The following is a 66430-nucleotide window of genomic DNA, read 5'->3' on the forward strand; positions in this document are numbered from 1 at the left end:
TTAATTATGAAACCAATCCCATTTTTTCCTTACCTTTTCATCCCAAGCATAGTAAATCATATAATCATCTGATTCAAAATGTCCCAGCATAGTAAATAATATAATCATCTGATTCAAAATGTCCCATGCCAAGCCATCTCGTTTTGCCAATATCCAGTATGTCAATATTTATGTGTTCCATTTCTTTCTTAACAATGTTCCACTTGAATTTCAAAACCATCTCAAGAACAGGTTTGAGGCCTTGAGCACCAATGAGCGTAGACCAAATGAGCTCTGGGAGGATGTCAAGAAAATCGTCCATGAAGAATGCAAAAGATCATTACAAAGGCTGAAGAAGAAAAGAACAAGATGGATGTCAGATTAGACTGTGAGTATTGCATTACAGCGCCGAGAAGCGAAAGCTAAAAGGAGAAATCAAGAAATCAAAGAGCTGAACGAAAATTTAAAAAAGCAGCTCGGGACGACAAAGCAAAATACTAGAATGTAATGTGCAGAGAGCTGGAGTCAGAAAATCAAAAGGGCCGGACTCGCTCAGCGTTTCTTAAACTGAAGGAGAAACAAATTCAAGCCACGGGTGGCAATACTTAAGGATAGGACGGGTAGAATGTTGAATGATCCAGGATGCATAAAAAGAAGATGGAAGGAGTACACGGAGTCACTGTATCAGAAGGAATTGGCTGACAAAGAGGAATTTCGTGAAACATATGAGCAAGAACCTATGGTGATGAAGGAGGAAGTTCAAGTTGCTATGAAGGAATTGGCAAAAAACAAGGCTCCAGGAGTTGACAGCATACCAGCTGATTTATTTCAACAAACACACACTGCCCTGGATGTGCTCATTAGGTTGTGCCAGGAAATCTGGAGGACAGCCAGCTGGCCAACTGACTGGAAGAGATTGATATCTGTTCCCATTCCAAAGAAAGATGGCCCAACAGAGTGTGGAAATCGAACAATATCATTGATATCACATGCAAGCAAGATTCTGCTGAAAATTATCCAAAACAGTTTGGAACAATATCAACAGAGAACTGCCAGATGTGCAGGCTGGATTTAGAAGAGGTCACGGTACTAGGGATAATGTAAGATGGATCTTGGCAGAAAGCAAAGAATACCAGAAGAATGTCATCTGTGCTTTATTGACTATGCAAAGGCTTTTTACCGTGTGGATCACAAGCTGTGGCTGAACTCTAAGAATGGTATTCCCAGAACATTTGATCGTGCTAATGTGAAACCTATACTTGGACCAACAGGCAGTTGTTCAGAACAGAGCAGGGAGACACTGGATGGTTCAAAAATCAAGAAAGGGGTCCATCAGGGATGTATTTTGTCTCCATATGTTTTCAACCTGTATGCAGAACAGATCATCCAAGACACTGGGCTGTACGAGCAGGAATGTGGCATCAGGATTGGTGGAAGAATTGTCAACAACCTGCGTTATGCAGATGACACAACCATGCTCGCCGAAACTGAGGACCTGAAGCACTTGCTACAGAAGGTCAAGGACTGTAGTCTTCAATATGGATTGAAACTCATTATCAAGGAAACAGATTCTCACCACTGGGCCAATTGGCAGCATCAGCATGGATGAAGAGATTGAGATAGTTAACAGTTTTAGTTTGCTTGACTCCACAGTCAAACAGCAGCCAGGAAAATCAGGGGACGAATTGCATTGGGCAAGTTGGCTGTGAGGGGCCTCTTAAGAGTACTGAAGTGCAACGACGTTAGGCTGGAGACTAAGGTGCGCCTGATCCAGGCTATAGTCTTCGTGATTATGTGCTATGCATCGGAGAGTTGGACAGTGAATAGGGTTGATAGAAAGAGAATTGATGCATTTGAATTGTGGTGCTGGAGGAGGATTGAATATACCATGGACTGCTAGGAGAACAAACAGGAGGAGAAGCCGGAATGCTCCTTGGAGTCAAGGATTCTGAAGCTTCGTCTGACATACTTTGGGCATGTTGCAAGGAGGGACTGGTCCTTGGAGAGGGACATCATGTTTGGGAGAGTGGAGGGACAGTGCAGGAGAGGAAGACCTTTGGTGAGATGGATCGATTCAGTGAGTGGAGTGGTGGGAATGAATGTGAAACAGTGAGGTTGGCACAGGACAGAACGGCGTTTAGGGCTCTTGTACTTAGGGTTGCTATGAGTTGCAAATGACTTGATGGCACATAACAAAGAACAACATAATCCTATTAAACCGTTGTCTCCCTCATCTGCCTCAATGCAGTATCATTTATCCCCTTTTCTTAGGTTTCCCCCAAGCCTCATGTCAGTCCTGTTTTGTAACAGTGGCACTATGCAGCATTTGTCCTTTTGTGAACGATATTTCACTCAGCATAATGTCCTCCAGGGTCACCCATTTTGTATATTTCATGAGTTCCTTGTTTTTCAATACAGCATTGCATTCCACAACTTCTCTATCCATTTATTTGTTGATGGGCACTTGGGTTGTTTCCAACTCCTTACTATTGTGAACAAAGCAGCAGTAAGCATGCGTGTGCATGGCTTCTGTATTCTTAAAGTTTTTATTTGGTTAAGCCTGGTTCCAACTAACGCCACTCCTTGCGCCATGGATACCCTCCTCTTCCATGTGGGGTTTGAGACCATGCCTCAAGCCACGACCCCAGCTTCCTCATGGACCAGTCTTATATTAGGCCTCACATCCTGTGGATTCCAAAATGTGCTTTGTGCCTTCTAGATTGTAGGTAAGGGAAGAGCACCATGCAAGTAAGAAGCCCTGACGTATAAACAGCAAATCTGCTTCTTGAATGAAGTTTGGAGTGCAAGTGCCGACATGGAGCGCTCAACAGCGGCATCAGACGTGAGACCAGAGCTGTGGCTCCAGGCCGCTCCTCTATTAAGCACTGACCCACGGCTCATCCCACCCGAGAAACAGGTCTTTATGAAGTTTTGCTGAACAATGAAGAATGACACAAACTGCCAATAAAATCGTTATCTTTTTAATGGACTTTAATGATTATTGCTTATCTGCAAGGATTAATATTGCATTCATTAAAAATCATTCAATACAAAATAAACTTGTTCCTCCCAAATTGCTCTCCATATGCTCCCTCTGACGCCAGACATTTCCCCAGTGTCCTTTGTTGCATGGCTTGACAGAGATGGAGCCCTTATCGAGTATTCCTATGGACACAGTATTAGACAGGGGACCTGGGGCAGGCTGGAGGGCAGCAGGACCTGGGTCCTTCCCTCCAGCAGAGCTGATGCGATAGATCCTGTTGACCAGGATACTGTCCCTAATGGATGTGGTGTCTGATTGGCTAGTTAAGTGCCCTGGGGACAAGGGCTCAAACTGTTAGCATCTACAGAGAAGAAAGCACAGTCACACTGGCAAGGAGTGGGAAGGGGCTGGGTAGGGTTCACGGGGAAAAGGGAAAAAAAGTTTTGGCAAGACAATTGTCCCCGATAGGAAGATGCAGGTCGAAGCTTTCCTTTATTGTTTTTAATACCTAGCTCTCTCATCTGTGGCAACGGCAAAATACAATTTTGTAGTACCTAGCACTAATGCCTGGCCCAACTTTGAAGGATCACAAGCTAGAACAAGTTGAGGATTCAGAGTCCTGGGTAATTATATAGTTAAAGCTCATGAGCAGACAGGCTCATCTGACCATGCAGAGATGCTGGGAAGCAGGGCGCCTGGCATGGGATCGCACCTCTGAGCTCGCAGAGCCTCCCTGGGGTTCTTCTTCTAGAGTGTGAGCCAGCACTGCCTCGTTACTTTTTCTATACACAAACTGCCCTTCAAGATCTTGGTTCATGTTTTTGCAGTTTGTGTCAATCAAAAATGGCACCATTTCTGTGAAACTAAGGTTATAAAGGGTCTAACGCCCAAATGATACAGAGCTAGCTAGACCTGTCTTACCCTGGCTCCATTAATGCTTCCTCTTCCCATCTACATCTACCTCTCTAAATATTTTAGGTTGCAGAAGCAAAGCGACCAGAAATTTGCTCTTAGTAGATAATCCTAAATATAGAGCTTTATACTGAGTAGTGGCTTAAGAAATTCACCTTCAGCACAAGCTAGGTGGGGCAGAGCGGATAGAATTTGCTGTTACGGCCCCAGTTCATGGATGCTATTAACTATGAACTAGAAACAGAGGGATTTTATGAGAATCTGAGACCAGCACTGCACTAAACTCAACTCTGCACTCTTAGCTCCAAGGGTCTGAAATTAACCAACCACCGAAAACAGTTCCTCAGTGTTAACACAAATGCTAGGGAGGAAAAGTCAACTTAATAAAGTGCAGTCTGGTTAAAAACTTAAAAAATGAGAGGGCTGGGTGGGAGTGGAGGAAGGGCTACATACTAAATCTGAGTGGACCTACTGATCTTAACAAACAACATTCACTAGTACACATCTCTGCACCAGACAAACCACCTTTACACAGGAACAGGGCTTGGAACGTCAAAGGGAAATGAACATGCACCACCTACATCTAACCTGCCTGGCTGGTGAGACACCACCCCTGCTCCTCTGGAGAAGCGAAAGAGCACTGATTTCAGCAGCTAAGAAATGGGCTCTTTTAAGGCAATTTAGACATTGCAGATTGTTCCATACAGCAAGTACCTCAGCATTTCCTGTTCATAAGGTACCAATTAAGACTAAAATTCCCAGAAATGGTAAAAAGAGAATCACCTTTCTGGGCTGGGGGAGTAAAATCCTTTAGAGTCTAGGGTGAGGAATTTTGAACCTCAGTTTCATCTAGAGAGCCATGAAGCAAGTTCCTGTGTGGTCTGCAGAACTTGGACAATGAGATGATAAAAACAAGGATGAACTTACAGGAAAAAAATAAAATAAGGAAGACGGGAATAAGAAGGAAATAAAAATTCTCTTAAAAAATATTTCTTTTAGACTCGTGTGGTTCCTGTAGACTGGTCCTTGATAATATGGCCCATTAGTATCTGTAAAGAAAAGGAGAGACTGGTTAGAACTGCATCTATTTGAGTTCTGAGTAAGAATTAGGCATAGCACATTCTCCACAGTGCTTCCAGGGCCAATCTGGGTCCCCTGCGGTCATTCTTGGTCTTCAGGTAGGCTCAACGTTCTTCCTCAGGTTCTGATCTACTGCTTCCTGATAACCCTAACTTACACTGGAGTAGCCTAGATAGTAATCACAAAATAACTCTGCCAGGGTCCCATCCTACTCTAACTGTATTTGAATCAATGGGTGAAGACCAAGCTTCAAAATTTCAGAAAACTTGTAGTTCTTTATGACTACCATTGTACATGCATACATACAGTCTGTCTGCCTATTCTGGCTAGCCCGTCTTAATACTGGAGAAAAGAGTCTTTCAGAAAACCCTTGGGGAAGGACAGGACAGAAATTACCTGTAATAATTGGGTTTGAACGGCCCATTTTTGTTGAGTCCCAGATATTTTGCTTGGTCATCTGTCAGCTCTGTCAGGTGGGCATCAAAGGATGGCAGGTGCAAACTGGCAACGTACTCATCTAGGAAACACAGTGGCAGGGGAGAGGAACTCGTTTTAAATATACATTACAGTTTTTGGAAAGTGTGGACAGTGGATTGAGAAACTCTGAAAGAGTAAATTTTAAAGACCGTTCAAAGCTGTCTTTGCGGCAGGAAGCTCCTGAGTATCCCAGAGTGCACTGCACTAGCAGAGCCCCCAGGGCACAGGGACAGGCTGGGCGCCCAGCTCCCTCCTGCACTGGCTTTTGGCATCCTATCAGTGGCCAACATACCATGTATCCCTTCGTCACTCCACAGGAAACCCCTTCACTGGATTAAATAATAGCTAAATTCAGAATCAAACAGACAAGAAGCTCAAACGACCTCATGTCCTTTAATTTGTTTGTCATTCTCTCATTTTTTGTTTCCAACTGTTTTTGGTAGGGGTGGGGTTTTAATTTTTTTTAACTCTTAACGACCTCATGTCCTTTAATTTGTCATTCTCTCACTTTTTGTTTCAAACTGTTGTTGAGCTCAAAGTTTGAAAATTTCATTTTATGAACGGCTCTAAGAAATTTCAGAGGTAAGAGGTGATGGGGCTGGGCTGATCAATGAGTTATGAGGAAGTGGGCATCACTGCTCTGAAACGAAAAAACTACAGATGTGCATCATATAACATGAAGAAAGCAGAGCTTGTGTCTGGAATTACAGGAGGTTGAGTAAGAGGTAGTTTGCATTACAAATATACACGCAGGATGGACAGTAAAATCTGTAATGATTTCTCCCTTTTTGGAAAAAATTGAGACTGTTCACTGAACTTCCAAAGTCATTTAGTGTAAAAGCTAATCCATAGTAAAAAAGCTAAATTAAAAGCTAAGCATTTTTTATTCATTGTCTGTAATTCTGACTACAATTCTACGATTCATGTATTGAGTATTCTCACATTATTGGTGAAAAACCCCAAGACTCATAGAGCTGGGTACTCTGATGCCAAAGCCGGTGCTCGCTTTAGGAAGCCAGGTGGCCATCTGAACATCAGTCCAGGGGTTCACTGCTTTTCACTCACCCATTTTCTTAGGAAGCAAGTACACATCTTGTTTGTATCGTCCCTCAGGGGCGTTGTAGAGCTCTATCAGTGCCAATGCCTATAGTGGGAAGGAAGATGGGTCAGAAAGGCAAACCCTTCTAAGATCAAGGCACAAGGGTAAAGCAGGGCTACCAGGGGAGGGTCTCAGTGCTGAGTACACAGGAATCCTCCACAGTAACCACACGCAGGACAAGGCCTGCAGTGAACACCCACACACATCCTATTCATAAAGTAATAGGCTGGAAAAACCAGACTCTTAATAAAATCAGCCACCTCAAAGGGAAGCAAACACTGATTCTGCTTATCTATTTCTTAACTAAGACTCCTATCTATATCTGAAAAAGCGGAAATCTAAGGACCTGAGGGGTAAAAAAGAATAAGCTGCTAATATAGCACAGTGCTTACATGTGAGGTCCTGCCAGCCCTCGCCCCTCTCTGGGAACCCTGACCTGCCCAGTCCCCCTCCTCTCAGTGCAGCCTAAGCAGGCATCATGCCACACACCTGTGTTGTTGCTGTGATGGACAGAACAAAGGTAGGGACTGTGGAGCAACTCAGATTGAGAAGACGCCCCTGAAAAAGAGAAAGTCAAAGTGCTGTCAGATTAGCTGTGTTATCCTTCTACCTCCAACGTCACAATGTCAGAAGAGGAAAAAACTACATTCCAGATTAGAATTTAGTGTATTTTCTCTAAGGCCACTTGAGTTTGAAAGGCCAAAAATTCAGATGTGGTAAGGAAACAGTATTAGTGAAAAGTCAAATTTTTAACATCATTCTATGTTGGGAACCAGTCATTTTAAACTTATGCCTATATCAAAAAACAGTTTTTGGCCCAAGTATTTATCCCCTGCCTTCGCCCCATTCCCAATGCTGTAGTGCATTGCCAGTGTCCTTCCGTGTGTACCTCTGCCAGGAGGACGACGCGTTTGCCATCTGGCCAGATGACATGGTCCACCTGAGACCGGACTCGCTCCCACGTCAGCTCTGGTGTGCGGAGGCTGGTCTGAAAGAAGAGAGAAGAGCAGGTTGTGGCTGTGACTGAAGAGAAGAAAGCCTCACGGCCTCACAACAAATGAGGGACACAAAGCCTCACCACATCGATTTCTGTGTTGGAGTGGCCCATATTGCACACGATACAGCTGTTTTTCATGCGGTCCAAGTGTTCTCGTGTCACAACATTCTTATTTCCTAAACAAAGAAGATTGGCTGAGGAAAGAGATTCAGGGGAAAAGGTACTGACTTTTTTATACCCTAGGTGACAGGAGGTATGCCTGCATGGAAGAGCATGTGAGGAGGTGTGCACAACAGCTCTTGAGGCTCTCTGCTCTGGCAAATATGCTATGTAAGGTTCTGACAACTTCTAGAACTCTCTAGTTCTGAGAGCTTTATTTGTATCAAAAGTAATACTTTTGATACTAATTTGTATCAAAAGTAGCCAGGCTGCTTTCAAGATTCAGCTTGAGTTAGTACCCCTCCATGCAAATCAAAGCACTGATGCTTACCTGTGCAAGTTATCACGACATCAACTTGCCGGATGACTTCATTTAGCTTTACTACTCTGAACCCATCCATGCTGGAATAAAGGAAACAACTTTGTGAGCCAAGGATGAAGGCAATGGAATAGAACCTGGCCACTAACGAGGCAACTAAGTCCTCTTTGAAAGACCCTGTACTACCTCAAAAGAATGATGAGAGAGAAACTATGCTAAACTGGACACAAAGGCCTCTTCAGAATCCCAAGAGTCCACCCTGCAGGAGAAATGTCAAAAGGCTCGAGAAGAGTCTAGGGAACAATCCAAGCTGCCTCCTAACCAGACACATTCACAACAAAAAGGTGAATGTGATCCACTGTGAGCCTTCAGAAACAAAAAGTACCTGAAGTGATTCTAACACCATTACCTATTTGTTCTTACCAGGCCTGCAGAGCACAGATGGGGTCAATTTCTGTGATGTAGACTATGGCTCCGAGGGCCTTGAGAGCAGCACAGCAGCCCTTTCCCACCTACAGAGCAGAGGAAAGGTGTTAAGATGTCAGCCTCATTAAGGCATGGGGGTTGGCTGAGGCAGCTCTTTGGGAGATGGGCAGTAACCTGCCTGAAATCAATCACCACCTAGTGTACACATGCAGGATGCTCCCACCCCAGGTAGAGGGACTCAGATTAGACTGCAGACCTCAGTCAGAAAGGTCCTTTAGCAGACATTTCAGTGAGGCCTGGGGCTTTAGGAGACAAAGATCAAGGAAATAAAAATGTGTTTTCATTAGGGAAATAAAGCAAGGAAGAGCACCTTTAACCTCTTAGATCTTATTCTAAAAATCCTGTTAACTCTCACTTGAGATGCATCTATTTAAGAAAAGTCTAACAGGCACGAAACTTCCATGGGCCATTGCTGATGATCATAAAATCTTCCCTAAGTTATTCTAGTTTAGAGATAAGCAACCACATCCTTTCATGCCAACCCAAGTCACTTTTTGGGACTAAAATGCTAACTGAAGGAAAATGATATGATTCCATTCCACATGACACAAGTGTTGAAACTTGAAAATTCATTTTGTAGATCTTATTTATAACTTGGAAGATACATTCCTTAACAGCATATTTTAAATTCTGCACGAGTGACTCGAGACACCCACTGGACTCTAGACAGACAGCAGAAGTCTTCACTCAACACTTTTAAGTCAATGAAAAGAGAGACACTGCGAGCTATTTACCTCACCATAGCCACACACGACTACTTGTTTCCCACCAAACATCACATCTGTGGTCCTCTTGAGGCTGTGGAAACAGACAAGGGCTCAAATGGAACACAGTCCCTCTGCACAAAGTTAATGTGGACCAATGTCCCATGAGAACTCCAACTGGAAGCTAGCTGAGTTCAGTATGGGAAGGGCTCTTAAACAAACTTTAAAGTCAAAAGACAATCAAGAGCAAAGCTGGAGTGGTAGCACACTAATATGGCAACTGACCTGAAATCCAGCCCCCTCAAGTTTGAACCTCTATAATTTCAACCTACCCATCTAAGATGGATTCTCGGCAGCAATACAAGTTATCAAACTTCTGTTTGGTAACAGAATCATTGACGTTCATGGCTGGAACACAGAGTTTTCCAGCTTTGGAGAGCTGATATAACCTAAAAGGAAAAGAGGCCACAAAAACAAACAAACCAAATTAGTTGGTCAAGCATGAAAGATGGCAAAATCTGCCCAATTTTCTTCAAATTCCATGTTGCCCTCCCCAACATTAACTGCTCAAGGATATTGGTAAACAAGACGATTTCCTTGTCATCTCGCCTTGCTTTTCCCCTGCCTACCTCTCTTCCTTAGTTTTTCTTAAAGGGGAAAAAAAAAATTCTTTCCGTTGAAGAAACTTATTTTTTACATATTTTCTTAAAACAATATTTCTTGACTTTTAAGAATCCATGGCTACTTTCTGATACACCAAGATTATCCTTGATTCTGCATATGTGATGGTGCACGTGCAATGTGCTCCCACTGAGAAACACTCGAGATATCTTTTAGATTTCCCCACAGGCCAAGAAAGATGTTCCCAGTTTTACTTTCTGTTGTGTGTATAACAGTTTTATGGTAAGATCTTTTTCAAATACAAAATGATAATACAATACTGAATATAGTTTTCAAGGTACACTCACTACACACCTCCCAACACTGGTTGAGAATCACAGTGGAGTAAATGGGAGAGAGAAAAAAAAAGTGACCTAGAACCTGATGTAACTTTGTAACTTTCTTATAAGGTCACTTTAAAGAAAACAAAAACCAAACCAAAAATACCTTCAAATGTCTTGTCTAGGGAAGACATTCCCATTTAGTTACTGAGGTGTGAACATATCCCTAGAGCCATACAGAGACCAGAAGAATTTGCTGAGGCAAGGACACAAGGGACAGCTACTCCCGAATCTGTTACCTGTGCACACCAGTCACGCTCTCTTCCACAATGCCTCGGATCTTCTTAAACACGTTTGGATACTTCTTATAAACCCAGTGGGTTAAGTCTCCCCCATCATCCAGGATCTACAGAACAGCCAGAAGACTTCTATGGGCATTCAGGCTGCTAGAGCTGGGGGGGAACTTTGAATCCACTTTCTGCACTAGTAAGAGTGGATATTTTGGAAGAGCACTACTTAGAGCTCTTTAGAGCAGACTTAAGACAGTGGAAATACAGGAAAATTTATTGCTATCAAATGGATAAAAGGATTGCTAGGTTTGTTCTAGACTACAAACGAAGAGTATTAGATTTATGAGAGACTCATTTTTAATTCAGAGTCTTTAAATGAGCAGCCCCTTTGTATGCAAAAGGAGAGCTGGGGCAGAAAGAAGGGGGGGGGGGAAATCAACCAAAACTACCAGAATTGTATTCAAAAAAAGGTACCACCGCATTGTCCTATTTTGAGTTGCACGTGTTCAGTTAGTCTTACCTTTCTCCCACCTTTCATTTACACACAGTAACCATTCTGAATAGGCACCAAGGTAAACACTTTAGCAACAAAATCAGTATGTCAGTACATAAGACCAAACATCCAAAACATATTTAGGGAACCATGCTCTGAAGGAAGAAAGGAAAATCTATTGTCAAAATTGAAAGACAGATATGCATTATTACCATGTTGGCCTGCCACCCATCCATGTTCACACAGCGGTCGATACACCACCAGAAGTCATCTTCTGACTCGCCCTTCCAAGCAAACACAGCAACTCCTGTAGAGACAAAAGCAATTTAGCGGATTTCCCCTTTGAGGAGTGTATTACTACAAAATTACTTTCTGTGAGGATCCTAAGAAGGTAAGATTTATGATTTTTCTTTTCAACATGTTAATAACAATTGCTTCAGTTTAACTGAACTAACAAGTTGGAGAGGGACAGCATGACTGGAAAGGTAGAGGGTCGGCGAAAGAGAACAGGCCCTCAACCAGGTTTGGCGAAAGAGAGGCAGCCCCGCTATCAGGTGGACTGACACAGTGACTGCCGCAATAGGTACTAGTATGTCAGAAATTGTGAGGATGGTGCAGGATAGGACGGGGTTCAGATTTGTTGTTCAAAAGTTCACTAAGTGTTGTACTTGACCCGATGGCACATGACAACAACAACAAACAAGTAGTCCATGTATTTTTTTCAATAGATTTGGATGCCAAATTAGCTAACAAACTATCTTTACAGGAGATAGTTCTTGTGTTCTGTCCCAGAACTGAGTTTTTAGATGAAAAGAGAGTAGCTGAGTTAAAATTTCTAAGTTATATAGCTTAATATTCATAAATGTTCACTTAAATTAGAATTGGGCATTTCCCTCATCATTAGATTCTTTCCAAAGACAATTTCTAAAGACGGTATAACCTTCCAGCATAGAGAAAGACGTTGATTTTATTATTCAATCTCTTCTTATTGATGCTGTAATACCTCAAATTTTATAGCACCTAGATATAAATGATAAGGGAAATATAGTGGGTAAGGAATTATGTTGCCAGCCCAAACACAGGGAGCTTGAATTCATCAGCTGCGTCCTGGGAGAATGATGGGCAATCTCTTGTGTGATTTATAGCCTTTAAAAACCCACTGGAGGCTAAGTTATGGATTGATTCTGACTTGACAGCTATGAGTTAAATTTTTTGTTGAGACATAAATGATACTCTTATCACCATTGTTGTTATGTGCTGTCGAGTCACTTGCGACTCAGCGACCCTATGTACAACAGCCCTAAACTCTGCTCTGTCCTGTGCCAATTGCACTGTCTCTGACACTCCCATCCCGATTAGACAAAATAATTGTCTAAACATAACCAAACACAACAGTTATGTTAGACAATTAATCTAAGGCAAAGCTGGTGAGAAAAGCAGAACCTTACCAGCTTCAGCCAGTGCTGCAGCCACTTCATTCTGGGTGGAGTAGATGTTGCAAGCGGACCAGCGGCACTGAGCACCCAGGGCACAGAGTGTCTCAATCAATACCTGTCCAGAGGAGGAAGACAGGGTGAGAAAGAGGCCAAGACAGAGATGGAGTGCAAGCCTCTGGAAGAGAACACTGCTCATCACTTCTAGGGCAACAAGTGCTGCCCATGAGAAGTCATGAATGGGTTCTGGTAACTTAGCTAGGTGGCACAATGGTATCCAACTACCTAAAAGATATGTTCCTAAAAGTTTTAGTAACTTTTTTTAAATTTATTTTTTTTCTTAGTAACATTTTTATAACAATTATATTTTTTAAAATATAGACCTTTTTAAGCCAGGTACACAGAAAGTGGGTTGTGACTATACAAAAAAATAGAAACTCCATTACTGTGTAACAGGGAGGTCCTACCTAATAGACGTTAACTGGAGGTTGGCTAATTGGGGGGAAAGTAAAAAGAAGAAAACTGTTTCTTTCTTCCCATTCTCCAAAGTCCCTCTTTCTGCCCCCTCCCAGCCCAACTCACCGCAGTCTGAGCTGTGATGTGTGTACACCCCACTATTTTAGCACCAGCTAAGGGCTTCTCCCCCTGAGCACGTTTCCTGAGTGAAATCAGAGCAGACATGTCTGTAAAAGAACAGAGGATTTGAGCTAGGTCTGCACTAGCAACAGTATCAGTTCCTGCCCAAGTGCTACCTAGGGCTAGCCTGGATCTGTTAAGATCTGGTGAGATGAGGAGGGACACTGTAAGCATATTTCCATGGTGAGTTACTGCATCAACAGCAGAACAACAAGGGAGAGTCATTATCCAATCACTTGGAACTTTCCTCTTCCTCTACTGCTTCCAAGGAGACGGAAGAGAGACTCAAGTCCTTAAAACTGATTAAAATGGAGGCTGAAAACAGATGAAAATGTAAGATAAATCTTCAGGAGGGAGAAGGAAGTAGTTACAGCATTGGCAAACAGATTCATATACAATTATCAGAAGAAAATCTTCATCCCTAGCAGAAGCCATTTGCTTCTGTTCCAGGTTATCTTACCTCACCCTGTCTTTCTAAGGGAGTTCCAGTGGCCTACAGGTAGGGGGGCTATGCTGTCAACCGGAAGGCATGGTCAGCTACTCCTCGGGAGAAAGATGGGCAATCCCCTATGAAAGTTACTGCCTCTGAAAACCCGCTAGAGGGTCAGCTATGAGTTGGTTCCGATTCAATGGTACATTAACAACACCACCAAGACCACTTCCTCCCAGTGAAGAACATGCCTTCCAGGTGAAAGCAACAGGAAATCAATGCGTAGGTACCAGAGGTGGGATGGAGAAATCAAGATTTATCACTTTTACTCTCTTGTTTTGATAAGGTGCTCAGGACCAAAGATCCCAGATTATCATACCCTTTGCTTACAACCTTCAAACGCCCTGTTTCTGGGAAATCCTAGTCTTTGTTATTGACATGAGGAGTCCTGGTGTCATAGTGGTTAAAACACTTGGCTATAAATGTAAAGGTAAGCAATTCAAAGCAACCAGTTCGTCACGGCAGAAAGGTTTGGCAGCAGACCGCTACAATAAAGATCAGAGGTCTGAAAAATCCAATAGGGCAGTTCTATGCTAACCAACAAGGTCATGATGAGTTACAACAACTTGAGGACAATGGGTTTGGCTTTCCTGGTTTGGTGACTGCAAGGATTCTGCAGAACTAATCCCCATGTAGTGATCCAGGATTTGCTGGTTCTGCAATGGAGATCTTCAAATATTACGTCACGGGAAAACAAATTACTCTGCGTGTAATTATCACAGTTAGGAACAGGAAGGATGAAGAACAGGAATCTTGAGGTTCCAATATAGAGAAGAGTGTTCATAAAAAAGTCTAGGATGCTGAATACCCCCTAGGACATTTTGAGGACATTTCAGGCCTTAAAGTATTTGTGGATCCTGATGACCAGAAAGAGAGCTACTGTTGGTTTCTTTGCCCATTTGCCCCCCTTATTTATTCCCTTTTTTACCTTGCTCTGCAATTTCAATCTCCCGGCGTCCAAATTCCGCCTGCTTGATGTTCTTCACACAAAAATTGCTACTGCCCTTGGAGTTGGTTTGCTGCTTCTCTCGTGGGGAAACTTCATCATCAGAGCTATCTGTATAGGATGCAGCTAAAGCCAGGAAAGCAAGATGTAAGGACAGAGAAACTCAATGGTTCAATTCCTCAGAGTAGAGTCCCCAAGAGACTTGAACTCTCTTAATTGGAACTACCTTTTACGTTACTCACTGCTACTTCTCGAGGGGTCAAATGGATGGTATGAATAAAACTATTGTCAATATTTCAGTGTTGTGAAAATAAAGGAAGAATCATTGAGGGCAATTAGAAAATCCTATTCAGTCATCACTGGCATCTAGAAGATCTATCATAACATCACATGGGAGGATTGTGAAAATGTAGATTATGAGGCTCCACAGCCAGTTTCCTAGTCAGTAGGTCTTGGGTGGGACCCATGAATTAGCACTCCTAATAAGCTCTCCAGCTCTGCTGATGCAGGTGGTCTGAGACCCATAGATGAGAGAGCCAAACTGTGTATGAAAGAGGTAAGATAACATTACAAGAAATTTTATACTAAATTGTACACAAGGAAAATGGAGATGGAAATAAATGAGTTCTACTACTACTAGTCTTGGAAAAGTACGTCAAAATGATAAACATTGAAAAACAGCTTTTCATAAAGCTCAAGTGTACTTTCTGAGAGATATGCAACATGTACAATAATTATTCTATTCCTTTCAGAATGGAAGTTTCCCTCATTACCGTTTCTGCCAGTCAATGCCATCTCTCTGACTTATTTCTTTTGTCCAGTTAACACAAACACTATTCTCCTCTTTACTTTGACTATTAAATCATATCATTAAGCTTTCGGAAATGCTCTACAACTTCTCCATACTAATGACCACCAAGATCCGTGAAGACATCTTAAAGCCTTCTTCATTCTTCCTCTTACAACTCAAACTTTTTTCCCTTTTTGTGATTTGAGTGAAAGTTTATGAAACAAACTAGTTTTCCAGTCAAACATTTACACACACTTTTCTGAGAGCAATTACAATACCCACAATGTAACCAGATTCTACTTCCTCCTTGTCATCTTTATTAATCACTCTTCTCTTGACTGCTGAGCTGTATCTCTGGGGAAATGCTGCCCTTTGACCTTATATGGTTGGTTATTCTAAAGAGTACTTTCCTATTGTTTGGCTGAAAGCTGAACCATGTAGGCAAGTTTTTCTTCAGGTCTGGAGGTTGACTAAAGGTCATACAGTTCTGTGCTTCCACCAGTCTGTTGGGCCAGTAAGCGTGACCATTTTTATGTGTGTGTGTGTTTTTTGTTTTTTTTTTTAAAGTTTTGTCCCATATCTCCTTTATACAGGGCCCTCTAGACTGATCCCTTGCAGAAGATCTTCATCTTTCACAACTGATCTGGCTTCTTTCTTAGGTATAATCAATCTGCTTATCACCTACAACCTTACTACTTACTACTATATACCTCATTTGTCATTTATTCTTGTCTATACTGGGATGTCAATGACACAAGACAGAGACATGGTCTTTTGGCTGATTTTTAAACCCTACACTCCTAGTATATCAAGCCAGTCTGTGTTAATAATAAAAGGCAAAAAATATTCTGACAAAAGACAATGGTTAGCTTCTGGTATAAATCTCTTTGCTGGCATGAATTAACACTTTGTGACCTTGGGCAGACCTCTTAAATCTTTTTTTGGAACTCCATTTCCTTGGCTGAACAATGAGTGGGTTAATTATGATGCTCCTACTATTTTCTCTAATATTAAAATTTTAAGACTATATCTCTTTCCACGTTAATATCTGTAACATCCCCTTTAAAGTTCATGGTGGCATAATTTTAATCAGAAAGATTTTACTTACATTGAGGGAAGAAAAGAAATGAGCTAGAGTCATACTATTCTAATTTTAATCCTTCCCATTGGAGGTTAGAGGGGAGGAGTCATCTACATAAAGACTAACCTACTAAGTAAAAAATTCAAAACAGAATTCTGGTGGCCATGTCAATAGGGAGTACGCTGCTAACTCAAAGGACCATGATTTCAGCCTACCAGGTGTTTCTTGGGATAAAGATGGGCAATCTCCTCTGGTGTGATCTATAGCCTCTGAACACATGCTAGAGGGTCAGCTATGAATCAGTTCTGACACTATAGCAGTAAGAAAGAAAAGAATAATAATTAAAATTTTAAAATATTATTATTCTTACAATCCAAGCATTGTTTAGGATAAGAAATAAAAAGATAAGGGGCAAGGAATATTTTATAAATAACCTTCTAAAGTAGACATCTTTTTCAAGGCCAGCACTGTCAGCCAAAATATCATTGATTCCCTTTCTTTGTAATAGGGGCAGATAACTGTGGGAATGGGAACTGGTCCAGTACTATCAACCAGGCACTGGCTATATAGACCTCACACACTGTCAAGGGAAGAAAGTTTTAAAATGACAAAAAGGTTTCTCAGCTACAAGCCTGGCTGGGAACTTCCCACTGCTCAATGATTATAATCAGCTTTCAGCACAGAAATGGACAGTCCTGACATGAAGTATTTTCAGATTTCAGTTAAGTGAAAAAGAGTGATTAGTGAACCAGCAGGGGGTTCCGATAGTGCGATCTGCTAACTTAAAGGCACAGTTCAAATCCACCAGCAAAGATGGGCAGTCTATTCCTGTTACGATTTAGAGCCTCAGGAAGCTGAAGGAAAACTGCTGAGTCAGAAGCAATGAGACAGCAATGAGTAAGTGTGAGAACTTGCTCAAGGCTCTGAACAGGGAAGAAAGACAGAGAGAGCATGGAGCTCACATCTACCTGAGCTGTAGCTGTCAGTGGAGGATTGTGAGATGGAGCGAGACAGAGATCTTCGTCCGGTCTTAGTGGGGAATTTGGTGAACTCTTGCATATCATCAGCAAACTGGATTTGCTAAAAACAGAAGGTAAAAAGTTGAAAATTTACAACAAGAAAGACAATGGTCCCCTTTTAAGGCCAAAGGCATCCCCAAAACCCAACGTTACCATGTGGCTCCTATGAAGTCAGCCACTCTCCTAACAGATGCTATATTCCTGCCTCCTCCCCAAAATGCCAATTACTGTCACTGCCCACTTGTTTCAGTAGGACTTTTTTTTTGGGGGGTGGTGGGGTGGTGGTGGTGGTGGTATGTGGAGTGGGGCATGTACCAGTGGCTAAGATTCAACTTTTTTCCAGATTTGTTCAATAACAGCACAATCTTTCTTTCTCACATTCTTTGTATTTTTGATACATTAAATCCTTATTTCTAATTCTGTTACATAAAGACAATCTTGCAGTGCTTCTGTCCGGTTCAGAATATTCTTCTATAGCATATCCTTACTCTGAAGCTGGTGTTGATCTTGTGAAAGAACCATAAAGAGATGCCTAGAAATGCTCAAGAACACTGAGGGAGCCAGTAATCAGAACCCAACATGCTTAAACATCATAAGGCCAGTATAGCGTCCCTAAGACCTTCTGCATTCATTAGAGACCTAAAATACAGAGCGTACTGGTAGACAGGAACTGAAAAAGGTACTCATACCACAGCGCTTGCAAAGTGACATGATGCCCGGCAAGGTGGAAGGTTGGCAAAGGAGAGGAAGACCCTTGACCAGGTGGATTGACACAGTGATTGCCGCAATGGGCTCTAGTGTGTCACGAAGTGTAAGGATGGCACAGAATAGGACAGGGTTCAAATCTGCTGTTCATAGGGTTGCTATGGGTCACACTCAACTCGACAGCACTCATCAGCACCCACCTCCATCACTGTGCATGCCAAACAGTTAAGAGTAATTTTCCTTCATGGAAATAAACCAGAACTAGAGAATTTGCCTGAAAGACTAGCTTTAACAAATAATACGTAGCTTGTGAATAAGAGTATTTATAAATAAATGGGTGCTTTCACAGTATACAGAAACATTTTCTTCTAGTAAATGGTGGTTTAAACTTTTCTTCTAAACTATTAAAACTCTGATTAGTCTTTCATTAAAATGTCATATAAACTTCAGCTTACTGAAACAAATAGGACTGTGTAAGAAATGGAATACAGAATCTCCCCATATCATCATGATATAATTCAACCTGTAAAGGCATACATAGAAAATTTACTAAATTTTAGCAAGGATCTCTGGAAATGTAAACTATAACAAATTGAAATCTATCCACGATTCAGGAGCACAGGTATGGCTAATTTCAAGCTAGCCATGTAAACACGACTTCTTACAGGTGTAAATCCTCATGCTATGTCAGTATACACTTCAACCATGGAAGCACTACCTGTGGGCTCAAATTCAGGCTTCATGTGCAGGTAGGAAGTGGCAACGTGGATGAACAAATAATGAGCTGCCTTAGGAGAACGCATACACAATGATGCATCCATCAAGGAGCACCAATGTACGCTCGTAACTGTCTAGCAGATTTAAATAAAAAATGAAAGCAGAGGATAGTAGCACACAGGAAGAGTCATTATTTGGGCAGCAGGCCTGAGGGAAATACATGGGTAGGCTTACATTTAAAATCCACACTCCAGCTCAACATCCAATTGGGCAGGATCTCCCCCATCCTTTAGGCTATTCTGCGAAATTAGGGAAGATGAGGGGTCAAAGTCTGCTTTATTAAGTCTAAGAATAGATCCTAAGAGCACAGAAGGGGGAAAACCTCTTCATTTCTCAATTCTAAGCTTAAGGTCTTACAGACGGTATAACCTTTACAAAATTCCTTTTTTGATAAGATTAACAAATATTAAAAAAAAAAACCAACAAAACAAACACCACAAAACCAAACAAACCACCAAAAACTCAAGCTACACTATGTATAGGAAATTCTCAGGCGAGGTATGAGATTTGTTCCTGTGTCTTTCTTTTCTTTTTTCTCACGAGCGGCGCCACGGATAATGTTTTTCGTCTGGAAACGTACATTGTTAAAACAGAGGAGGACAAGGCTCTGTCCAGGGCAAATGCAGCGGGTTCCAAGGCTGAGCAAGTGCCTGGGGGATGGGACCTGGTGTTCCTGTGTCTTTAAGTGGAATTTATAGGTAGAGTTGGGAACAAATATACACAGTTCTTATTTAGCCTATTTTAAGAAAGAGCTTGAAGACTTTTCAATGATTTAGAAACCAAGCAGCAAGAGAAGAATTTGCTGTGAGTAGGAGTTGGTTTCAAACTAAGGGCAAACTTATTTAATGCAAAGTATGAAGTCTGTACAGCACCTTGTTGTTGTTTTGTGCCGTCAAGTTGCCTGCGAATCATGGTGACTCCATGTACAACAGCCCTAAACTCTGTCTGTTCTGTCCTCTGCCAATCTCACTGTCTCTGACACACCCACTTTGAGTATCCCAGTCACTGAATCAATCCATCTCACAGGGGGTCTTCCTCTCTTGCACTGTCCCTCCACCCTCCCAAGCATGATGTCCCTCTCCAAGGACTGGTCCCTCCTTAAAACATGTCCAAAAGATGTCAGACGAAGCTTCAGAATCCTTGTCTCCAAGGAGTAGGCTGGTTTCATCCTCTCTAGGACGAACCTGTTTATTTTCTTAGCAGTCCATGTTATATTCAATACTCTTCTCCAACAACACAGCTCAAAGGCATCAATGGTCCTATCATCCCTAGTCATTGTCCAGCTCTCTGATGTATAGTAACTGATCGCAAAGACCATGGCCTGTATCAGGTGCACTTAGTCTCCAAACTGACATCATTGCTCTTCAGTACTTTGGAGAGGTCCCTAACCTCAAATTTTACTACTGCAATACGTCTTTCCTGGCTGCTGGTGCCAAGAATGTATGTCCAAGAAACTTTTAGTTTACGCGCTAACACTTTAAAGATTAGTCCAGGATCAAGGTAATGACTTTGAACCCAATATGCAGTTATTTTGATGTTGGGGTTGTTGTTGTTGGTGGTGGTGTGTGCCAAGAGACCAGCAAAGACTTTTAAAGTAAAAGGCACTACCATCTCCCTGACAGAGGCAGCCCATCTGGAAGCAGCTCTCCTCTCACAGTTGTTAGGTTTCTTCCTCTGTTCATCTTTTTTTCACAAAGTTCTACACATCTTCCCAGATACCATCAACCTAGTGGGTGGGGGGACATATGGAGGGTAAACGGCAGTAACATTTGTAGGTTTCAAAATAGGAAAATTAGAGGCACAATCGTGTTAAGGAAAAAAAAATGTTTTCTTATGCAACCTAAGAATGGAATTAATAATCATAATCCTCTTTCATGTTAATACAGCTCATCAGTAACCTAACGCTTAGCCATCTTTCACCACTAAAAAGACATGAAAACTTCCTGGTCATCAGCATATACTTTGAGGGAATGAGGTGCTGGGCCTGTGGTCTTAGGATCACAGACACTGGGAACTGGCATCAACTGCATATATCGTTGGTGATCGTCCCTGTATCCTACTTTTGGTGAGTAACAAATAAAGTATTAAAAGCTTGTGAACAGCTATCTTAAGTTTAACCATTTGCCTGTAACCTAGAAATTTTCTGCACGTTTCCCATCCTGTCGACTGACTCAAGCCGATCCCATGGCAAAACAGATCAAAACCTTTATTCTTAGTTTCACTTTTTGTTGTTTGAGTTAGATGAAATTTTGAGCCATCTCACTGTCCCACCTAGGAAATAAACTTTTCTCAACTATACGCATGCTGTATATAGTGTCTACCCCTTGTTACTGCTAGAAATTAAATTTTGCCATAGGTTTGTTGTGCAGGATAAACACATAGTATGTAAGGGTTTAGGTGGTTTTAGGCATTCACTGGGGTGGGGGGCATCATTGAACACATTTCCAGAAGATAAGGGATGGGGAACTACTATCTATGATTTTTTTCTTTATTTATTGGACAAGGATGTATTTTATCTAAGCTCTTTGTTGTTGTGTACCATACACCCACAGCTCATCCTCCATCAGGTTTTCAGAGGTAGGAATTACACAGGAGGAGCAGTTTCTTACTACTAGGCCACCAGAACTTCCTGATCCAAGCTGTAGTATTTTCAATTACTTCCTATGCACATGAAAGGTGGACAATGAATAAGGAAGACAAGATGAATCAATGCCTTTGAACTGTGGTGTTGAAGTGTACTGAATATCCCATGGACTGACAAAAGAGTAAGTCCACCTTGGAGGAAGCACGACCAGAGTGCTCCTTAGAGGCAAAGATGGTGAAACTCTTTCATATTTTGGGTGTATTGTCAGGGAGGGCCAATCCTTGGAAAAAAAAATCATGGTGGGAAAGGGGTCAGAGAAATACCCTTAACATGTGGGCTGACATAATGACAGTAACAATGGCCTTGAGCATATCACATATAGTGAGGATGGAGCAGACTAGGGTAAAGTTCAGATCTATTTGTTCATAGGCTCACCATGGGTTGTAGATGACTTAATGGCACCTAGTAACAACTTCAATATGTGAAGTAGGACAAATGTTAACTCAGGCCACGACCCTGACTATTCTTAAACATTTTGGATATTCTCACTGACTGCTTGTAAGATGGCCCAGCTATACAAACAGCTGCATGATATCCTTGTCTTCTATGTGATCCCAACCTACAAGTTAAAGACTCTGTACCACAACTGCTTCTGTGGTATACAAGTACTCTGCCAGTTCCTTCTATGTCTGCAAGCTCCACTGACTGCCTTCACAGGTAGGAGCTGTAGCCCCCCAGGAAGTACCTCCCGGAGTCTTGTTCACATTTTCACATTCCCCTTGTACATAAAGACAAAGCTGCCAAACTCAACTCGAATATCACAAATTTTCTCTCTAGTGAAACCAGATCTCAATAACAACCTTGTAACTGGGCTGGACTCACTGTAACTAAGCCAAATAAGATATCTAGTTAAAAACAAAATCCAAAGACACCTGCAAAAGTTGCTTTGTTTACACTGCTGCCTATCATTATTAACTGGTATGTGTTAGTTTCTTCAAATCTGGAACCACAGGGAATGCTGAGTGTAAATATGATTTAGAAAGGGAAAGCAGAACAGGAGGGCACCTTAGTGGATCAAATCTAAAAAATATCTTAAAGTCAGAAAGTTCTATCTCAATAATTACTTTGTGCTTGAGGATTCACCATCCTATAAAACAGCCTTACCAAAAACTTAACATGCAGTTAAAGTGTTTCATTTGTGAGCTAATACTACATCTAAGAAAGGCTAAAAGGTCAGAATGACCCATTCTCCAAATAGCATGTCTAAATACAGAACCTTACTTGCTGTGTCTTAAAAACTTACATAAATACCAAGCCAATTTAACATGCTATTTTAAAGCACCTCTTCTTCAAAGAGCTTTACCTGACAAGATGGTAGACTCTCTTCCATATGAAAATAAAGTACTACTTGGAAAAAACAATTTGGGGTACATGTACCACCTAGTGCTAAGTCTGGTGATAGAGTGAGATGAAAGAATTACACAGAACTAATCAAGAAAAAGCGTTCTGATGGTGCAGTCTGTAATGAGTTGTGCTGCAAACCCAAAGGCTATGAGTCTCCAGCAGTTCTACACACCACAGTGGTTTCTTGGAGAAAGATAGAAGACCTCTTCCCATTACAATTCACCCAGTGGAAGGTCACTATGAGCCAGAACCGACCTGATGGCAATGTTTGTTTATCAAGAAAAAGGGATCATAAAGCCTTGAAAGAAGAAAAATTGCTGTACACTATCAGTTGACCCTAAATGTTATTTTTTATTACCTTGAGAAGTTGAAAAGTTTACTATCACAAACACATAGCCTATATACTGATTCCTTCCTTGGAATCATTCAATTTTGCCTTCAAGTTTCTGAATCAGAGTTAAAAGCTACCAGAATCCCACAACGACACTTTGGCCAATTGTGGTGATAGAGATAATACTCATGGTACATGGCATTCTTTCATTCAAAACATTTAATGGGTATGTCTGTTACCATTGGTTGCTGAATTGATTTTGACTCATGGTCACCCCATGTATGTCAGAGTGGATTCTTTGGAAGTAGATTGCCCAAGCATATTTTCTAAGACACCTCAAGCGGAACTAGAACTGCCTACCTTTGGGCTAACAGCTGAGCCCATTAAACCCAATGCTATTCGATGAAAGAGCAAGGAAGAGGTAAGGTACTTTAAATCAGTAGCTATGATTTGATTCACAATGTAATGGCTTTGTCAAGAAATTTTGACTGTCTCTTTAGGAAGTCTATGCTAGATCCTGTAGACTTCATAGCTTTATCTGCATATTGTTTTAATTTAGGTCTTCGTTAAGATTTTTTTGACCGTTTCTTTAGGCATTCTACTATGCTACTATTCGCATATTTTTTAAATTTAGGCCCCCAAATCAGGTTAGGCTAAACACCTTATTAAACTTGTTATTTCACATGCTGATTGAACACTTTTTAATTTCCTTAGAAAGGTTCCTCCTAAGGCTGAAAAACCAGGCTCAAAGGTAAACAGCAATTATTAGGAAAACACATCATTAAGCAAGCAAACCTTAGAATAGAGGGATCAGTCTCTCTTCTCTTAACTGATGAAGATTATCTGAGAGGCCTATATGCCTCTTCTGGGACCCTACAGTTTTTGGAATACTCCCAATTTTGTATATTCTGCCCCTCTGCCTATCTAGTATAGTGTGCAGAGTTTTCTTTTTAGAAATTATCGCCAGTTTAAGTATATTTTAAATATGAACACCTGGAAATTGAGAATTACAAAAAGCTCTGCAAGTTAGGAATTTTAACAAGGTCACTTACTAGAAAGCATGTCAAAATACATTCCAGAATTCCTACATCTTTTCTAATCTCAATTTAACACATAATCTGGCTAACTCATTCTTTCTTTTACACATTTTACCTTCACCTGCTCTTTTCCAGGCGAAAGGAAGAAGAGGGTATGATTGTTGGCCTAAAGTATTTTTTTCTGGATAAGTTAAAAGTGATCAATCGGTCTCATTCCCATTTTGGATGAAGATGAATCCACAGAAAGTTACTAAGAAACACCAAATTATAAAAAAAATATGATTCTTTCTACAAGTTTGAATATCTTTCACCTACCTCATTTAGATAAATGTAGTTTTCCCAAAGCAGAACACTCTTTTTTCAACATGATGCCATAACCCATCCATGCCCGCCACAAAATAATTTCTCGCCAATGAATTAAACTTGGGCCAGAGAGCTGAATCCACAGCCACAGTCACTTCTGTTCCATTCCTTACTGCAGAAACCAGTCTTTTGAGACTAGGTTTTGGCTGCTCCCTGCCTTCCTTCCTTGTCTCAAGTTTCTTAAGCTCTCAGTCTCTCTAGATGAGTTTTCTTTTTTGGGGGGGTGGGGAGGGTGGGGGAGGGGAGTAAATGGGGGAGCAAGATGACTAAACACAACAAACACCTCCCTCCCCCACTCCACTAGTTTCTGTGTCTCAGTAACAGGATATAACTAAAACACACTGCTAGAATCTAATTCTACAGTCAGAAGAAAAGTTCCTTTCAAAATGGGACTCAACTTGATCTTTTGTCAATGCTGGTGGGAGAAAGGGGTGAGGTAACACCTGGCCACACACAGCTGAGTCACTTAATTAGTGAGGAATAGAGGAAGTTGAAAAACTGCCAAACTTTCACTTAGAAGCTAGCTAGTCCTCCCCCTTTAATGTGACAACACAATTCACTGGCTTTCCAATTATTTCCTAAAGTGCTCTAGTGAAAATGAGTGATATGGAACTCTACCTGGCAAGTAAATAAATAGTTAAGACATTTAAAAAAACCCTAAAATATGAAGCATAAGGTAGGACTTCCTAATCTTTTTTAAAGCCACACTTAGTATTTAAATGTACCATTTATAGCAAATGCCCTATGATTTAAATTGTGATTTGAGTGAAGGTTTAGTGTATGCTGGTGCTTCACTCATTTATACACATTATGTTTTATACCATTATAATATGCATGATGTGACCATCCAATTATTCAATATTGCCCTTCTCTTCATCCATCTAAGTTTCTGTTATTAATTTTTACTTTCCCTCATTTCTGGTAACTATTTAATGATTCAATGTCTAAGTCTTTAATTTTTCCTAACAGTGGTCTTTTTGGTATTTTCCCTTTGTGACTGACTTCTTTCACTTAGCATAATGTTCTTTAGATGCATACAAGATAGGCAGTGTTTCTAAGTCTTTATCAGTCTTTGATGTTGCACAGTACTCCATAGTGTTACTACACCATAGTTTATTAGTCCACTGATGGACATGTGGGATATTTCCATCTGTTCATGTTGCAGCTTATATGTCTTTAGAGCATATTCTTAGTATAACTAGTATTCTAGAAAAAAGCACTACGAAGCTCTAGTGGCCTGTGTCAAGAAGCTATGGCGCAATCCCTAAGGAATGTGGTTTGAGGCCACTAGCCGTTCTGTGGGAGAAGGATGGGCACTCTTCTCCCAGCTGATTAAATGCCTCTGAAAACCTGCCAGAGGGTCACCTATGAGTCAGTTCCGACTCTATGGTACTCAACAACATATTCCTAGTAGCGGAATAGATGGATCACATGGTACCTTTATTTTAAACTTTGAAAGTAAATACCAAACAGCTTTCTATTGTGGTTACACCATTCTGTGTTCCTACGAGCAGTGCAAATGTCAGGAAAACAAAGATTCTTACCACTGGACTGATAGGCAGCGCCATGATGGATGGAGATGAGACTGAAACTTGCTTCATCAATTTGCTTCAACAGCTTCATCTTGCTTGTATCCACAATTAACACCTTTGGTAACAGTGGTCAGGAAATAAGGAGACACACTGCATTGGGCAAATCTGCAGTTAGGGACCTTTCCAAATTATTGAAGAGTAATGATGTAATTTTGAGGACTAAGGTGCATCTGAAACAGGCCATGGTCTTTCTGATTACTAGCTATGCATCCAAGAGCTGGAAAATGAAAAAGAATAACAGAAAAAGAATTGATGCCTTTGAGCTGTGGTGTCGGAGAAAAGCGCTGAACATTCCATGGATGGTCAAGAAAACAAACAGATGTGTCTTGGAGAGGGTGCAGCTGGAGTGCTTTCCCCTCCCCCCCTTTTTCTTGTGTACCATCAAATCAGAGACAAGATTGCCCCTCCTTCTCCAGTGGAGTATCTGGTGGATTCGAACAAAGTGCCTTCAGGATTGCAGCACAATTTCTTGCCACGAGGCCCCAGAGCTCCCTCAGAGGGCTCTTTGAAGGCAAGAATAAGGCGGCTTTGCCTCACATACTTTGGACATGTTGCTAGGAGGTGCTATTCCTTGGAGAAGGACACGATGTTGGGAAGGGTGAAGGGTTGGCGGAAGAGAGGAAGATCCTCAACCAGGTAGACTGACAGGGTGACTGCTGCAATGGGCTCTTGTATGTCAGGAAATATGAGGACAACACAAGATAGAACAGGTTTCAGATCTTTTGTTCATAGGGTCACTATGAGTCATGTTCAACTTGACAGCACCTAACCACCACCACTACCTCCAGCAGGAACAGCAGCAGTACATGAGAATTTCTATCTCACTGCATCATCATAAGAATTTACTGCCCTGCTGAATTTAACTACTATTGCTGGGGTGAGATGGTATCTCATTTGTTGCTACAATTTTCATATAATAGCTAGTGATAGTGAGCATTATTTATTCATGTATCTGTTGGCCATCTGAATGTCTTCTTTGGTGAAGTGGTTTTTTCCCCCCTCATGTCCCATTTTGTAACTGGGTTGTATTTTTCTTGTTGATGTGTCAGTTTCCTAGAAATTTTAGAGATTAGCTCCACTTCTGGAATGTTAGTACCAAGTATTTCATCCAAGGCTGGAGGTTCTCTTTTTACTTTTTTCAGGCACATGGTCACAGCTGACCCTCAATGGGGTTTTTCAGGGCCTGTAAATCACATGGGAAGAGACTGCCCATCTTTGAGGAGATGCTGTTGGATTAAAACTGCCAGATAGGCACCTCCTCAAACTGTTTTCGGATTAGCAGGACAATTCCCTATGGACTAGGCCATCAGAGCGTCCCCAATGTACATTTTAAAACATGCATGTTATGTACCATCAAGTTGGAACCAACTCATAGCTGATGCTCCAAAAGGTTTTCACAATTGCATGGGAGATTACCCATTTTTCTCCCACAGAGCAGCTGACGGATTCAAACCACATTCCTTTAGGTTGGCAATACAACTCCTTATCACTAAGCCATCAGCTATTTTATGTACTCAGGGTTGTAATTTTTAGAAGGTTCAAAATGTCTAGTTGATCGTCTGCTAATGGTGCATTTGATTAGTCTATTTACATTAAACATTGTTATTGTTGTTATGTGCTGTCAAGAGTCCTGCGACTCACAGTGACCCTATGTACAATAGCTCTAAACTTTGTTCTATCCTGTGCCAATCTTACTGTCTCCAACACCTTCTCCACGACAGAACTGTTAGTTCTCTTTGCAGTCTATGTTATTTTTAATACTCCTCTGCAGCAGCACAACTAAAAGCCATCAATTATTCTTCTGTCATCCTTGGTCACTGTCTAGCTCTCTGATGCATAGCAATTGTGAAGACTATAATCAGGTGCACCTTAGTCGCCAGACTGACATCCTTGTTCTTTAGCACTTTGGAGAGGTCCCTGAGCAGCCGATTTCCCTAATGCAATTCGTCTTCTGATTTCCTGACTGCTGGTGCCAAGAGTGTTGACTGTGAAACTGAGCAAGCTGAAATTGTTCATTTCAATTTCCTCTCCATTTATCATGATGCTATAAACACTACATAGTTTAAAATTAAGAAAGGTGTGTCAGGATTATATCCTTTCTCCATACTAATTCAGTCTGTATGCTGAGTAAATCATTCGAGAAGCCAGATTTTAAGAAGATTGTAGAATCAGGATTGGAGGAAGACCCATTAACAACCTACATTATTCAGATGACAGCACCTTGCTTGCTCAAAGTGAGAAAGACTTGAAATACTTTCTATAGAAGAGCAATGCCTGCAGCCTTCAATATGCATTATATTTCAACATTTTCAACTGAAAATTCTCAGCATGAGACCAGTATGCAACATAATGATGGATGGAGAAAAGAATGAAACTGCAATGACTTTATCATACTTGACTGGATTCACAATCAACACCCTTGGTACCAGCAGTCAGGAGATCAGGTCACATATTACACAGGTTGTGTTGAACGCTGGTGGCCTAGTGGATAAGAGGATGAGCTACAATCCTGAAGGCATGTGGTTCCTATCTCACCAGCTGTTCCGCAGGAAGATGGGAAATCTCATCCCATGAGAGTAACTGCCTTTGAAAACATGTATGGTCAGTTATGGGTTGGTTCCGACTTGACGGTACATAACAACTATTGAACTGGGCAAGTTTGCTGTCAGGGATCTCTCCAAATTATTGAAGAGCAATGATGTCTTAGTCTGAGGACTAAGGTGTGCCTGGTTTGAGTTATGGTCTTTTCAATCACTTATATATCTGAAAGATTAATAATGAATAAGACAGACAGAAAAACTGATGCCTTTTGAGCTGTGGCGTTGAAAAGTACTGAATATCTCATAGACTGCCAAAAGAATAAATATGTTTTGAAGACAGTGTAGCCAGAGTGCTCCGTGGAGGCAAGGATTACAGAGTTTAGTCTCACATAATTTGGGTATGTTGTTTGGACAGGCTGTTCCTTAGCGAGGGACATACTTAGAAAGGCAGAGAGTTAGTGAAAGAGAGGAAGACCTTCAGTGAGATGGACTGACACAATGACTGCAGCAATGGGCTTAAGTGTGTCAGAAATGATGAAATGACACAGGACAGGACAGGGATCACATTTTCTGTTCAGAGTCACTATGAGCTGTACTTGACTGAAGCTAACATCAATCTTTTACACACAGGTTCCCTTTCCCTCTGTTAGTGTGCCACTCAAAAAGTACTGTCTTCAAGTTATCTTTTCATATCATGCCTGAAAGGCATATGAAATTGAATTTTACCCAATACAAAATAAATTATATTAAATTTGAAGACACAAATTTTAAAAAAACAAATTTTATCACTGATATTTTCCTACATTTTTTAATATCACCTTTTAACTGATTCTACAATGACTAGAAGTTTCTTGTGAGGTTATGATCTACTATTTTTAGATTTTAGTTACTTGGTATGTGACTATTAAATGTTGGTTTCATATCCACAGTAGACATTTAAAGTAGTCAGCTGGGAGAAAAGTACAACAATGAATGACTGGGAACCCTAAGTCTCTGTAAACATTCATGAAATTTAATTAAAAAAAGTATTCAATTAATAATTTGAAGAAAAACTGCCACTCTTAAAGATATGTAAACTTTCCTCAAGACAGATTTTAACTACAGTTTTATAGGTTGTAGAGAATAAAAAAAAGAATTGTAATCAGTCCCACGAAGCAAGCTTTGAACTTAATTTGTCCATTTAAAAGGGCTTTAAAAAAGAAAAAAGGTAATTGGGGGTATGTGCATATTCTTCTTGGCTTTAATGCATCCTTGAGCAAAGGATGAGACATATTAACAGCAGGATGGTTTTTCTGTGGGCTGGAGAACAGTTAAAACTGGAACCATCTAGATCTTTATGGCTCCTCTTTCTATAATGGGCCCTGAGTTTACACCTGAGTTTAGCCTTCAATACACTTATTCAGCAATCTTTCAGTGTAGCTATAAAAATTTCCTTTATATTTCAAGCAGAGGAACAAGAGTCTCTCTCTACCTTTAAAGAGGTGTTGCCCTGTGGGTATAGTACAGATCAGATTTCAGAAAGGTAAAAGTAGAATTAGCCCAGAACTCCATGTGCTGATTACGCTTCAACATCTGAATCTGTAATAACTTTCTAATAATTCTTCCTCTCATGCCCCAAACTAAATTTAATTCATGTTTCTACCGAATATGTTACACAGTGTACTAACCTTGAGGCATGGTTTGGCAATTCTTTCAAGTCACATATTAACTTTATCAGAGGCAGACTCATATGAAAATTAGTATATTAGAAAATCTTATCTAACTTTTCATCTTGAGTCCTTATTAGAAAGATATGGCACTAATACAATGATAGACCAGTGGACAGAATTGAGAACTCAGAAATACGTATGGGCTGCTGATCTTTGTAAAAAATCTGAAGCCCATTCAAAGGAGAAAAAAAAGATAGTTGGGTTTTTTCCTTTTTGTGTACTGTTGAATTAGATCCAACTGGCACAGGAGGAGACTGCCCCTCTGTCCCCAGCTGAGCATCTGGTGGATTGCAGTTCAGCTTCTTGCCATTATGGCCACCAGTGCTCTCTAGTCTCACTGTCTTTAATAATGTTAGCAAAACTGGCTCTCAATTTGCAGAAAAAGGAATAGGATCCAAATTCTAAATGCTGTACTTAATGAAGTTCCCGGAAGATAAGAATGGGATACATTTGGGGGTAGTAGGGTCCTAATTAGTGGCATAAATGCATTAGCAAACAACTAAATTATACAGACAACGGAAGATAAATTGTCAACTTGGACCTCCCAAAAATGAAATACATATGCTTATCCTAAGATGTTCAAAACAACATTCAACACTCGTCTCCCACTGACCAGCCCCTGATGTGGTGTCCTAAGTCTCAAGTAATCAGGATTCCTCTGATTCTGACCATATCATGCTGCTGTCAGTCTTTTATGATGCGGTCAGTATGACTTCATTTTAAAGTTCTTAAGTGCAACTCTCATGCACAGCTTCTTTTCCTGGAAGATCCTGAGAAAAAGGCCTCTTAAACTTCCACTCCAGGACTGACTTCTTGTGGGTTAGTACCATTTGTTTTCTGTTTGCAGCCTGGTGCTGATGCAAGCAGATGGCTTCCCAGTAGAGAGAATGTGTCCTCCAGGACCAGTGTACAACTTTGGCAAATGGCGTCCTCCCCGTCTTTCCGCGGGACACCTGAATGAGGTGTGGAGATGAGGAAAGCTCCACCTCTGTCCCCAGCCCGGATTCCCAAAACTAATTCTCCGGCAAATGGTGTCCTCCCTGTCTTTCCGTGGGATACCTGAATGAGGTGTGGAGATGAGGAAAGCTCCACCTCTGTCCCCAGCCCAGATTCCCAAAGTATGACCTTGAGTATAGTCCACCTCAATGCAGAGACTATTCAAGAACCAAACACTGAACACTAATTACCAAAACTGGATGAATTATGGGATGATGTCAAAGACAGTATGCATAAAGGAAAAGCTAATTAAAGAGAAAGGAAAAAGATCAAAACGGATGCCAGCAGAGACTCGGAAACTGACACTGGACATAGAAGGCTAAAGTTAATGGCAAAAATGATGAAGGAAGAGCTGAATAGATTTCAAGGGGCAATTCTAAAGTTTTATTATAAAGAAATGCATAAAAACTTAGAAAATTTAGAAAATCAAAAGAATACTGGAAAAATAAAAGACCTGTGTTGTAATACTGAAAGTTTCTACGGGCAACAACAATGAAAGCACCAGACGAAGTCATAAGATAAACACAGAATCACTGTTTCTAAAGGAACCAATCATCATTCAAACATTTCAGTATATGATCAAAAGCTTTTACTGAAGGAATATGTCCAAGCTGTACTGAAGGCATTAGTGAAAAACAAAGTATCAAAAACTGATGGAATACCAAGTGACAAGCTTCAACAAATGGGTACACTGTTGGAGGTGCTAACTTGTCTGTTCCATAAAATCTGGAAGATCATTAACCAGCCAGAAGAGATTTAGAACTATGCCAATCTAAAAAAAAAAAAAAAATCCAACCAAATGCAGAAGTTATCAAACAATGTCACATGCAAATAAAATATTGAAGATTATAAGACACAGAATGAGGGGTATCACTGCTGACAAAAAGACAGATGTTGGTTGAAATCAGAAAATATAGAAAGATGTTTACCTAGTTTTTAGACTAAGCAAAAGACTTTGTGTAAATCAAAACAAGTTATGGATAACAATGCAAAGAGTTGGAATTCCAGAACATTTAATAGGGTACTTAATGGTCATTCTAACAAAATAAGAAAAATACTGTACAGTTTAAAATCAGGAAGGCGTGCATTAGACTTGTATCCTTTCTACTGTACTTGTTCAATCTGTGTGGAGAGAAAAATCAGAGAAGCTGCACTATATGAAGAACACAGAATGAAGATTAAAGGAAAACAATGCAATAGGCAGGTAATACAACTTTGCTGAAAGAATTACTGAGATACTTTCTCATGAAAATCAAAGACTAGAGACACCAGTAGGATTATATCTCAACAGAAAGAAAACACAATCTTCACAACTGGACAAGTAACAAATATGATAAATGGAGGAATGACTGAAGTTGCCAAGGATTTAATTTTGTTTGGATCCACAAATCAATACCCATGGAAGCAGCAGTTATGAAATCAAACAACAGATTGCATTAGCAAGTCTGCTGCAAAGGATCACGTTTTCAGGACTGATGGATACTAGAAAAGCCTCCAAAGATTACTGCCCAAAGATATAATTTTAAAGCCCCCTTTCTGGAGGTCACCTTTTAGCCAAATAATTGCCTGACCTCAAAATAACAATCACTATTATGAACAAAGTGCTTCTTAGGACAATCAACTATAAGAGACCAAATAGAGAACACTTGCACAAAAGTAAAACCAAGACGGCAAGGAGAGGCAGGGAAACAGGCAGGATAGAAAAGGCTGCAGAGCAGACATAGGGAGTGTGACATGATGTGGGAATAGCAATTAATGTCAAGGAACAATTTGGTATAAAGTGTTGAATAGGAAATGCATGTGTGGTGTAAACTTTCACATAAGACACAATGAAAGAATTTTTTAAAAAGGGAAGGAGCAATAGTACTAAGACCTCTTCAGGACTACAAAGAAATCTTTTTCTGCCTTAGTTCTAGTCATTTTGGCTTCAGACGGAAGCTAGCCTCCTCCCTATGTAGTCTTACTAGCTTAGTCAAATTATCTAAGCTTTAAAAAAAAAAATTACTTTCCTCCAAACTTTTTTTTGGCTGTTTCTCCAGTCCTTCTAACCTCAACCAGTATTATTTTACAATTTTCTGTGATTTGTGGTCATAATCTCATGAAAATTTCCTCTCACAAACTTTAATTTTACCATCATTGTCAGTCTAGAAATTCTCAACACAATCTAGTAAATTAAGGAAATGCTATTCTGAACTGAATTTTAATCCACTGACTCTAGAAGTTCAGAAATTGAGGGTGGAGCTAGGACAAAAAGAGTCAGAAATCATTCTTAGCATTTCAAACACAACATAAACTCAAAATAAAACTGTTACCTAAATTGAGTTTGAGCCCTTCTTTCCATTTACTTTTTTCTAGAGATATTTCTGACTTTTTTGAAAACAGAACTGGCTATAGAGATGAAGAAACTATACCCAATCTTTTTGGAGATAATTTTCTCAAAATACTCAGATTCCGGTTTTTGCCTCAATACACCCTCAATTCTAAGCAAGAATTAGAAATTCTTAATCTGCAATCCATAGATGGGCTTCAGGCTACCAACAACCTCTGTATGTGCAAATTATAACGTGCAGGTGTAATTTTTTTCCTGGGTGATGTAAATAGCTCTGATAGGGTTTCAAATCTCCAATGTTTAATAACCTATCTCTATGTGAAAAGGAGATGACCCAAATAACAATCCCACAAGAATTATAATCTCCATGGAGTATGGATCTGGATCTTTGTTTTGTTCGCTGATACATTCAAAGTGTATAGAACAGGCCCTGGGAAGGAACAGTTTAGTCAGTATCTATTAGTTTACTCAACGAATAACCTTAATCAATTTACAGATAGTAGTGCACAATGATTTATGGTCATGATTTACTCTGAATAATTTGGAAAGGAAGAGTAAGGGTACATGATTTTCATGCTGTCTTTCATTGAGTTAATGTAATTCCCCCCCCCACCCCCCCATAGCTAAAAGTAATTACAGGTAGATGGTAGCTGCACTGCCATTTCAGTATTCTATTTTCTAACAATTTTGATCATCCTTGCTAGGTAATTGTAAATGTGGTGATGAATCTGGGATCTGTTGCTCTTACTTGAAGAAGCAGTTTCAAAATATGTATACCAAGCCATTCTCTATCTGCCCTTTTACTCGTTCCCTCCTCTATTCTAATTCATTCGGTCTAGGTTAGGGCTCAGGTTCATCTAAGTCAGAGCTGGAAAAGCAAACACAAGCACCCAACATTTACCAGGTTTTGATAAAGTAGCTCAAACAAAGGGAATAAATGGGTTATATATGCCTAATCAGAGAGAAAACAAATATGGTAAGGGAAAGTAGAGATCTTTAACACTAAGTCCACCTGTCAGATATGGGCAATTAGGTTTACAACAGCACGATGAGTCTAAGGGAGATGGTAGCAGCATTTTCATAACGGCCTGGTCTAAATTCAGTAAAAGCCAGCAAGGTGCTCCCATTCCAAACATGCCAAGCATTTAGCTAATCTCCTCCCTGTGGAGTTAGAAAAGAATGTGCAGAATTTAGAATCCCATATTCTCCAATAGGAGAAGCTCCTTCACCTGAACTCAAAGGCTAAAATTCATCTTATCAAATGTCCATTCCTAATTACAAGCTAGGTAGAGAAATAAGGTGCTTCCCAACATGAGTGTTCACCCAATTTTTACTCTTTATCAATATTCTTTCCCCATCACCACTATGAACCTCTGCCAACCTAGGGAACTTCATTCTCAAACAACAAACAAAATAATCTCCCTCTGGAAAATCCTAGGGATGGGATGCAAAGGGACAGTCCCTCCAGCATGTGGCTTTCCTGGATGTCCAATACAGTTTGCTGTACTTAGAACATCATGTCCCAATCAGCATGGTCTCTTTTCAGCTACAAACCTCAAGTAAACAGATTCTACAGCAGCTACAAGTCTGTTACCAAGGCCACTGTATTGATCAGTATAATTAACATTCACAATTCATCTAGTTCAGCTTGACAAGCCAGCTGGGTCACCCCCTGCCTCATAAGCAGCCAATGTCAGGAACTTTCATGTTTTGATTGCTAAGAAGTCTGGCTCTCAGAAGCAGGGCACTAAAATTCAAGTACTAGATCAGTCCTGAATTAGAAGTTGGATACTACCTAGCCACCAACAGGAAATGGATTTAGTTACCAGGACAACTGAACACATGCCAATGCTAAGAAGTACCTCTAGCTGTTATTTACAAAGCAGTAAAATCCTGAAGGTCTCTCTCCCGGTCCTGCTCAGGTTATGTACTTTAGGGAAACAACACAAAATCCTTAATGCCAACAACAGCCTGCACTCCCAGCTAGACAAGCATTGGCCCAAGTCCCAGAAGAATGGTACGCTAAAGGAGGGCTATTTCAAAGACAAGGACACATTCGGCTTTTGAGCACTGAGCTCAGCTGACTCAAAGGGTCAGTTAGGGTTGCAGAATAAGAACAGCCCAAAGTTTGCTTAGCACTGTTGGGCAGGGATACTGTTTTATTACTTTCAGGCCAGGACTCCAACACACATACCAAAATTAACCTGTTCACCTCACCACTGGTTTCAAACATCAAGCATCCTAAAAGAGTCTTCTGGACCTTAAATTAAGAGCACTTACAATTCAGGGAACTATTTTAGAATAGGCAGAACATCTCTAATGATGTTAAGTGTCGTCGAGTTGTAGATGACTCATAATGACCCTATGAGTGAAAGGCCTGAGCACTGTTCATAGAGTTTCCAGAGGCAAGCCATTTCAGAAGTGGATGCTATTCCTGCTTCCAAGCTTGTTTTAATTGGGCTCCACCATGGGTAACCATTATCACATTTGGCACATTAGTGTCACAGTGTTTAGTATCACAGCCACCATGAGTTACCTGGGTACAGCAATGCACAGACCAGCACTATACCACTTAGAAGAATGTTTGACAAAAAAGAATTTAAACCAGGCCTAAGTGCCGCAGATTAAAATCACCCACCTTGGGCTTGGTAGCATAACCTTCTGTCCACCAGGCCAATGTAGCTCTTTCTCGGTTAAGTGCTGTCGAGTTGTAGATGACTCACAGCAACCCTATGAATGAAAGACCTGAGCACTGTTCATAGTTTCCGAGGCAAGCCATTTCATTATTCCAACGATAAGGGTCTAAAATTTGTTTCATTACCAGGAAATTCACGTTACTTTCCCCATTATGTTTAAGAATAGCCTTAAACTTCTATGTTGCTATGCTATTGGACTTAAAAGCTAGAAAGAGAAGACAGGGTGGTGTAGTCAAAGAGGAAAGATCAGGAACTCCAGTCTTTCTTACAGTTGTTTCAAAACACTCACCTTCCTTAATTTCTCTCTCTGACATTACAAAGGGCTAGAAAAAGCTGCTGGGAACCCCATTCTCTCTCTGACATTACAAAGGACTAGAAAAAGCTGCTGGGAACCCCATTAATTTCTTATCTGTAGTTCTTGATACTCCCTTATCAGCAACATGGGAAGGATCCAAGTTAGCAAAACTAATCTAGATAAATAAAAGGGCAAGTGAGACAAAGCCACTTTCTCCTGGAAAACATCACCTCATTTTAGTAAAAAATTACTTATTTTTGACTGTGTGGATCACAACTGTGGCTGACTTTGAGAAGAATGGGAATCCCAGAACACTTGATTGTGCTCTTGTGAAACCTATGCTTGGACCAAGAAAGTTGTCAGAACAGAGCAAGGAAACACTGCATGGTTCAAAATTAGGAAAGGAATGCACCAGAGATGTGTCCTATCTCCATACCTTTTCAATTTATGTGCAGAACAGATTAATTCAGGAAGCTGGACTTTATGAGGAGGAATGTGGCATCAGGATTGGAGGAAACTCATCAACAGTCTGAATTATGATAGTACAGCCTTGCTTGCCAAAACTGAGGATGGCCTGAAGTGTTTGTTGCAGAAAGCCAAGGACTATAGCTTTCAATATGGATTTGAAGCTTTGTCAAGAAGACAAAAATTATCACTAGGCAAATTAGCAACACCATGAATGATAGAGAAGAGAGTGAGGTTGTTAACAATTTCAGCTTGTTTGGCTCCACGATCAACACTCTTGGCACCAGCAGTCAGGAAATCAAAAGATGAATTGCACTGGAAAAGTCTGCTGTCAAGAAGAGTGCTAAAGCACAATATTGGCAGTTTAGTGACTAAGGTGCACCTGATACAGGCCATATCTTCACAATTACTTGTTATGCATCAGGGAGCTGGACAATGACTATGAGTGACAGAAGAATTGATGTCTTGAGTTGTGTTGCTGGAGAAGATTACAGAACATACCATGGACAGCCAGGCAAACAAATATGTTTCTCTTGGAGAAGGTGAAACCAAGTTTCTCCTTGGAGGCTAAGATTTTGAAGCTGTGTCTGTCTCATATACATTGGAAACATAGCCAGGAGGTATTAGGTCCTTGGAGAAGGACCTAATGCTTGGAAGGGTGGAGGGACAGCGTAGAGAGGAAGACCTTGGATGAGATGGATTGACATGGTAACTGGAGCACTGGGATTAGGTGTGTCAGTGAGACTGGCTCAGGGCAGGCTTCAGAGATATTGTACATAGGGTTGCTATGCAGGAGACTCAATGGTACATAACAACCACCACCACAGTGGATGCCAGACATTGTATATAATATATAATGGTCATTACCCTTCATTAAGTCCAGTCTAGAGAAATCAAATGAAGAATCACAACACTCCTTAAAATAGTTTGGGAAATGGACACTGAAATAAAACCCTTTCTTCAAAGGCAGAGGGGAAACAGTTTTGTTTGCATTTTATACTCAGTCTAGTAAGTTAGCTCCCTATTCTCATCATTCCCATGGAATCCATTATCAAGAGCAGTGGGGTTGAGATAATATCAAAAACCTCCAAAGAGCTGAAATACTGGTTTCACCAAGCTTAAAGTTCCTGAGGTGAACCCTCTAGGCATTTATAATGAGTCTCTTGGGAAACAGAGGAGCATCCCAAAGAACACTAACAACTTCAGCTTTGTTCTGACCTACAAGAACAAAATGCAGTTGGAAATGTAATCACTTAGCAATTTCTGGACTTGTACAGAAAAGAGATACCATGGGTCAGAGGCCTGACCTTCTAAGTCACAGTTTCTTAACCAGGATCCACACATGAGTTTCACAGGAATCCAGTAAATCTTTTGAAAACATAAGCACATTTCTGTTTCTGAATTTTTCTGAGGAAAATATCATGATTTTAATAAATTTTTACAGAGAACCATGATTGAATAAGATTTAAGAATCATTGATTAAGAGCTTTCCCTCATGCAGGAAAAAGAGACTTCCTTCTTGAAAATCAAAGTGAATGGCTTTTTGACCTTTACTTAAAATAACCCACTCCCTCTCAGAGTGATGCTATCCCAAATAGGTCGTCCTCAAAGCCCACCAGGAAGAACACAGGGCATAAGTAGTTAAAGAATGAAGATCTGATTGCTGGTTTCTCTAGTAACTTTCCTCACAGGCTTTTCTGCTGTTGTTATCTATGCTTTGTTTTAAACTTTAGGAACTTGGCACTGAAAAAGATCAAGGTCAAAAGGGTTGACTTCAGGTCAAGCCAGGCTTGGGAGAAAGAAATAAAGTAACTGCCATCTCAGTGCCTCAAAGGGTCACCCTGATACAATTAATAACAGAATAATGGCCTGGCAATTTACTTCTGAAAGTCAGTCAATGAAAAACCTTTTGGATAACAATGATCTAATCCACAAACTATCAACGAGATAGTGCAGGACTGGAACCATTTAGAGTTCCTATGAATTGGGTGCCAACCTGATGAACAACAACAAAAATTAAACTTCAAAAATCTTGCCAATGCATAAATAAAGTGACATGAAAAGCTGCATTCAGGAGGCCACGAAACTCTGTTGTGGAGCTGTTAGTGAGCTGTACTGCTAACTCAAAGGCCACTTGTCTCTAGGAGCTTGAATCCATCACAAGTTCTGAGGGAGAAAGATGGGCAGTCTTCTCCTGTGGGATTTACCTTCTTGGAAACCCAATGGAGTATCAACGGAGTTGGAACTGACTTGATGGCCTAGTGGTAAGAAGCTGTGCTACAATCCCAAAGGCATGCAGTTTGAATCCACCAGCTCCTCTGCAAGAGAGGGGTGGGGAATCTCCTCCCATGGGATTAAATGCCTCTGAAAACCTGCTGGAGGGTCAGCTGTGGATCAGTTCTCACTCAAAGGAACACAACAACAGCAGCAGCAGATAGCAAAAGGTTTTTTAAATGAATGAGATGATTACAAGAATTTCCTCAAGGTCTTTAGCACCTCTGCTTCATGGTGTGTGTTAAGTCCTCAGTTGCTAACTTAAAAAGGTCAGCAATTTGAGTCATTGGCTGATTTGAGAGAAAAAGATGTGACAGACTACTCTGTAAAGATTTACAGCCCTGGAAACCCTAAGGGGCAGTTCTACTGTCCTCTAGGAGGTCTATAAAACAACTTGACGCCAAAAGGCAAGTATAAACTGTAGAGCCACATTAATCATCCAGGAAGTTATATAATTTTCAGAATGTAAGGAGGCATTTATGCTGCAATTAACAGGTAAATCTGTACCAGGCAAACTAGGATAGAGGATCACTCTAGGTATGAAGGAGTAACCACAATAATATTTGCTGTTACATAGTCAAGTTGGTTCTAACTCAGGGCTACATTATGTACACAACAGAATGAAACACCATCTTCACTTCTAAAGAACATTCGACCTGCACTTCTTATAAGACACATTTGTTTGTCTTTTTGGAAGTCCATGGCATATTCAGTCTTCTTCACCAACACCAAAATTAAAAGGTATAATTCTTCTCTGGTCTTCTTTATTCTGTTCTTCTTTCACATGCATTAGAGGTGAATATGTTCACCATGACTTGGATCAGCAAGCATGTTGGGACACCACCATGGCTTAATGTTCAGAACAACACCTTTGATTTTCAATATTTTCATAGCAGATTTTCTTCATCAATGTAGTATATTGTTTCATTTTTAACTGTCATGTCCGTAGACAATGATTGTGGATCCAATTAAAAGGAAATCCTTGACAATGTAAATATTTTTTTCCTGTTATCATGGTGAGGATTATTTTTTATGTTAAGCTATAACCCATACTGAAGGCTGTAAGCTTTGATAGTCATCAATACTCAAATGTAAATCAAACTGCTGCTAACCAGTGGATTCTGACTCACTGATACCTCTATTAGCTTTCTGCATCTGAACCTCATTGCAAGGGAGCTCTGGACCTAATAGTTAAAAGCTGCACAGCAAAACTAAAGGCCTGCGTTTGAAACCACCAGATGCTCTGCAGGACAAAGATGGGCCATCCCCTCTTGTGTGATTTTAAGCCTCTGAAAACATGCTGGGGTGTGTGGGGGGTCAGCTATGAGTTGGTTCTGATTTGATGGTGCACAACAACTATTTGTAGGATGAGATGGCCCATTTTTTCCTACAGAGTAGCTGGGTGATCTGAACTTAAACTGAGCAGCCAGACATATTATACACTGTCATGTATTACGCTTTTGCATTAGTAAGAATTTACTAAAGGTGAATTTTTTAAACAATCCAATAAAGGCAGCGATCTCATTATTCCCACCTACACACGAGAACATGGACCCTTGGACAACTTAAATCACTTGCTCAAGGTCACCATTTAGCTATTAGATGAGAGATACTGAAAGTCAATCTATGTGACTTCAAAAATGAAGGGCTTAGATTGTACCTCTCAGTTTTAGGAACAAAAAAGAGGTTATTATTGAAGAGTCAAGCAGCAGCAAGATATCAAGAACCACCTGAGCGAGTCAAAAGGAAATATGGAATTAGTGACTAAAATCATATGTCCATTCTTAAAATGGCTTACAATTTATAAGATATTGGTGAAGTCTGGAGGGAGCTCTGGTGGTTCAAATTCAGCAGTGCCTTGGAGGGGAAAAGATGGGCAATCTTTTCCCATGCGATTTGCAGCCTAGGAAACCCACTGGAGGGTAAGGCATGAGACAGTTCTGTGAGTTTTTGATAGTGCTGATTGGTGTCCTGGTGGCGAAGCCACTAAGAGCTGGGCTGCTAGGGAGCTCTGGTTGCTGAGTGGCAAGAAGCTGTGCTACAATCCCGAAGGTGTGCAGTCTGAATCCATCAGATGCTCCTCTGGAAAAGAGGAATTGCTTCCTGTGCCTGTGAGATGTGCACATACACACACATTGGGCTGTTAAATGAAAGGCCGATAATTTGAATCTACTAACCTCTACTGAGGGAGGCTCTACCATGAGCTGGATCAACTCTATGGCAGTATGTCTGGCTTCTTTTGACAGTGTTGACAAGAGATGGAAGAAAAGAATATAGTAAGAATCTGTCTTCAGCTTTTAGATTCTTAGATTTCAAGTTGGTAAAACTCTGCCTATGATGAATTTCACACATGGGAGCATGCTTTTGATCTCCACCTTAACATACTGTGTTATGAACTGTTATACTCAGTATCTTTTAAATAAAAAGTATTCAAATTACTAAATTTGCAAAAAGATACACATAAAATGATTCTCCTTTATTAACCAGTTCCTTTAAATAACTGGGTCCAAGAAGGCATGGAAGAGCTTGTTTACAGATCATTAACTACTTGTCATAGGCAACTAAGGAGCCACAAGATTCTATGTATCGGAATCCCTTTTGTAAATAATCTCACAAAATTAAGTAGGGTAACAGACACTGACTCTCAATTGCGTGTACATCACTATCACACATATCCCGCCCCACCCACACCAATGGAACACATCTGTGATCTGGGCAGCACTGGGATATACAGCTAGTGAACTGATTTTTCTCTGTATAGGTAAAAGTCTCGAGGAACTCAGAACAAAGTATAATATGGACACGTGAATCTAAATATCCAGACAAGGGAATGCAAGCTATCTGTGGAGAAATCTAAAGACAGATTCTTTCCACACTTGTAACTCTTGCTCAAAGACTGCCACTACAATTAAATGGGAGCTGCCCTGATAAGATGATCTTTTAAAAAGTGAGATACTCATGATGCAGAGAAGACAGGAATGTCAAACCATCAAATCTTTTTTCAGTGAATCTGAGAAGTACAGGTGTCAACTCTGTAAGACTTAGCCCCAAGATAACCCTGACAAGAAAAATATCCTAGATTTCACATTTCAGGTTAAGATCTAAGCAGGACCAACTGGGGCTCTATTTAAGTCTGCTTCTTAAGTTTCAGCTGATCCTTTTTAGGAATTAGAGCTAAATTTAAATAGGCTTTATTCAAATAAAGAATATATATTATAAGCAAAAAGATAATTCCTGGTGATAAAGCTCTGACTGCAAAGATTCTCCAGCAAATGACTAACATATCACCTGGAATCAGAGAACAGCAAATGTTCTAAGACAGGCCTTTAAGAGGAACATGTCTATCTTTGGAGGTTCTGTCAACAAGCCAGGTAGGGTTTACTCTATGAAGAAAGAATAAACTTGACACAATGTCAATTTCCAAAGGTCCAAGGACAACCATCACACCTAGAACACAAAGTAGCAGAAAATGAGGAATGAATACTCAGTAATTACTGTGAGCTGGACAACTTATTGGTTCAAGTGACAACAATCAACACAAAACAATGATTCTTATCAGTTGTGGTACACTTTATAACCCAAAGAGTTCTTTTCTCATCTTGATCCTGGGAATAGGACCTGAAATCATCAATGATAGTTATAAACAAGACTTACCACGTAACTCATACTATAGCTATTGATATCATCCTATGAAAATTTTCTTTACAATGTTGTATCAGGAAATGTATTTTCTGGAGTAACTGGTATATGTATGTAGCCATATCTGCTATTCAGAGTTTAACTTTTATGCTTTGGTTGCTATACATTTATAGTAGTACATAATAATCAATCTCATCAACTAGCCTAGACTTCAGATTTTTATATAAACAAATATAAATGCACACATATTTATGCTGTTGTTGTGTACGATCGCCTCAGAACCGATCTACAGCTAACCCTCCAATTGGTTTTCAGAAGCAATAAACTGCAGAAGACTGCTCATCCTTTTCCCACTAAATAAATAAACCAATATATTCTTTATATAGCTCTGACTTCCTATTTGTATGTGTATTCTGTGTTATGAGCCATCTCAAATACTCATTTAAAAGTTGTTGTTACATGCTGTTGAGACCCAACCCACAGGTGACCTCCCAGCAGACTTTCAGAGGCAACAAATCACTCAGAGGAGACCGCCCATCTTTTTCCAGAGGAGCAGTTGGTGGATTTGATCAGTATGCCTTGGGGCTTACAGCACAGTTCCTTACCACTAGGCCACCATAGCTTCCTTTCCTTTAAAAGAGGGCATCAGAGGTTTCTTTTAAGAAAGTATTCTTGGGGGGGAGGGGGGAAATAGAGGGGTGAGTGTATGAATCATAGGGTTGCACAATTTGATGGGTGACTAGGGTGAAGGAAATGGGAAGGATCTTTCGTGAAAAACAATGTATTCAAACTCTGTAAATTATTCAGAATAAAATTTTCATATAGTCTAAAAAGTTAAGTACTTATGGGATAGATAAAAAACTGACTAATTAATTTGTTAAACATGGCACCCATTTAATTGGCTTCTAGATACCCAGATCAAGCCTTGAATCAATCCAACAAGCCCTATTATCTATACAGCACTGTGCTAGAACCTATGGGCATAAAAGACCGAGTTAATCATAATTATAGCTGAAGAATCCAGATTTTTCTGCTTTTAGCTGATGGACACCCACTCAACTCCAAACACAGCTAATCGTAAAAGCTCACCGGAAAGTTACACTAGGATGTGATTAAAGATCATCAAGGTCACCCTGAGGTAACTTACATCTTTTAACTGGCATCAGAAATGCCCTCACTTTCCAGAGACCTTTAGGCTTGGAATGATTCAAGGATTTCTTGGTCCAGGGCCAGGCTGGAATCCTCACAGGTAAAGAACAGAAACTGTTCAGGTCTTTTTCCTAATACTATTCAGTACATTGCCAAACAACTTTTTCCTCCTCTTATTTTTCCCATGCTTTCTCATTCATATCAAAATACGGCAACAGTACAAAAATTACTTAAGTCATAATGTTCAATCAGGCTAAATTTCTGAGAAATGGATTACTTAGGTCTTGCTACCTGACCTTGAACTAGTCCTCATATGACCCATTAACAAAATAAATGCTTTTATTATCACTAGGGGAAAGAGTAATTAGTCATCATAAAACACATTAACACACATACTGCGTAAATTCTGAACAATAAGGCTCAGAAAGAGCAAGATTAACAACAAACACAAAGGCACATTTACCAGCAAATGGAAACTCACAAAAGGGTCTACCCACATCCCTAGCAGGGACTGTTTCTTCCAGTTAATGGAATAGAGTCTCAAATCATTAGCACTTGGCCTGGCAATAATATGCATTAGCAATATCCCTCCTGGGAAGGAGAGAGGGAAAAGGATATTTATTCCTGGTAGGCAGCCATACCGACATCTCAGTTACTTTTTAGCTAGGTGAGCAATTAATATTTGAGAACTCACTATATACTAGGTACAGAGCTAGGTACAATGGATACTATGGTGAAAAGTCCCCACCTCTACAGATATTTATAAACTATAATGTACAAGGTCTTATCAACAGTGGCATTGGCAAACAAAGGCTGACTGGAAAAGAATAAAAGAAATAGTCAAGAATAAAGACTCTAACACCTGAACAAGTAGACAAAAGAGGGTGGACTGACAGGGAGACGAAGAGTCCAGACAATCAGAGTATCAGGCTTTGCCATTCTTCCTAACTCATTTAAAGCATTACCTATGACCATTTTGCTAGTTAAGGGCAGGGGCTGTTTCTCAAAGGAACTGTGTGGGAAACAAAGGGCTACAGCTCCAATAAAGCAGACGGCTAACCCAAGAGCACTAAAAACAGGGTTAATCAAGAGATCTTCCTTAACCTTTTTTAAGCATTCTGTTGGTAAGACTCCAATGTGGAAGGGAGCTCTGGTGGCCTAGTGGCAAGATGCTGCACTGCAATCCGGAAGTATGCGGTTCAAATCCAACAGATGCTCTGCTGGAGGAGGGGACAATCTCCTCCTGTACCAGTCAGATCTGATTTGATGGTACACGTAAAAATAACACAATAAAAAATAAAATTAAAAAAAAAAAAAGACTCCAATTTGGGGTTGGGGGAGGAGAATAAATCACACATTGTTTATGCTTTGCATTTGGTATCTGTAGTGAACGAAATATCTTCTTTTTTAAAAAAAGCTTTTTAAAAAAGTAACCTCTCCCACTTAAGACATTTTAGCTAGTTCAGGTGTATGAGTTACACTGATTCCTGTAACCTTTGCTTTGTCCAGCTTATACCAAGCCATCCCTTCAAACATCATAGGCAGAGTTAGCCTTGAAAAACTGTCTTATTATCCAAGAAGGGAATATTTATCAGAGTTCTCACTGGCTTCAGAAAGGTCACACTTTTTGCAGAGGTCCCCTGGTATACCATCAAGCGGCTGCCAGGTATGTAGAAAGTCAAGATGTGGTTGGCAGCAGATACCAGAAAGCACCAGGGATCCCAATTTCACCACCAAGGGAACTCTCTGGACTAAAACCTTTAAAGGTTCCCATTTAATTTTGCACGGCAAGCTAACTAGAAGGGCATCCTTTGAGTTCAACCCACAGCACAATAGACAAAACTTGTTCTGCCTCAGTAAGTACAGTAAAGAATGAGCAATCATTCCTTACCACCCACTCTGCCAACCCACCCAAGCTCTTCTCTCAAGGGATGTCTAAGTAGTCTATTCACACGACTCTCAATCAACCTGCATCCATGACAGTGTCTGCTGTCATCAACCTCCAAATGGTAACTCCTTACGGATGTCAAAGCAACTGGCAGACCGTAGAAGGTGAAATCATAGTTTTTCTCGTCAATCTCAAGTGGTCTTCACTGCCTGCCTTCACCTGCATAAACAGCTGGGCCACATATTCTTTTCTCTTACCAATAAAATGATCATGGAGTTGCTGGAGAAACCCATTTGCCCGAAGGGGGGGGATCTCTGTGTTGGACTTCCTCACCTGAAGGGCGCTTTCCCGCACCCCTCAACCCCTGCAGCGGGTCAAGCGGGGCGGCAGAGTGCCTTCACCCCACACTCTCGTGGTCGAGGGCCATCATTCAAGGAAAGTCATTTTAAAATTTAAGGCCCGACCCTATCGGGTTTAAGAAAGACCCTGGAGGGCTAAGGCCGAGGGACAAAGGAAAGTGAGGTCAGGGAGGCCTTTCCACTCCAGCATGGGCCTAGGCCGGTCACCAGCCACCCCCACCCCGCCTCTTCTGTCTCAAGTCACCCCGAGCCCTCTCCCTTAAGTGGAGAACGAGCCGAAGCCCGGGGATCACTCGCGCCCCTTCCGCGAGGCCCGCCGGGCCCCCCGCTTCCACCCAGAGCCCCCGTACTTTCTTGGGCGCCTTGGTGACGGTGGCCAGGAAGGAGTACTTCTCGGCGTCCTGGATCTCCTTGGCCTGCTTCAGCTCCTCTCCGACCCCGAGCAGCGGCATCGCGTCAGGCATCGACATCCCCCGGCCGGCCCGGCCCGCGGCTGACCCGCCGCCCCCGCCTCCTTCCTTCACGGGCGTCCGCCCGCCGCTCCGCGCGGCGCTCTCCGCCACGCACTCGCCCACGCCCCTCACCAACCCCGCGCCAAGGTGAGTTCGGTTCCGAAGTGCTGCGGCCGAAGGCTCGGCGGCTTGGAGCGGGACAGCTACAGCAAAAGAAGAAGCACCAGAAACAGCAGCGCGGCGCTCTGACCGGCCCGCGCAACCACCTCCGCCGCACGTAGGAACACACGCAAAGTAAGGGCAGAGGGCGGGAACGCCACGTTAAGTACTGGCAATTCCCGGGAGGAGGAAGAGGCGGGAAGACACTGGAGTAATCATGACGCCATCACGCTGGGCGGGGTTAGGCTGGGCGGGACTGGACCAGGCTAGTCGGAAAAAGCCACCCCTCCTTCGAGAGCTGGTCAAGTTCTCAGGGGGAACCAGCTCCTTTGAGTCGCCAGATGGCGCTATCAGCCCTGTGAGCGGCTTGTAAATTCTGCAAGGACGCCGCGGGATTGAGGCTATTTGAATTGCGAGGATCTAGAGTGAAACCTCAGAGGGATGTAAAAGAGATGCTTGGGAGTAAATACCAGAGCCCTTGCAGATCATTCCTACAACTATTCCTAGGAAAATTCCGTGGCCACTGACAGCCCACTCATTCGCCGTCCCTGTCTCACTCTCTTTGGGTCTCAAGGGAATTTGCAGCTTCTGATCCCACAGGGACAGCATAATGAAATCAGAGTAGTCTGGTTATCACACAATCTTCTGTGATCTCCGACAGCACCTCCTGTGCCAGGGCCTTCCTTGCTTACTTACTTTCAGGCTGCACAAACGATCTTTGCAGCCCTTGGGATAGGGGTTGCTGGGGCAGAGATTGTGAAACAAGGAGGAAAGAGGGAAAAGTCTTGACCTGAAAACTTTCTTACTACATGCTTTACCAGACATTAGGCTCTGCCCACTCCCAGTGGGTGTCCAGGACGCTAACAGATCAGTCACGTACTTTTACAGGTCCCCACTTTCTTGCTTGCTTGTTTTGTATGTGCAGCTTCCGTGTGAAGACCCAGGGACACATCCTATGTTTTGTAAGTTTAGTCCAACTGGAAGGAGCCTTGGTGGTGCAGCAGTTAAATGATCAGCTGATAACTAAAAACTTTACTGTCTGAGCCGACCCACTAGCTCCACTGGTGAAGGAAGATGTGACAGTGTACTTCCACAAAGTTACAGGCCAGAAAATCCTCTGTAGTCACATGGTCGAAATCGGCTCCCCAGCACCCACTAAGGCCAGCTGGAAAGGCAGAATCTGCTTGTAACCTCAGTGTCAGCTGAGGTAGCGTGTCCTTGGAGATGAAAAGACATTGATAGAACTCCCATGTCCTGTGGAAAGTCCAGTGCCCTTGCCAGGGTTTCTGTGAATTACTGAGTTGACTTACACATTCATGGTCACCTCTGGCCCCAATTTTCTGCCTCTTCTGAAGTTTTATTCCCTTCTCTGGTCTTGTGACTTTCTCCAGCTTCTTCTGTCAAGTCAGATATGGAACACAGCCCCTTCTCCTTTCATCCTCCATACTGATCCCAAAGTGATCACAAAAATAAGGCTGTAACATGTAGCAGAACTTTTAATGAAGGTTTGTAGGTCACAAGGGAGAGGTTACATCATCCAGCAAACAATTTAAAATCATATTTCTAAAATGTTCAGAGATGTTATTTTGGCTATCTCATGGCCAGGATTTGTGGCTGGCCGTGTCACCCCACAAACTCCTTAATCCACCGCCATCTAGTTATTTTCCTAGTCCCCTAAACCTCAACCTTCTCTTTCTGATTGATTTTAAGGAGCAGGAGCCAGGTTCCTCTCTACAATGCTGAGCAATTAGAGTTTTTGAAGTTTTCTCTATAAACCCACCTTTCAAAATCCAGACACCTACCAGGTATTTGAAAGGAGTAACATTTTCAAGAACAAAGTCATGATTGGAAAGGCCATTTTTCCTGCTGCCATGTGTCCGGGTTTAAGGAAAGTGTGCAATACTTCTGGAGTTCCTTGAGGTCTTAGCTGGAGAAACACATAATCCAGCCTGCAGCCTTACAAGACTGTCCTCTTGAAGTGGCCTAGGGAAGTGCTTAGAAGGATACTCATTTATTTCTGCAGCTTCTGGTCTTGCTTGAGTGGCTAAGTTTCCCTTCTCTGCTCACTCTTAGAGCACCCTCTTTGGGACATTCCTGTAGCAGAAGGGCAGAGAGATGGGGAAGCCGAGTAATAGTTTTCATCCATAAGGGCTTTTTATCACCATGTTCATCTTTATAAGCCTGATGGAGTCAGGAACCATACCCAGGTTGCTCAGGACTCTTTGGAATTAAGACCCAGACTCACTTTTATTTTTTAATGTCATACTTGTTTATTTACAAAATTCCAATACATTGTTTTTTAGATCAGATTCTTCTTACTTCCCTCACACCCCACTCATCAAATTGTACAACCCCGTGATTAATCCATCCCCCACCTCACACATCCTCATTCCTTTGCTTCCACCCTCCCCTCCCCACCACCTTGGGTCTTCATACTAATTCTATAATAATGGTTTTATACAGTGCTTGTCCTTGTGGAACTGAGTTAATTCACTCAGCATAATGCTTTCCAGTTCTTCCCAAGTTAGGTAATAATTTGCAAAATCTTTGCTCCCATGTGCTGCGTAGTATTCCATTGCATGAATGTACCATAATTTCTCAATCCATTTGATTGTGGTTGGACATCTGGGCTGCTTCCATGTTCTTGCCAAGGTGAATAATGCTGCTATGAACATTGGTGTACAAGTCTCCATTTGTACCTCAATTCTCATTTTCTCAGGTTATATTCCAAGTAGTGGAATAGCTGGATCATATGGAATTTTTATGTTCAGCTTTTTGAGAAAGAGCTAAACTGCCTTCCAGAATGGTTGTACCATTTTACAGTCTCACCAACAATGTATAAGAGTTCCTTTCTTGCCACATCCTCTTTAACATTTATTACTTGCTGTCCTGCTGAATTTTGCCACTGTTACTGGAGAGAGATGGTACCTCATTTTGGTTTTGATTTGCATCTCTCTTATTGCCTCTGATTTGAAACATCTAAGGCCTGTGGCATCAGAGCTTCCTTGAAAATCAGACAGAGAACCAGTTAGAACATTGAACAGAAAAGCAGGAGACGGGGTGGTTTATTAAAAAACAAAGCATTTATGTGTCTGACTTTTGGCCTTGAATTTTTCAAATCATATCATCTAAGTGCTTTTTGCTATGCATTCTAGCTTTGAGATTCCTGGAGATGGAAAGCCAGCCCTTCTATAGCTTCCTCCTGGACCAGAGATTTAGCCTCACATCAGGCTCAGTACGGTTGGCTGCTCCTGCAGCATGGTGAACAGGGCCAGCACTAGAGGAGGCAGTGCTGTAGGTGTTTGGACCAAGCTCTTTCCTGAATAGCTAGCTTAAAGAAAGTCTTGATGAGGCTGACTGAATCTCAGGGTGCTTAGACTGGAAGATGGAAGAAGCAGCACTGCCTGTGCTGGGGAGAAGGCTCTGTGCTGATGTGGTTCATATTAGGCCAGGGCCCAAGGGCTTTCCTAGAAATTAGACCACTTCAGAAGGCCCCAGTGACTGCCATCCCCTACCATGTGTGAGCTGGTGATCAAAGCACTTACCTAGTCTGGGAGCATGGTGACATAACATTGGTGAGAACAATTCACATTGGTGAGAAGAATTGCCTGCTGCCCTGCCCTCCTGAGATGCCCCTCATGGCCCAGCTAAGGGGGATTGGCTCTTATGGAGACCAAGGAATGGTTTGCTTCAGCAACTCACTCATTGCTCTGAATGGCTCACTCCACACAGACATGACAGAACTGTCCAGGGACCAAGGTTTGAAGAGAGCAGGGACCCACGGAGAGGTGGGTGTGTTTTGTGTGGTGGAGGTTAAGTATCCAATGGGGCTGGAAATCAGAGGGGCCTCTGTTCCAGAAAGAGGGGTGAAGTAGGAAGTGCTCTCACAGAAAAGGTATGACGCCTCTGTTTCTCGGAAGAAGTACAACTAGAGTTTTCTTAGAGACAAGGATAGGAAAGCTTTGTTTCCCATAGTTTGGACATGTTGTCAGGTGGGGCCAGTCATTGGAAAAAGATGTCATGCTGGGAAAGGTGGAGGGTCAGAGAACTAGAGGAAGCTCTTCAATAAGACAGACCAACACAGTGACTGTAATAATGGTAATGAACTTGAGCATGTCAGAGACAGCGAGGATGGTGCCCGATAGGGAAAGGCTCTGATCCATTCTTCATAGAGTCCGCATGAGTTGTAATTGACTCGACAACACCTAACAACAGCAATCACACCATCACTAACTACCCCAAGACTTACCCACTACATGAACTCATTTCTTCTTTCATGCATGACATGTATATCCAGTGCTGAAGATATCCAGGAGTGGCCCTAGTTGCTGAGACTACAGACAAGTGAGTGGAGCCCTTGATTGCTATGTGGGGACAGAAATAGAGGATGATGGGGAATGCTGCCTGAACTTACTCTTCAAAGAAGAGGGATTCTAGTGCTGGCATGTATACTAAAGTTGGAATGATACACGAAAGATTAGCATGGCCCCTGCAACAAGGATGACATGCAAGGACGAGGGATTCTAGGCTGTAGAATCCTATGTACGAAGAGGCAGTTCAGTAGAAACAGCAACAGCTTGGCTCATGATGCACTAGAAATATTTCAGTGAGGGTGCGGCAGAATGCACAAACTCGGGCAGAGGGAGGGATGAAGCTGGGGCCAGACCATGCCGGGCCTGCTAAGCTATGAGTAGATGGTGGTGCCAGCCACTGTGTGAGGAATCCAGAAGCAGAGCTGATGCAGGAGCCGGTGAGGTAAGGAATCAGCTTGAGGCACTGAATCGCATCATCCACAGAACACACCATCTCCAAGTTCCAGGACAGCCGCAACCGGCGCCTTTCACACCCTGCGTGTGCCTGGCCTCTGCCTGATGTCTTGCTACCTCCTGCAGGTCAAAACCTATTCTAGCTCTCAGGAACATAGTTACGTGTTTCTGCAATATCGTCGTTTCAACCAAAGCAGGATGCAAATGGCACATAAATACTGATCACAGCACATAACAAGTTTCTGCAAACTGATAAGAATCGAGTGAAACTGAAAAAACGGCAAAGATATTTTTATCTTCACAGTTTCCCACCCTCTCTGTAGACTCTAGTCAAAATAATAAGTATGGTCATAAGCAGAGAGTAAGAGGTCTTCTGGGAGAAAACGATGAAGATCTTGGGTGACATCATTGCTAGTTGTCTTCAAGTCACTTCTGACCCATTGCGACTTTTGTGTTACAGACCTACTCTGTGGAGTTTTCTCATAGGCTGGCTATAATCTTCACAGAAGAAAAGTCTTTTTTTCCTTCCATGTCTGCTGGTTGAGTTTGAACTGTCAGCCTTTGGCTTAGCAACTTATTATTGGAAATCACTGATTGCTACTTAGGATCTTCACAGCACTACTGTGGAGTTAGGTCCGACCCTCCCTCAGGTTTATGAGGCTGCCGCCTTTCTCCTGCACAGCAACTGCTGGCCACTAGCCACTTCCGTTACAAACTTTCGGTGACAGTAAGCTTGTTGCCATTGGGTGTCATCTGACCCCAGAGGAAAGAGTAGAGCTGCTCTGCAGGGTTTTCAAAGCTGTGGTCGGTACAGGCTGCCACATTTTTCTGTCAGGTGGTAGTCGATGGCTGATGGGCTAGAACCTCTGATCTTTTGGTTAGCTGCTGAGTGCTTAACCACCGGGCTATCAGACCTCCTTTGGGTGCCAGCAGCAGCACAGAAACAGATGAATGCACAGTGACTTTGCTTTCCAGGATCAGAAGCTCCTCCAGTCATCTTTCTTCTCCTGAACTGCCACGTTGGACAACTCAAGGTCCACCACTGACATTGACATCTATGTGGCAGATGTCCCTACTGTGCCACTCCGGACTGAATATGTTCCTGTGCTCCCCAAGAGACCCCCCAGGCAGGGCTTCCAGTTGCACCTCTGCACCCAGGAGGGGCATCCCAGCTCTGGGAGCTCACTCCCCACCAGGCCTGGCTCCTGCTTTCCTCTGAACTCCCCCGGCTCTACTTGCAGGCTCCTCCCTACCCCTTTCATCAGCTCCAGAGTTTTTGAGAAGATGAACAGGACACTCAGATAGGGAGTCACTCTCACTTTTCCCTCTCTTGCTTTGTATGATCATTTTTAAAAGATAGGAGAGGGGAAGACGAACCTATTGCTTTTGAATCATAGCAATCCTACGTGGTTGTTGCTGTGTACTGTCGAGATGGAACCTACCCATAGCTGTCTCTCCAGCAAGTTTTCAAAGACATTAAATTGCATGGAAGGAGATTTCCCATCCTTCTCCCATTGAGCAACTGGTGGATTCAAACGGCATGGTTTTGGGATTGCAGTGCAGATAGAGTAAAACCATCCCTTACGGGTTCTGAGGCCGTAAGTCTTTCTGTGAGCAAATACTTTCATCTTTCTCCTGTGGAGCAACTGTTGAGTTCAGACAGTCCACCTTTTGACTAGTGGCTGAAGACGCAATGCTTGGGCTACCAGTGTTCCTTTGTGTGATCATGAAGTCAAGTCATTGCTGTTAGAACCAACTCATATCTGAGCCTCTAGCAGGATTTTTGCAGGTTCTAAACGGCATGGGAAGAGACTGCCTAGCTTTCTCCTGATTTGAACCTCCAGAGAGACATGGCCTTTTGGGCAGCAGTGCAGCTTTCAGCAGACAACGCAACTACAGTTCCCCTGCATGATCACAATAATTTTTAAAAAAATTTTTATTATTATTATTATCATTATTAATTTTAATAGACATTTACAGAGGTTTTGGATTTCCATTCATTCATTGCCACACTTTTCTCCCTGTCCACCCCTTCCCACAAGCTCACTTCCCCCTCCAAAGAGAAAAAAAAATTCCTTCATTAGTATACAATTCCCATGTCCCCTCCCGCCCCCCCAGTACACTTCTCTATGCAACCTTAATTCTGGATTCCTGTGCTAACCAATAATAATCATATATCACTTCTAATCTGTTCTTTCCCTCATCTGTTTCAATACAATATACATAATTTATCCAGTTTTTTCTGTCATACCCCCACCCTGATGTCAGACCCATTCTACAACAGTGGCACCATGCAGTATTTGTCCCTTTGTAACTGATATTTCACTTAGCATAATGTCCTCCAGGGTCACCCACTTTGAATAATATCAATGGAATAGAATTGAGAATCCAGAAATCAGCCCGTCTATCTATGGTCAACTGATTTTTGACAAGGAGATGAAATCAGTTAAGTGGGGAAATGACAGCCTTTTTAACAAATGGTGCTGGCAAAATTGGAAAGCCGTATGCAAAAGACTAAAACAAGATCCACACCTCACTCCATATACAAAAACCAACTCAAGGTGGATCATGGATTTAGGACTAAAGCCAAGGACTATAAACTTCATTCAAGAAAAGCTTGGAAGAACTTTAGTGGTCCTAATCAACAACATAAAAAGTCTTCCAAGTATCCTGGAAAATCTACAACCAGGAGAAGATAAAATAGATCACAATCATTTGAACTTCATCTTTCGAGGGCTGAAAAATAGCATGAAGATAAAAAAGATCTCTTTCTTTTAGCGTCCTTAAATTCACTTCAGATTCTCGCCAATTTACAGAAGCTCATTCTTCCACGCCTGGGACCTGTGTGTACACATCACTTTGTAGTGATACCGCATTGACTGTCTACAACACACAGAGACTGTGTTGGACATACTGTCATTGTCGGTGCTTCTCTAGTGCTCCTACACAGTGACTTATGAGTTGGCTAATTGTTGGGCAGGTGGGTTGCTTCTAACGTCTTGTTGTTGGTGTTTGCCTTCTGGCTAGAACTGACCCATAGCTGAACCCTCTAGCAGATTGTCAGAGGCAATAAATGGCACGGGAGGAGACTGCCCATTCTTCTACCACGGAGCAGTTTGGTGGATTTGAACTGTACGCCTTTGGAATTGCAGCTCAGTTTCTTACTCCTAGACCACCAGACCTTAGTGCAACATAAAAGCATGTGTGCCAGGGCCAGAGTGAATGGAGATGATTTTTAAGCAGGACACTCAACTTTGGAGTAGAGTCCCAGGTCCTGCCAGGAGAAGAGAAGCCAACTGACTAAGCAGTGGATAGGGACAGAGACAGGGCACCTTTTGGCTGTCAGGGCGCCCAAGGTCCAGTGCCCAGAGCTCACGAGGCTGAGTCACGAGGAGATGGCATGGTGTGCAGGAAAGCTGGGGATGCAAGCAGAAGGAGATATGGGCTCAAATTTTGTCTCTGCTGCCAATTTGGCCACTAGGATCCTGAGCTTTGTTTCCTTGTACAAAACAGGGTGCAAGCTCTCTGTCTGAGGCTCGTAGTGATTGAATCCAACTACATGATAAACATGAAAGAGCTTCGGACAAGCAGCAGATGTTGTGCCACTGCGGATTCCTAAGACATGGGCACGGGCTAGAGCTCTGGAGGGCGAAGGGACAGTTGTAGAGGTTTTGGAGCTCTCTCTGCGCTCGCTTCCCAGAAGGAAAAGAATAAGCAGAAAGCGGGGGCAGGAAAGGAGAGTGGCTGCTGGTGTTGAGTACTTGTTTGCACTCAGCTTGTGCTTCCCCAAAAAGAGAGCTGGAACCACCCCAGCCATGAGCAAATGCCACCTCCCTCGCCAACCTGGCCCGGAGCTCTGTCCACTATGTGTCCAGCAGCCCCTCAAAACGTCCTCAGATGCCTTTTTCCTTCAGCTCCCAAAGCTGCAGCCCATTAAAGTGAAGGCTGAGGAGACATCCAGTAATTGTCAACAATGTCCAAGGAATCTGTTGGGATGACTCTTTGGACTACGTTGTGTACTTTTCTGTGCCTTTGAATCTATGTGGAAGAGCTTGCCAAAACAGTTCTAGAAATTGTGAAACTAGCCTTGGGCTTCAGCGGAGATGAGGCCTCTGCCATAGCCCATGTTTTCTTGCTTTGTGTCAGGAGCTGTGTTAGCCCTCCAGAAGTGAAAACAGATAGATTTCCTGTCCTCATGCAGCTTCGAGTCTATAGCAGGACTTTGTCAGAAAATCTGGGTCACCCAGTAACTACTCAGAGAGGGAACCTTTTCTCTCTCCACATTCTGTCATTGCCTCCCTGCCCACGATCAAGTTAGACCCCAGGATGAGGAGCAGGACAGCTGTCTGTCTCAAGTACAGGTAGATTCAATTCACCCTTAGGGCTGACCTGAACTTTTAGGAAGCTTTTGGAACACTGCCTCTCTAGCAGATATCCTCTCCACTGACCACAGGGAGTGGGCATGCTGGGTGGAGTGACCTATTTGCCAGGTCAGACCCTACATTGCATGACTGTGCCTCATAAGCCTTCCACACACCCTTGTCTGCCACCTGCCACAAGGGCTTGAACTGGAAGAGTTGAACTTGCCAGGCTGATGAGATACCCTCTTGGACACTCATTGCATGTCTGCTGTATCGTATGGAGAGATTTGCCTCTCTGGGAATGGCCCTGGAGCTGGATGGAGTGGAATGGGCAGGGGCAATAACTCCCCCGTTCTGTTGTCCCTCTTACTCCAAAGGTCCTTCCCTGTGTGTGGTTTGTTGGAGCCAGAGGAAGAGCGAGTGGTCGGCTGTTGGTTGTGCGGAGGCTGCTGCAGGGTGGGAGCCTGCTTCCTCACCCTCTCTGGTGTGCAGGGCGGGCCCCATTGCATCACCCTTGGAGCCTCTGCTCCTGGCTTTGCAGCCAGCTGGGCCCCTAGAGGAAAGACTCTCCCTGTTTTTCAACAAACATTAACCATTTCGCCCTCCTTATGCTGCCTACAGCTGACCTGGACCATAAGGCTGCAACTCATGTCTTTCTGTGAGCAACTTGAAAGACCTCCCCTCTGTTCTGTGAGACCTGGAACTCTCCCTGGGCGGCCTTCTGAGGGTTGAAGGCACCACCATACACGATACAAGCCTGACCTTTTCCCTGGAAAAAGAGTTAACCTTCCACGTCCCCACCCTCAACATTTGTCCCATTCTGCAACAGTGAGGAAAGAGCTCCTTGGCCTCCAGCATGAGCTCATGTGCCTTCCATGCTCTAAACAGAGCCCGGACAAAGGGTCAACACAACCTTGGAGAGCAGGAGTGAGAAATAGGGTCCAAGCCACAGGGTTGGGAGATTGGACCCTGGCCTTTCCCCACAGCCCCTCTAACCATTTCCTGCAGACCTGCTCGTTTCTTGGCTTCTCTGTGAGTCTGGAAAGGGGTGGGCAGAGTGAGGGCACCAAGTCCCGAGGTTCTGATTGAAGAGCGTCCCAAGTACATAATGTCTCCCTGCTCCTGTAGAGACTGGATAAGGAAATGTCAAGGGAGCCAGTGGAGCAGTTCCAACCAATGGAGCCCAAGCTGCATTCCCACTCAGGTCTTTTATCTCCCAGCATCAGCTCTCGTCTCACCACTCCACCCGTTCCTGAGCCTGAAATAGCCTGAAACTTCATCCAAACCTAGGCTGAGATCCCAATTTTAGTTCCACAAACATTTGGCTGCTCCAGAACTTGCAGAATCCTGGGCTGGGTCCTGCAGGGGATGCAGAGATAAAAGAAGCCCAGCCCCTGCCTTCCGTGTGTAGAATGTACCCAGATGACTGGAATCAAAGATGAAGAAGAAAAAAAGATGGCTTCCTTGGGGAGGATGGGGCAGGTGTTGTGAAGGAGGATTACAATAAACAGAAATGAGGGGCGCTCATTCTAGGTAGAGGGCAAAAGCAAAAATTGACATTTTGACAATGTCTTCACAGACAGCCCTCTGGTTTGACTAGGACACCTGGAAGAATGTGGTTTCCATGATGTGTTAGTAAAGTCACCTCTAGTTTATCTGTACTTTCTTATAAACTGGAGATTCCCAAGTGGCAGAGACCAAGTGATCATAGAGCTGAATAGATCTGAAAATGGAGACTCAGAAACATGGAAGAATTTACAAAGTACATTAGAAAGACTGGCAAGACTAGAGCTCAGCTCTCCCAGCCACTCTTGCCCAGTAACCAAGAAACCCAATGTCACTGCCATTGACTTGATTCTGACTTACAGTGACCCTCTAGGATAGAGCAGAACTGCCGACAGGGTTTTGGGGACTGTAGGTATTTATGGACGCAGACTGCCATATCTTCCTGCCTTGGAGTAGTTTGTGGGTTCAACTTTCCCCCTTTCTGTTAGCAGATGATTGTCTAACCACAATGCTACCATTGCTCCGCTCGGTCCAGTACAGATTCCCTGATCCAGGGCATTTATCTATGGAGCTGGCTCATCCTTTAGGCCTATCATGGAGGAACACAAAGATTCAGTCCCATGAAAACTCATAGTGTTGTGCATAAGCAAGGAATGACGTTCGATCAGAAAGAAATGCTGCTAGTAACCTCTGCCTTTCCAATTTTATTTAAATCCGAAAGATGTAATAGTCAGGCTTCAGTAGGTTTCCCTTGGCCCACTAGGTTTCACATCAGTCAGAACAAAACAAGAATCCAAATATATGTAAGCAGACAAAGAGCGTGGTCCTGTGGAACAGGAGCAGATGTGAGTCTTCCCTCTGTGGAGACATGGTGGTAAATTTCTCCGTGAGTTGCTGAGATGCCGCGGTAAAGAAGCCACCAACCTTGCTCTTCATGCGCCCCATGGAGTGCCTGGCCCTTCTCCATGGCATTGCTTTTCTAGGCTGACCGGGGAGCACAGGAGTCTTCCCCCAGCCTCCACCCAGCCAGCTCCGCACCAGGTTTTGTCACTTTTGAGAGTGAGTGTTCTAGTTGGGTCTAAACTCCACCGTTTGTGAATATCCTCCTTTAAGGTCCTGGCAGTCACTGCCCACAGGTAAGACTCTTCTCCAACCCCTTGGGAAAATGGCTTCCAAACCTCACTGACCTCCAGGACTTCTCTGGAAACTGTGGCCGCCCTGTATGGGAGGATGTGGATAAAATACTTTACATTCTTTTCTGAAGAGCCAACCCACATGACATAGCTGATTTCTCAATCAGATTATTTTTCAATTGATCACCCTGTTACACTGTCAATAGCCAAAGTCCAGTGGTTGTTGTTAGGTGCTATCTAGCCGAGTACGACTCATCACGACCCTACGAACAGCAGACCTGAACTCTGTCCTGTCCCGTGCCTCCTCATAATTTCTGACACACTTGGGCCCATGGTTGCAGTCAATCCATCTCATCAAGGCTGTTCCTCTTTTCTGCTGACTCTTTACTTTCCAAGCATGACATCCCTTTCCAAGGAATAGCCTCTCCTAGCAACATGCCAAAAAGCTGTCAGACAAAAAACTTTGTCATCTTGCCTCCATGGAGCATTCTTACTGTGCTTTCTCCAAGAAATATCAGCATGCACTTTTGGCAGTCCATGAGATGTTCAGTACTCTTTTCCAATACCACAGCTCAAAGGCATCAATTCTTCTGTGTTCCTTATTCATTGTCCAGCTTTCAGATGCATAGCGAGTGACTGAGAAGACCATTGTCTGAATTAGGTGCGCCTTAGTTTTTAAACGGACATCTTTGGTCTTTAGGAATGTGGAGAGGTCCTTGACAGCTGACTTGCTCAATGCAATGCATCCCCTGACTGCTGGTACCAAAGGTGTTGGTTGTAGAGCCAAGTGAGATGGAACAGTTGACAACTTCAATTCAATGGTAGGCAATTAGAAAGTAGGAGTACAGTAGTGCCTTCAATCAACACCCATAGAAGAAGTAGTTAAGAAATCAAAAGATGTGCTACATCAGGCAAATCTACTGTCAAGGATCTATGCAAAGTGATAAAAGAGCTAGCATGTCACTTTAAAGATTAAGGTGCATCTGCTCCAAGCCATGGTATTTTCCATTGTTTCATGTGCATGTGAATATTGGATAATGAATAAGGAAGACTGAGGAGGGATTGATGCCTTTGATCTGGCTGAGAGTGGTGCTGGCTAAGAGAATTGAATATTCTATGGACGGCCAAAAGTATAAACAAACCTGCCTTGGGGGAAATACAGCCAGGCTGCTCTCAGAGGCAAGGATGGTGAAACTTTGTTTCACATATTTGGGTATATTGTCAGGAAGGGCCAACCCTTGGAGAGGGACATCATGCTGGAAAGGTGGAGGGGTCGGCAAAGGGGAGACTCAAACAGTGAAGGCAACAGTGGGCTCGCTCGAGCGGGTGGAGGTGGTGAGGGGGGCACAGGATCGGGCACAGGATGGTTTCAGTCTATTGTTCATAGGGTCACAAGGAGTCGTAGTCGACTTGACATCTCCCTAAAACTGTTGCCCTGAGACAATCTTTAGACATCAGCATCAGGAACTTGAAGGATTAGATAGGAATGTTAGGGACAGTGAGTTTATAGAGGAGGAATAACTCAGAAAAGAATAAAATGGTTGCAAATAATGTAATTAACATCACCAAATTGTATTGTATGTGTCGATATTATTGAATTGGCATATGTTCTATTGTATATACTCTCAAAAGCAATACAAATATGGTATAATTACACAATATGTACATTTATAGGACTGTAGCCCAGGGTATTACACTGCTAACCCAAAGGTGGTACACCTCTGGAGGCCTGAGTTCACCAGTGCTCTGAGGGAGAAAGATGGGCAGTCTCCTCCTCTGAGATTTCCACCCTCCAACTCAGAAGCCCGCTGACACTATGAGTTGGTTCCCTTGGCACCAGCAGTCAAGAAATCAGGAGACATTGGACAAATCTCCTGTCAGGGACCTCTCCAAAAAGCTGAAGAACAGTAATGCCAGTTTGAAAACTAAGGTGTGCTGTATTCAGGCCATGGTCTTCTCAATCACATGTTATGCGTATCAGAGAGCTAGACAATGAATAAGGATGGCAGAAGAAGAATGAAGTCTTTGACTTGTGGTGCTGGAGAACAGTCCTGAATATTCCCTGGATTGCCAAAAGAACAAACAGCTATGTCTTGGGGAAAGTGCAGCCAGAATGCTTCTTGGAGGCAAAAATATTCTGGACCTATAGCAAGGCGAGGCTATTGCTTGGAAAGGGATATCATGTTTGGAAAGATGGAGGGTCAGCGAAGGAGAGACAGCCTTCCAATGAGATGGATTGACATGATGACTTCAACAAGGGGTTTGAGCATGGTGAGGATGGCAAGGTTCAGATCACTGGGTCACTATGAGTGGCACCTAACAACAACAACAAGAAGGCTATTACATTTTATTGTCAACTAAAATGATCTGCTTGTACAAGGAAAAGAAGATTAGAAAAGTAAACAAATGCTTATTTATTTAGAAAGATAACTAGTAAAACACGAAGATCCAAGGGGGAGAAGATAGGAGCAGAGAGGCGAGGATGGGCAGGGGGTAATCATAGGGTTGCACAACTTGATAGGTAGAGGGAGGGTTGGGTAAAGGAAATGGGAAAGATCCAATGTGAAAAACAATGTATATGAACTTCCTAAGTAAACCAGTGTAAAAAAAATTTATTTTAAAAAAATGCTTATTACTTTTGTGAAATCGATGACAAGGGAGCTCTTGTAATCTTGTGGTCTATGGTCAAGGACTTGAGCTTCCAACCCAAAGACACACAGTTTGTATCCACTAGCAGCTCAGAAGGAGAAAGATGAGAAGTCTCTTCCGGTGTAATTTACTGCCTCTGAAAGCCCACTGGAGGGTCAGCTATGAGTTAGTTCAACAGATTACAAGTAATTTTAACTTATTTATTTTTGCTTGTTTTCAATTTTTAAAAGCTCTGTGATGAGTATATATTATATCCTTTGAATGGATAATTTTTCTTCAAGTTTAAATGCAAGAAATAAAGCCTATTCTCTGTAAAAAACCAAGTGTTTAAAAAAGTGCAAATCCTCTTGCTAGCCATTCCAGGCACACCTTCCAGTGGATAATCCCCCTCCTCCAGGGGATAATCCCCTCTATACACACGTTCACGCCTCACTTGGCCACATGTTTAGTTCTCTGTTCTCTCTCTGCCCTGCACAGCCTCTCTCACCAATTGCCTTAGCACCTTCAGACCTTCACCTCGTCTCCCTCTGTGGGTCACAGACCTTTGTGCTCCATGGCCAGAAGAAGAAGTTGTCACTGACCAATGGGAGAAGGTGCCACATTCTGTCCCTCATGCAATTTGGTGGTCAGATTTCCCAGGATATCATATGTTGTTGTTGCGTCAGAAACAACCCATAGCTCCAATGGGTTTTCAGAGGGAGAAAATCACATGAGATGAAACTGACCATCTTTTTCTTTCAGAGTAGCTCGAAGATTCCAGTCAAGTACCTTTGGATTGGTAGCACAACTCCTTACCACTAAGCTGCCAGGAGATATCACGTAGGGAGGGATATATAATTTTGGGAGATGCTGGAAAAGCCCCCAGACCATCTGCTGAGACCATCAGCGATGACACTTGAGAAATTTACAAAGTTATCAAAATGTAAAATGAGGCTAACATGATAGTAGGGACTAATTATAATACTTTTTGTGTTTTCATGTATGAGTTCTTTTTTTTCCCCTTTCTTTTTATGTTTGAGACTATACCTATTACCTTGAAAACTCTCTTGTACCACCTTTTTAGCAAAATTGTGATGAAATATCACTTACTATTATCAAGGTAAGGAGCTCTGGTTGCCTAGAGGTAAGAAACTGTACTGTAGTACAAAAGTTTAAATCTACTAGCTGCTCCTTGGGAGAAGGATGGACAATATCCTCCCATGTGATTTATTGCTTCTGAAAACCCACTGGAGGGTCATCTCTGGGTTTGTTCTGATTCTTTTTAAACATATTTTTTATTTAGGGAGGTTGTCTAGTGGCGAGAACCTGCACTGCAATCCTGAAGTCACGCTGTTTGAGGTCACCAGCTGCTCAATGGGAGAAAGATGGGCAGTCTCCTCCCCTGCAATTTTCTGCCTCTGTAAACCTGCTGGAGGGTCGCTATGGGTCAATTCCGACTCTATGGCCAACAACAACATCAACAATGAACAAATAATTTGAAAAGCTGGACTTTATGAAGTAGAATGTGACATAGGAATTGGAGGAAGATTGACCAATAACCTACAGATGTTATGTTATGCAGATGACACAAACTTGCTCACTGAAAGTGAGGAGGACTTGAAGCACTTGCTGCAAAAGATCAAGGACTTCAGTCTTCAGTATAGATTACATCTCCACATCAAGAAGATAAAATCCTCACCATTGTGCCAATAGAAAGCTTTATGGTAGGTGAAGAAAAGTTAGACATTGTCAATTATTTCATCTTACTCAAATCCACAATCAACATCCTTACTAGTGGTCAAGAAATCAAAAGACATGTTGCATTGAGAAAGTTTGCTGTTAAGGACCTTGTCAAAATTCTGATTTAAAGATTAAGGTGTGCCTAATCCAAACCATGATCTTTTTAATTACTTGCTATGCACCTGAGAGTTGGACAATGAATAAAGAGAAAAGATGAAAAAAATCAATGTCTTTGAGTTATGGTGCTGGAGAAGAGCACTACTAATATCCCATGAACTGCCAAAAGAACAGATATGTCTTGGAGAAAGTGCAGCCAGAGCGCTCCTTAGAGGGAAGAATGGAAACTTCAGCTCACATACTTTGGACATGTTGTGAGGGGGTCACTTCTTGGAGAAAGACATCATGTTCAGAGAAGAGGAGAGTCAGCAAAGAAAGATAAGACCCTCAACGAGATAGAGTCAAACAGTGATTGTAACACTGGGTTCTAGCGGGGCAGAGATAATGAGGCCCAGGGATAGGGTGGGTTTCAGGTCTGATGTTCATAGATAGGGTTGCTATGAGTAGTAACTGACTCAATGGCATCTACCAACAACAACAGCAAATGATACAGTGATTAAGTACTCAACTGCTAATCAAAAGATTGGTGGTTTGAATTACCAGGTGCTGATAATAGGAAGATAAAATAGTTTGCATTAATAAAGACTTATAACCTTAGGAGCCTTAGTACAATTGGCTCATACAAGATTGCTATGAGTCACAGTTGACTCAATGACAACACATCATGCGTTTTAAGTGGGATTTGCCCTAGGAATGCAAAAGTGTCTCTAAAAACCCACTAGAGGATCAGCTATGGGTAGGTTCCAACTCAATGGTACATAACAACAAGAAGAATCCACCATACTGATCATTTAAAGCAGAAAAGCACAAAGTTATAGCAATTGATGATGTTGTTCATTCAGTGCCATGTTCATTAGTACTACTTATAACCACCCTATGAACAACTAATCTGAACTCTGTGTTATCCTGTGCTATCCTCACAATCTTTGCCACACTCAAGCCCATTACTGCAGTCACTGTGTCAGTCCACCTGGCTGAGGGTCTTCATCTCTTTGGCTGCCCCCCACTTTTCAGGGAATTATGTCCTTCTACAAGGAATATCCTTTCCTAGCAATATGCCCAAAGTATGCAAGATAAAAGTTTGCCATCTTTGCCTCCAAAAAGGACTGTGGTTGCACTTTCTCTAAGGTACATCTGATTGTTCTTTTTGCATTCCATGGGTTATTAAATACTCTTCTCCAACATCATCGTTCAAAGGCATTACATTTTCTTCTGTCATCCTTATTAATTGTCCAATTCTCAGCAGCATAGCAAGCGATTGAAAAGTTCATGGTCTGAATCAAGCACACCCTAGTCCTCAAACTAACATCATTGCTCCTCAATAATATGGAAGTTTCCTGACTGCAGACTTTCCCAGTGCAATGTGTCTCTTGATTTCCTAACTGCTAGGACCAAGTGTATTGATTGCAGATCCAAGTAAGATGAAGTCGTTAACAGTTTCAATCTTTTCTCCATCTATCATGATGTTGCCTACTGGTGCAGTGGTGAGAATTTTTGTTTTCTTGATGTTGAGTTGCAATCCACATTGAAGGCTGCAGTGCTTGATCTTCTGCGGCAACTGTCAAGTCCTCCTCAGTTCAGTAAGTAAGGTTCTGTCATCTGCATAATGCCAGCTGTTGTTGAGTCTTCCTCCAATTCTGATGCCACATTCTTCTTCACAGAGTCAAGATTCTTGAATAATTTGTGTAGCATACAGATTGAATAGGTATGATGAAAGGATATAACCCTGATGCACACCTTTCTTAATTTTTAAGCCATGTAGTGTTCCCTTGCTCTGTTTACAGAAATCCTTAGCAACAGCAATTAGGTGGAAAGAAAGGAAGAAAAATTAAGGGGGCGGTGGAATGAAAATATGCAAACAGGAAAAGAAGAAATAAAACTGTTGCTATTTACATGATTGTCTATGTAAATGATACCATGTGATCCATCAGAATGTGGAAATTACTGAACAATGCCATTAACATCACACCAAAGTATAATCTTGCTGACAGTAATTAAAAAATGATTGTACCAGTATTTCAATGAGGAATGGCTAGAAATTCAACCTGTATTCAGAAAAGGTCATGGAAAAAGGGATACTATTGCTTACATAAAATATGTCTTGACTGAAAGCAGAGAATGACAGAAATATGTTTACTTGTGTTTCATTGACTGTGGAAAGACATCAAATGAAAGAACAGCAAGAAACAACATCACCCCCTAAAAGAAATGAAATTATAAAAATTACGGCAGAAATAAATGAAATAGTTGTTGTTGTTGTTATGTGCCGTGGAGTCGTTTGCGACTCATAGCGACCCTATGTACAACAGCCCTAAACCCTGCTCTATCCTGTGCCAATCGCATTGCCTCTGACACTCCTATCCCAATTACCCCAGTCACTGAATCAATCCACCTCATAGAGGGTCTTCCCCTCCTGCGCTGTCCCTCCACCCTAACAAGCATGATGTCCCTCTCCAAAGACCTGTCTCCCCTTACAACATGTCCAAAGTATGTCAGATGAAGCCCCAGAATCCTTGCCTCCAAGGAGTAGCCTGGTTTAACCCCCTCCAGCATGAATCTATTAGGTTTCTTGGCAGTCCAGGGTACTTCCAATACTCTTCTCCAGCACCACAGCTCAAAGGCATCAATTCTCCTTCTATCCTCCCTGTCACCAATTTTATGTATTTAAGAAAATAGAAAAAGATGGAATTCTCTCAGACTCATTCGATGAAGCAAACATATCTGTGATACCAAAGTCAGGTAAGAGACACCATCTAAATTGCAAACTATGGACCAGTCAGTATCTCTTATGAACACAGATGCAAAAATCCTCAATAAAATCTTGGCCTATAGAATCCAACAATGTTGTTGTTGTTGTTATGTGCCATCGAGTTGCTTGCGGCTCATAGTGACCCTACGTACAAGAGCCCTAAACACTGCTCTATCCTGTGCCAAACTTGCTGTCTCTGACACACACTTTCCCACCACCCCAATCACAGAATCAGTCCATCTCATCAAGGGTCTTCCTCTCCTGCGCCATCCCTCCATTCTCCCAAACATGATGTCCCTCTCCAAGGACCAGTCCCTCCTTGCAGCATGCCCAAAGTATGTCAGACGAAGCTTCAGAATCCTTGACTCCAAGG

General features: G+C 42.1%; 1 protein-coding gene across 2 annotated transcripts; it reads right to left on the reverse strand.

Moving 5' to 3' along the window:
• Positions 1 to 4230: 4230 nt before the first annotated feature.
• On the reverse strand, positions 4231 to 47257 carry AHCYL1 (adenosylhomocysteinase-like 1). Of its 2 annotated transcripts, XM_006899309.1 has the most exons (17): positions 46797 to 47257; positions 17264 to 17375; positions 14407 to 14550; positions 12935 to 13035; positions 12368 to 12470; positions 11132 to 11226; positions 10436 to 10542; positions 9528 to 9644; positions 9226 to 9289; positions 8429 to 8517; positions 8018 to 8088; positions 7609 to 7703; positions 7420 to 7518; positions 7020 to 7088; positions 6497 to 6575; positions 5351 to 5471; positions 4231 to 4923 (listed from the first exon to the last, which is right to left on the reverse strand). In XM_006899309.1, exons 1-17 carry the CDS (start codon positions 46914 to 46916, stop codon positions 4917 to 4919), a joined length of 1593 nt encoding a protein of 530 aa, XP_006899371.1. In that variant the 5' UTR covers positions 46917 to 47257; the 3' UTR covers positions 4231 to 4916. The 2 variants fall into 2 exon arrangements, with proteins under 2 accessions (XP_006899371.1, XP_006899372.1); XM_006899310.1 differs by lacking the exon at positions 4231 to 4923 and having other exon boundaries at positions 5347 to 5471; positions 46797 to 47015.
• Between the last annotated feature and the right edge of the window lie 19173 nt (positions 47258 to 66430).

This window comes from Elephantulus edwardii, unplaced genomic scaffold (assembly GCF_000299155.1).
Source record: "Elephantulus edwardii isolate Elephantulus edwardi_28Jun2011 unplaced genomic scaffold, EleEdw1.0 scaffold00252, whole genome shotgun sequence".
NCBI classification, from domain to species: domain Eukaryota; kingdom Metazoa; phylum Chordata; class Mammalia; order Macroscelidea; family Macroscelididae; genus Elephantulus; species Elephantulus edwardii.

Excerpts from the sequence above, each read along its gene's own strand:
- AHCYL1 (XM_006899309.1), bottom strand. The coding sequence starts at position 46,916 with ATGTCGATGCCTGACGCGATGCCGCTGCTCGGGGTCGGAGAGGAGCTG. Across the intron at positions 17,376-46,796 it reads TCACCAAGGCGCCCAAGAAA|CAAATCCAGTTTGCTGATGA; the intron begins GTACGGGGGCTC and ends TTCTGTTTTTAG. Across the intron at positions 10,543-11,131 it reads ATGGGTGGCAGGCCAACATG|ATCCTGGATGATGGGGGAGA; the intron begins GTAATAATGCAT and ends GCTGTTCTGTAG.